The sequence below is a fragment of the Bidens hawaiensis genome, unplaced genomic scaffold (genome assembly GCF_021521415.1).
Source record: "Bidens hawaiensis isolate Kalapana, Puna unplaced genomic scaffold, B.hawaiensis_p1.1 tig00010168_1, whole genome shotgun sequence".
Lineage (NCBI taxonomy): Eukaryota > Viridiplantae > Streptophyta > Magnoliopsida > Asterales > Asteraceae > Bidens > Bidens hawaiensis.
Genome location: NW_027491771.1, coordinates 388281 through 459839, shown reverse-complemented (window position 1 = coordinate 459839; position 71559 = coordinate 388281). Strand labels below are relative to the sequence as shown.

Here is a 71559-nt window from a genome sequence, read left to right as displayed (position 1 = left end):
CCATTTAAAAAGCAGGCAATCTGGTGGTTTCCATAATAGGGGGAGCGACCATAGCACGACACATAGGATTTTAGGGTTTTCGTTTATATATATTATAGATACTAGTTTTAGAGCCCGTGTCACACACGGGATAATTCAAATTATGAAATTATAAGTAAAAAAAATAATTACATAGCGTATATGAAAAAAAAATGTATTACATCTATGTTTGTATCTATACAATGTGTACATAAATTGATTTTATTTATATCACAAAATGATTTTTTTAAATGAACTTAATAGAAAAAATACCCGTGCAAAACGTACCAGAGAATGCTTCTTTTTATTGAAAAATTCATTCTCGTGCCATATATATATAATTGAAAGACTTTTTGTTATGAACAAATTTGGGAAATAAAGCTTCTCATACGATAGTAGTTCTAACCACTCAGCCTAAATACAAAATGAGCGTTACCTTTATTGATATATTTATCAATTTACCACCCATCAAAGGAAAGTAGAACATTTGAAAAGGTTAGAAGCATTGATAGGCATGGGGGTGGCACGTCGAAAGTGTTCGCATTCTTTTCTTATATTTTAATAGTTGAGGGAAAAATAGTCAGTTTGCCAAATCCTGAACCTTTTGATTATTTCAAAAAATGCCCTGAAAAATAAATTTGAAACCCGAATCATGTTTAAACTTCTAACTTTCATACTTTTGACATTTTAAAGTCAACACTTTGAATCCATAACAAATTTGACGATAAATCTATTTTGCATTCTCAAACTTTTAAAAATACTCAAAATTTTCATTTTTGACCCGTTACAAATTTTAACCTAAATGCAGTTAATTTGTACTAAAGAATCTATTTACCAACTTTTGACCCATAAGATCAAATTTAAGTTCCACAAAAAACCCAAAACAATTTTCACTTGAGAAACATGATTTGTTGTTGATTTTTGAAATTTACCAAGTATTTTGAAGTATATAGTAAAATAATATGCTAATATTTATATTTATAAAAATATATATATATTATATAAATATAGTATAAAAGGAAAGTGAATCATTATTGCTTTATTACATATATTAGGGTATATTAGTTTTGGAGGGAAAAAAATTGTAAGAATTAACCAAAACATGACAAGTGTCCACATTTATTTTACTTTATTAGAACATGTAGATAAAGACAGTCATTACCGGTATAGTGGCACGTTCATTATTACTATCATGATTTAACAACATTTAAGATATTGGCATGATATGACACCATTATCAACATAGTAAGTCTATTATTTGAGGACCAGGTTGGTACAACTTTTGCATTTGGTGCATTATTTACTACTGATACTTTACTTGGATGTATGACTCTTGCTATGACCAAATGTTCCTCATAAATCATAATACACCTAAGATTAAGGGTAGGCGCCTCACTAACTCAAGATTAAAGTTGTATGCCTCATGATGCACTCAAGGATAAGGCTGGAAACCTCGCACTTCACACAATTTACTGATCTACTCTGAAAGAGTTGAGTGTTTTGGCTTTCGCATCAATCATTTTAAGTGAATATGATGGACCCATGCTTGTAATGTAAATAAAGGCATTCTACTTGCTATACCATATCCTATTTTATTACGCAACACTAGAAATTTTAGCAAATAAGGACCGAATGACGTAACAAATTTAGACCTGATGCTTTAGAGTTTAGATGACACCATCAAATGTTTTGATGTATAACCAAATTCCCATTATCATGCCGGTGTTTTAATAACCTTGCTTAAAATAAACACATTTTACAAGATTTTATGTTACACTAATCAAACAATCTCATATACATTATACCAATTTTATAAAAAGAGAAATTTCCAAAAACAAAAAGAAGAAGAAATTGGTAGGTGGTGGGTGCAAATGAGCTAAGCTCGACTAGGCTCGAGCTTAACTCGTTTTGATTTGGTTCGTTTGTTGGTTTTAAGCTCAGGCTCGGCTCGACTATGCTCTTTGTTATTAATTATTAATTTATTTATATACATTTTTAATTATTTTTCTATATTTTGAAGAAACCTTTATCAATTCTATGCTCGGCTTGAGCTCGACTGCGTAATATAAAATTAAAACATAAAAGTCGAAAAAAATAAAAAATAAAAATCCACAAAGCTAGACTAGCCTAAACGAGCTTCTCATACAAAGCTCGAGCCCGAAGTCTAAAAAGTCCGACTCATTTCATCAAGCTTTTTAACGATCCTAACTCGAAACCTGGTGCAATCAGATTGCTGATCGAAGTTGTGACACTGTCAACAAAAGTAAGCAGCAAGTAACCAACAGGCAACAGCTCAACATCTTGTGTTCCCCAATTGTACACTCTAGGGTTTATCTTTCACTTTCACACACTCAGATCAGTCAATCGAAGATATGGCGAATCAAGGTGCGAAGAGAACACTCGCCACATGAACAATCTGTTTCGCCTCATCATCGCTTCCAATGTAATACTCTTACACAAATTGATTCGTGTGTGCTATTTATATCCACTTCGATATCATCGATGTGTTCAAAACGTTCTTCATTTGCTTCAAAAGTCATAAGTAATCTCACAAACAGAATCAGTTACGAGTAGATAGAAATGCTTGCTAGATTAGATCTCCAAATTGTTAACCGAGCGTTAGGTTTGTGAACTGTTTGGCTGGAAGTTTTGTAAATGGAAGAACATGAACAAGGAATTCAGTTTGATTAACTAAATGAATGAACACGAACAGAGGCAGCGTTGGATGATGTGTTTGTTTATGTTTGTTAATTAGAGGTGTGTGATACTTTTTAACTATGCAGTCAATCTCGGTGGTAGGTTATCGATCCTCATGTGAAATATTGCTCAAAATATCGGTCAGAATATTGGTACTGATAATATCAGCGATATTGACCGATATTTCACCAATATTCCCGATATCAGTGTTTTAAGTTTTAATTGTCAGCTTTTAGTGTTTAATGTTAGTGTTTTGAGTCTTAATAAGTCCCTACTTGCTACAATTGTTAGTGTTTTGCAAGTTGCAAATGATAGTTTGTTAACAGTAGGAGAGTATACTAAATTGTTAGTGTTAAAGTGCTATATATATAAATTCCGCATGATATTAAAATTACCAATAACCGATATCTCAAATCTCGGCCTTGACCGATATCCGATATTTTTCGCATTAACTGCTTAGCTTTTTAATGACCTTTCTAATCTTATCATATAGATCTAAGCAGAATTATTATATATATATCGGTGTTATGCGATTAATTTATATGTAAATCTAACATATGAATATGAATGCTAAAAGAAAACACCTACACAAACTTGGTAGCCGGATTGAATCTTTGACACTGGCCACTCTCAGTTAGTCAAATCAAATAAAACATTGTTTGTTTTCATTTTTTATCTGTTCGTTTGTGTTTGTGAACCATTCACGAACAGGTTCATTTCCTTAACGAACAAACACGGACAAGATATTTTGTTTGGCTAACTGTTCATAAACCATTTACTTGTCCGATAAAAGCTAACGGACGAACATGAACAGGATCTTGTTTAGCTAGGTTTGTTTACAGCCCTACCTTATATGTATGCTGCAAAGCTTCAATTAGTGTGTCTTCATAGTTCATCTATTGATAAAATGATGATCATTTATGATGTTTATACATGTTTCCTTGTTTGTGTATGTATATACTTGTACTGCATATAAATGTCTTATATATGATATTTTGTAGGTCATTTTTCTTGTGTTAAGGGCAGGGGTATTCTATTCAACTTTTACATGGCTGCATTGGATTGGACTAATATTAACTTCACTCGCGTATTATCTATGCTATAATCAACTAGCATCAATGGCAAAACCAACATATACTGATGATGGTGATCTTTTAGATGGCGGTTTTGATATGAGTACTGGTGGAGCTTGTGGGTATGTATTTTTAACTTGGTGTTTTTGGTAATTATTTGTCATTGGTGTATTAGTCTTTATATCTTTTCTATGTTTTGTTTGCAGATACCTACATGATGTTATCTACATTACTTGCTTTGTGCAACTCACATCTATCATATCTGGAAAGTTTTGGTGGATATACGCGGTGGTATGATGCTTGTGTTATTAACCTATTATGTTTTTCATAATCTTATCTTTCTAGAAGCTTCTTTAAGTAATTCTTTTATTGTTTTTTACAGATACCAGCATTTGCAGTTTATAAAGGATGGGATTTGGTTAAGGGGTTTCTTCCTCAAGGTTCCGAGGTACTTTTTGTTCTTAAGTTAGATGACTGCTGAAATGGTACATCAATTTTGATGATGCATGTTAATTATAAAACAATTTATACATTTTGAAAAATATTGTCGCTCGACTGGGACCAGTTGGCTTGTAAACAAACCGCATGAACACCAAAGGGTTGCGTTCGTTTAACTTCAACCGGTATAGACGAATGGTTCACGAACGTAAACAAATGAAGATAATTAAACATAGGTGACGTATATAACCGAGCGAATGCCAGTTTAAAGTAAACACGAATATTAACATGTTATGCCTAAAAATTTGACAAAACCAGACTATATATTGTAAGTTCATATAACTAAACTAATTTGTAACGGGCCTAACTATTTTAAAGGAATATATAAATAAAGAACTTACCAAAACGTAATGTAAACAAACAAATGAGAATGTTCGTTCCTTTAACTAAATGAACAAAAAAAGTTTGTTCATGTGCGTTCGTTTATTGAATAAACGGACATAAACAAACAGTTCACTGAACGTTTGGTTCGTTTACAGGCCTACGACCATGTGCCACCTCGACTAAACTGCCTATTAATTAAGCATATATAAATTGTGAACAAAAATGTTTAGAATCAACCTGCCTGACCCTTACAGACTACAGAATACCCATTTGGCCCGTTGCCCAACCCACATGACTTGTTTATGACTCTGGATTTGGTATGCGTGATTTTTACTAGTTTATACTTTATATTAATTAACAGGGAGTTGAAGAGGATGAAAAGACTCGGAAGAAAAGAGAGAAGATGGAGAAGAAAGCTTCCAGGGGCAAATTTGTCAAAGCAAAAGGTCAGTAGTTTCAGATTTGGTAACATTTCCGGGTGGTTTGGTTTCGTTGTTACAATATACTCGTTAGTTAAAAGCTATTTGGTGGTTTTAGACTTTGGGGATTGATTGGTGTAGTTAACTTATTGGAATGAATGCTAAAAACCTGTTTAGTTTTCAGTTCACATGGTTTTATGAGGTTGGTTGCTGTAAAACTTTCTACTCAAATGCTTTGGTTTTGTTAAAGCAATCACATACTTTGTTTGCTCACAGTTGGGATGTTTTCATGATGGAGATTGGAAACAACTTATTTATTTCTTTGAATAATATATCCTATTGTCAGTGGCGGTTTTCATGAGTCGGTTTTAGGCTCAAATGGAAGCAGAGTCGGAACTTCAGCTTCAAAAACCAATCGTTTTCGGCGTTTGGTTTTACGCATGGGTTGGGGTTTATATGATTTATGTGTTGGTTTTCAGTTTACTGATGAATTTGGGCTTTAAACTTTTGGTTCTAAGTTAACTACTTATTAACTAATTTGCCCTGAAACTTTTGACCAAAAACAATAATTTGGGCTATAAATATGATAGAAAACATTCTAACAAGTTAGTGCAGTTCGGTTACGGTCGGCTTGGTTTGGTGCAGTTTGGTTTTCTAATGAGGTATAAACAAAACCGAACAATAATTTTGGGTTTTCATAGAAATACACTGAACCTTAAAACTTTGGTTCGGTTTTATGGGTAATTCGGTTTGGATTTGGCTAATCGTAGAATGATAACCGGTAGTTAAATCGGTTTTACATGCTAATTCGGTTCAGTTATAAGTCGCTTAATTAAATTGGTCATGAAGTGTTTGGGCCTGACTAAAATAACCCAATGTTAGTGGGTCTGAAAGTTCGGGCTTAATATAGTGTTATTAGACATTCGGAGAATGTTGATCTTAAGTTCTTAAACTAGTAACCTACTGTTCTAAAATCATGTGTTTTTATAAAAGCAATAATCACACATGTACAGGTTAAAACAGGTTGGATATACTAATCAAGACCTTTTTTTTATTACTTTGTATTATACTTATTACTAGGGTGCAAACGAGTCGAGCCCGAGCTCGACTAGGCTCGAGCTCGGCTCGTGAGTATATTCTCAAGCTCGGGCTCGGCTTGTTTACTATTTATTATCAATTATTTTTTATATGATTATAATTATTTTTATATATTTTTTTCTATTATAATTTTATGTATAAAAAATATATATATTATTTAGTTATTTTATTTATTTTTTCATAACATTATATATATATATATATATATGGAGGGGATGGATCATGCGAGAAGTGCGAGAAATGAATCTAGACCATTGATTGTGTTTAATCAATGGTCAACAATAGAAATTGCGTTATCGTAAATAAAGATACATATTTATGACATATTTTTAATTAAAAAGGTCATACATGTCTTTTGTGGTGTTGGCCTAATTAAATCAGACATTAATGTATTCGACGGTTATTTTTTCTAGCATAATCAATGCTCGTAAGATAATTAATACTAGTTTAATACATATACATGATACATAAAAAGATACACCAACTTGTCTTAAGGACTACACGACATTAGTTTTACCTACACAACACATTAGATATTTCTACACTACATTAGTTATGATAACACATCATTTGAAAGTGTCCCTACACTACATTAAATATGTGTCCAAAATACATTAGTTATCACTACATAACATTTGGAAGTCTACACGTACACTACATTAGTTTTGCCTACACAACACTAGATATATCGACACTACATTAGTTATGACTATACGACACTTGAAAGTGTGCCTACACTACATTAGTTTTGCCTACACTAAATTTGAAAGCGAGCCTACATTACATCAGTTTTGCCTACACTACATTTGAAAGTGAGCCTGCATTACATCAATTGTGCCTACACTACATATGATATGTCTACACCACATTAGTTATGGCTATATAAGAGCATTTTCATCCATCCCCTCATTTTATGTGAGGGGTGAGAGAGATTTTGGGTGTTGTGAGTGAAGAGTTTTTATATTTTAGAAAAAACAGTGATTTTTCTGTATATTTGAAAAGTTACTGTTCACCCTCTATAATTTTTTAATATTTTTTGAAAGTGGTTGTGAGTGAGAGAAAGAGAAAAGTTAATGATAAAGGTATAAAAATATTATTTAATTGAAACGGAAAGAGAAAATATAGTGAGTCTTGGTGTAATTTTTGGTTTAGGGATAGGGGGTTTGATGAGAATGCTAACACTTGAAAGTGTGTCTATCCTATATTAGTTTTGCCTACACTATATTTGATATATCTACACAACATTAGTTATGACTACATAACATTTGAAAGAAAGCTTGTATTACATTAGTGTTTTCAATACTATATATGATATGTCTACACTACATTAGTTATGACTACAAAAAATTTGAAAGCGTGCATACACTAGATTACGTAACTTTATCTAGATTACATAAGATAAGCCTACACTACATTAATTGATTAAAAAAAAAAACTTCACATTAGAGATCAAATAAAAAAATTAATTAGCCATATGTTAGAATAAAATGATTTTAGATCAAATGGATTTTAATTGTTCAAATTTTAGATGAAATAAATAAATAATAATAATAATAACAACAACAACAACTTATAATGAGTATGAGTTACAAAACAAAACATTTTATATTTACTAATATACCCTTTTATTTAAATAATAAGAAATTAAAAAAGAAATCATGTGATTGGTTATAATCTCTTCTCGCACTTCTCGTACTAAGAAACACTTTTGAAATGAACCAAATTATATATATATATATATATATATATATATATATATATATATTAATTATTATTAAATATATATTTTAAAAAATTAGATAAATGGCAGACTTGTTTAAGCTCGTGAGCTAGCTCGAGCTCAATAAGTGAAGCTCGGGCTCAGCTCAATCGAGCTTTTTAACGAGCCGATCTCAAGTAGCTTGCGAGCAGCTCGGCTCGTTTGCACCCATACTTAGTACTTAGTTAACTTAATAACCATGATTATTAGATATATCATCAGAACAAAATAATTAGCCTTTTAAAAGTAAAATAGTTTGTAAGATTATAATCATTTCAATATGTCTTCTAGGTAACTTTCATCTTTTAAAAGCACCTATGTTGTATAAACTTTAAACATCAAAACTCAAAAGTATATTTACAACTTTATTCTTTTGTAACCTTTAATTTAATTTGAATTTACAAATTCTAGTTTATGTCACACCACTCCGTATAGCTTTCACCAACAAAGCCAAACAAAGTTAAAAGGGAGTTGGAAGGATCATACAATTGGCAAATATTCCCATTCTACCCCCATACTAAAAGTCATGAAAGTTTAAAAGCAAAAATTTATCTCCAAAACATCTCTTTTAACTTTGTTTGGCTTTGTTGGTGAAAGTGATACTGACTGGTGTGACATAAGTTAAAATTCGTAATTCAAATTAAATCTACGACTTGAAAAGATAAAGTTGTAAATATACTTTTGAGTATTGATGGTTTAAGGCACAACTAAAAGTTACTATGAAAATGAGATGTGTATTAGTAACCCTAAATCTCGTACCCAACACAATATACGTAGTGTACATACTACATCGAATAATTACCCATTGGGTATTAGGTATATCCACATGCATTTGATATACCAGTTATTTTATTAATGATGTTTGTTTTATGCCTGTATAATTTAAAATACCCAAGAAAATTAAGAACATAAAAATTAAAAGTTAGTGAATTAGTAGATTATTCTATAATCAAATGAAAAATAAAAAATAAAATGTTTAGATGTATAGTTCAGGTGAATGGGCAGCTATAGCCTAATACCATACCTGTCTACCAATGAAGTTTTTTAAAAATCAAGCTTATAATTTATAGCCTAATATCCATCTTAAATGTTTTGAGTTTCAGGGGTTCGTATTCGTTTACCTAAGAACATACAAGTGGCACAACTGGCTTCAAATAATATTTATAGGTCTCAATAGTTAGTTCCAATTGACTTAAGAGAACCTAATATCACAATAATCATCAAACTACTTCCAATTATTTTTAAATATTTTTGAAAAAAATAAATAAATACAAAATAAAAAGTAGTGAGAACAAAAGGGCATGCCTAGGAAAAGGGAACCCTGTCTCGGTCAACTTTCGCTTTCAATTTCTATTCTTTAGCTTTTGGACAAAAGCACATCATTATTATTATTTGTATCGTCTCTCCACTAAATCACATAAATAAAATATATATATTTGTTTATTTAAAAAGAATACCATATACATTTCTAATAAAATAAACATTATGAAAATATAGTCAACTAAGCATGTATATTTTCGGTTAAGAATATGGTAACTGGGTTAGATTGAGAGGCGTGGTATACTTTTCCTTGTTAAGCACATTCTTCGTAATCGGGTTTGTATTAATGTATTATCTTTTCTAAACTAGCAACTTGCTAGTCTAGTTTTTGCTTTAATAAAGTTGGTTGTAAAAAGGTATTCGGTGTTTATCTCTTCTTAATTTTCTTTTTGAATTTTGTTTTCACTTGCTATAATCATTTTTTAAACATATTATATAGTTTTTCTTTGAAGTTGTTTATTTAAAATAAAAAAAAAATTAACTTAAGGTACGATAATAGGGCTAGCAATTTATACACGAGACACAAATACATAACACGTATCTACATGGCTTTAACATGTAACAGGTAAGGCCTTAACATGTTTCGTGTACTAAACAGTTAGACACGAATTTACCTGTTAGTTTTCGTGTCTAAACAGATAAAATACCTATTTACCTGTTAAACACATATTAAGTACCTGGCTAGATTTCTATAATTAAATATACATATAATTATAAGTTATACTAAACCCTTAAATTCCTGAAACATTCTCACTCTCTATTTCTCATCCATCACCACTCACGACATTCCCTCTCCAGCCATCAGCCCCTCTCCGGCCATCAACTCCTCCTCGGAACTTCAGCCATCAGTGTCACCTTTGAACCCGGCCCTGTAGCCGCCGGTGCTTCCTTCGGTTGCCATAGCTTCGTTAACCCTACTTAGTAGTTAGTAATCTCTCTAATTTCGACGACTTTTGTTTCACTAAACAAGTTGTCAAATATGTGTATCTTATCAGCTCTTATCGTATTTTATCGTGTATACCAAATAGTAACAGGTTCGTGTTTGTGTTTAGGATACAGGTACACGATAATTATTTTATGTTCGTGTCTTATCATGTACGGGTATACATATGTTAGCCCTAATATGATAAACGTTTACAATAACAAAAAAACAAGAAAGAAAAGTGATAACATGTAGTTAATATCCATTCCACTAATATATATTCTACAAGTAAACTTATAAAATCAAACTAGATCAAGACCCCAATTTCAAAACATAATAAAATAAAAATATAAATCTATATATACCAAAATATATATATTCACTTCCCACCAAATGTTTACACTTTTTTTTTGGTCAACATTCCTATTTGTGTATGTAACATTTGATGATCATCTTGGACCTGAAAGCACCATGGCATGGGCATCATGGTCATCATCCATCAACATCACCCCAAGCATGCTTGATGTATAGTCATCATCATTGTCCTCAAGTTTTGGAACCATCCCAGTCTTTCTAAGGCTGTTATGGCTCATATTATTATGTGTAGCTGCCCATTTTTCGGCTAAACCGTCTCCTTCTAGCATCCTAACCACCTCTGACATCCGAGGTCGGTGGGCAGGGGTGTACTGAGTACAAAGTAACGCCACTTGTAACATTTCCAACACGTCGATTTGATCATAGTTGGTACCGAGCTCCTTGTCTGCTAAAAGTTCCACCTTCTTCTCTTGGTGCACCTTTTTCACCTGGAGTTAAAAAAATGTTTCGCACTTAGTAGTCTTGTACCATGTGCATCAAGACTTGTATGGCCCACACAAGTCATTTTGTCATTTATGTATGGAGTAACTTTTCTATTGTTAACCTTTTCTATTAGTTCTTTAAAAATGACCATTTTGCCCTTACAGCTAAAATAAAAAATATGTAATTTTCACAATTATTTTATTTTCTTTTTACTTATAACATTTTACAAGGCTACCAGTACCCATGGTAGAACTAGGTAATGCATGTAGAAGACAGTACGCTATACGGTACACCAGCATAGTCTTACTAACTTAGTGTACCGTATGACCTATTATAATTCAATATGAAAACAAACTTACCCATTCAAGCATTACGCCTTTCTGATTAACCGTTTTCCCAAACTCAAAAGCTCTCATTCCCGTTATCAGTTCCAACAACAAACTCCCAAAACCAAAAACATCAGTTTTCTCAGACGACTGTCCCGTCGAGAGATATTCCGGAGCAATGTGGCCCACGGTACCACGAACCTCAGTGGTCACATGTGAGTCAGCATGGTCAAGTAACTTAGCCAGCCCAAAGTCACCCACCACTGCCTCATTAAACTCATCTAACAAAACATTAGCAGCCTTTACGTCTCGGTGAATAATTTTCGGGTCACATTGCTCATGTAGATATAATAACCCGCGTGCAGCCCCAATCGCGATTCTCTTCCGAGCATTCCAATCCAATGGTGGTTTACCTGAAATAATGTTTGACTTTATAGTTGACTTTTTGATAATGCAATAAACAGTCAAGATAATATATTAATATTATAAAAAAATACAAACCTCTAAGCCTTGAAGCTACACTGCCATTAGACATAAAAGGGTAAACCAAAAGCCTCTCAACTGGAGTTACACAATAACCGATCAGCCGAAGCAGATTTCGGTGAACCGCTAGGCTAATGAGCTCCAATTCTGTTCGGAATTGTGACTCTCCTGCGGTCCCATTAACGTCTTTCAAACGTTTGACTGCCACCATTGTCCCGTCACATAGTTTTCCCTTGTAAACGTTACCGAATCCTCCAGCACCGAGAATGTTTTTTGAGCTGAAGTTATCGGTTGCGTAGTGAAGCTCTTTGAATGTGAAGCTTTTTAAGTTGCCTAAAGTCATTAGACCCTCTTCTGGTATATCTGTTACCAAATATGTTGACTTTTGGTCAAACTTAGAATTTGCATATCTTCATATTAAATATTTAAACGCTCCAAAATAAGTTAAATAACATAAATCATATTAGATATGTTGACTTTAACAGTCAATCATGACACATGAACACACATGTGAATAATGGATGTCAATTTTTGTTTCTTTCTTTTATTTCCAGGTCAAACTTTAAAAGTCAAACTACAATTTTTTAGTTAAAAACTGAGATACTTATTGCACATTTATCATTAACATCTAATTATCTAAGCATGGTTTACATAATTCATGTCCAATATAAATAATATCAAACACGTAACCGAAATCGGGCTCGTTTGACTTTGAAACCTTGACTACAAAAAATTCACACATACCATTAATATCAAGAATGCTTTGCTTTAACTTTCTGCTTCTCTTCCATAACAAAACTCCAAGACACGCGACAAGAAACACGAGACTGCCGAGTGTGATTCCGAGAGCAACCACGACCCTTTTCGACTTACCTTTGCCTAAAAATTTCAAATTTTTAGAGAAACAAACTTGTTTAAAAAAAAAAAACTATTTTTTTTATTAAACCATACCTGATGTTGAATTAAGCCCAAAAGAAAGAGGCTCAGGCAAAGTTGACCCATAACAACCTTGATTAGCATGACTCCCACAAATCATAGGATTACCCAAAACACTGTTCAAGAAACAGACAAAAATGCAATCTTTTTTAATATTAAAAAAATAAAATCTTTTTTTTTTTCAATATTAAAAATTGTTTCTACAAGATTCACACAAACATACTTGAATGTTCTTGCTGCAAACTTGGGAACAGGACCACTGAGATTGTTGTTTGACAAATCTCTGCAATGAACAAAAATTGTCAAAGATTTAATGATTTCAAACATGTTACAGGTAAACAAACAGTAGACAAAGACTATACAAAATAAAATATTAATAAAGAAATGAACTCACAGGAGTGCAAGTTGAGGAACAGAAGCTAAGGACAAAGGAATAGTTCCAGATAAGCTGTTGTTGTTTAACCTTCTACTCATTACATGACAAAGTTTAAAGAAACATCATTGGTCAAATAATGTCAAATTAAGAAAGGATATCCAAACAATTGAATAGTCAATTTAAAGAAAAAATGAAAACTAAAATTGACCCATCAAAGATCATGTTTCAAATATGGAGTTTTAGTCTTAGAGAAAGTTGGTTTGTTTTAGGGGCCACGTACGCATCGTACGTACGGACTGTATGATAGGGTGAAATATGGTTATACAGGCCGTATTATGAAGCCAAAGACATGAGCACATGACTGATGTGACCATTAAATACGGACTGTATAATTTGGCCCTCATAAAGTGAAAAGCGGCCATATGGGTCATATGAGGGCCAAATCATACGGTCTGGATTGATGTTTGGACGGGCAAAGATGTGAAAACTGAATACGAACCGTAAATATTGGTCCTCATAAAGTGAAAAATGGCCATATGGGTCGTATGAGGGCCAAATCATACGGTCCGTACTGATGTTTTGACTGACAAAGATGTAACCTTTAATTCATATGGGTCGTATGAGGGCCAAATCATATGGACGGTATTAATGTTTTGACTGACAAAGATATGACTTATTTGCCCCTTATAATCGGATCCTATGACTTTTTCGGCCCTATTATACTGTATAACCTTTTTCGTTCTATCATACGAGCCATAAAATCATACGGGCCTGCATAAAAACTTACGGCTCCTATGACTTATTGGCCCTATCATAGCGACTGCATAACCTTTTTCATTCTATCACATGGACCCTGTTTTAGTGATTACTCACAAGTATTGCAGGCTGTTTAAAAGACTAAGCGACTCCGGCACATGACCGGTTAATACGTTATTCGACAAGTCCAACGTTTGCAGCTTCGGAAGGTGCCCTAATCCAACCGGAATCTCACCAGAGATATTATTATTCTGCAACAACCTGTTAAGATAATTAACAAATCAGCCTTTCTATAACAATTTCAAAAAAAAAAAAAAAAAAAAACTTACACTTGACGAATATTTGTAAGATTAGCAATAACCCCTGATAACATCCCTGATAAACCCTGGCTAGGAGCACCACTGTACCAAAACCCATAAAGGGTTTTAGATAAAACAATGAATATTTTGCGTATAAATACAATATATTATATAGAGAAAGTTAACTTACAGATTAAATTAACGTGCTAACTGTATGAATTAAGTAGTGTAATTGTAAATTATATTGTAATTACACTATTTGATTCCCGCAGTTACCACATTAATTTAATTTGCATTTGATTAATATATGTAACAAAATAATGAAACAACTTACAGGCCAGTGACAAGATTATCAGGAGAGCAAGTAATCATAGCCCAGCCACAAGGGTCAACAGAATCTTCATCCCAGTTGCCAAGAACACCATGTGGATCATTCAAACCACTTCTTATCATAATCAAAGCCTCAACTGCACACACAAATAACCGTGTCATGTCATGATATTGTCTGCTTTGTTTTTACAGAGTTGCGAGTACTCGGCATAGACGGAAGTACTCTAGGTAAATTATAAAAAATAAAAAAATTTGAAAAACTATATATGTGTCAAATAGTATAACTTTACTAACATTTATATAATAACAACTTATGTTAATATCAATATAAATTTACAAAATACTGTATTTTAAAAATTGATATTTATTCTTTAATATTATGATTATTATTTTGAATGATAATAATCAGAACTCTTGACATCCATTTGATACACTTTAAAGATTTTGAAAGCAGCATAGGCAAGAAAAATACGTATTGCCTCCGGTCGTGCTACCGGAGCATACACTTCTGTGTAATTAATGCCTTCTTGTTGGTTGTAGCCTAGAACGACAACACTGATAATATTTAAAAAAATGAAACAAAAAAAGGTGAAAACCTTCGGGATTACGAGCTTCATAAGACATCGAAAGAACAGGAAACAGAATAAGAAAACATAGGACTGAAAATACTAGAGTTTGATATTGAAGCATGTTGATGATCATTGAATGTTGCAAGTGAAGAAGAATAAGAAGTTGTTGTTGGAAAATAATAATAACATGAAATAAATGTGTTAGTATATATGAGTCAGGTAGGTTTCTATTATTATTATTTGGGTGAGTGTCACAAAATGTGCAAATGCAAAGAGTTATTTGTAGTGTATACAGAGAGAGAAAGAGAATCAGGTGTCAGTGATAGTGAGTGAGGGGGTGTAAGTGTAAATTAATATTTTTTTAAATATATTCTCTAAATTGGTATTATATTGGAATGCTCTCGTCTTCTGATTTGGAGAATACTCTCACCTAAGGCCAACGTCCGTGAACGCTCGTCTGAAGAAACGACAGGTTCCTAAACTTAATTAGATTTAAAAAACAACCAAACGATATACGATGAAGTGGCAGGTAAGCGGGCAACAAGCTGCGCCGCAACCCCCTTTTGGATAGCAACTCAACGACAGGTCGACAATGCGGTAAGGTAAAATTCTTTTAGTTCAAAAATCTGAACGCCATCTACTCGTCTGGTCTCGTATCATCACCTGGTGTTGTCGAAACTTAATAACCGAATAAGTCGTTTTCTTTCTTTCTAATAAATTATGAAGCTTACTTTCTTTGAGTTGCTTTAATGGCTAACGTGTGCGGGTGTGGCTAACATGCGCCTATTATTCCTTTTTTTTCTTTTTTAACTTTTATATGAATAAGTGGCTTTCTTTTTTTACTGTTGGTCTAATAGCTTTAGGTTTGTATTTCTCTTTTTGGAAATATTAATCTTTAGTATTTAAAGGAGGGCCGTCATAACATGTCAGACACGATACGATAAGACACGACACGATAAGACACGATGACTTGTTGTGCTAAACACGAACACAACACGATAACTAATCGTGTCATTTTTTCCAAACACGAACCTGTTTAGTAACAGGTTAACCTGTTAAGACCTGTTAAGGGACCTGTTTAAAGACATAATGAAAAATTAATGTGTAACAAAACCAAAATATTCAAGACGAGGATAAAAGTCTTAATTAATAGATAAACCATAACATATTTGAAACAAAAAACCACAAATCCATAACATACTTGAAACAAAATACGGCAAATCCATAGCATACTTGAAACCAAAAACTATATAAGCAAAGCATAGCATCCATAAAAAACATAATATCGGGTTTTGACAGGCATTAATGAAATGTCGTTTGTAAGTATGACTTTATGTTTAAGACTTTAGGAGTGTATATATATTTATTTTTTTAAAATAAAAATCTACACAGGTTACTAACAGGTTAACAGGTCTCTAACCTGTTAGGACACGAATTTAAGCATGTCTTAAACAAGTCGACCTGTTTAAGACACGAAACCTGTTAAGCTCAAACACAAACCTGTTAAAACCCGTGTCGTGTCATGTTAACAGGTCTGTGTTATAAATTGACAGCCCTAATTTAAAGTATGTTGTTCTATAATGTTTGAAATTTGAATAATACAACATTACAACGGTGGTGAAACCGAAATACATACCCGAGAGCTGAACCCGATTTGTTAGGGGTGCTTTGGAGATTGGGGTTCATTCTGCTTGATGAATGCCCCTCTCACCATTAAAATCAACTTACGCATTTTATTTTATGGATAATACGTAACACGTTGAAAAACTTTAGAAGAATAAATACGGTTGTTCCTTATTAATATATTTTATTTAAACGTAGATGTAATGGTTGCTATAAATGGGATATTACTGGATACGTCCGTTTGTTTGTTTGGATGCTAACTAATGGTTGTTAGGATGCTATTTAAAGTTATAAACCCCTTTTTTTCGATAACCGTTTAACCAAATTGTTTGTAAGATTATAAAAATCTCAACTCAAGCATCAATTATAATCATCTATAATATAAGTTACTGATTTGAACATTAAAAATCTATCAAAACCTATAAAACATGTATAGTTTGTAACTCCTTAACATTATGGCATTATGTTATGTCACATTACTAAAATATAAATCATTTAAATATGAGATATAATTGTAACAAATCTACAAATAATGGATTTACAAGAATGTGACTGAAGATGGGAAATAGATTTGAAGAGCATTATCATGTGGATGAAACAAGACCTCACTAGTCACTACACCCTTGAAGAGGTAGGTCACTAGTCACTACACCCTTGAAGAGGTAGGTCTCAGCAGAGCCCAGTTGGACCCGCAAGACTCACCTTGAAGAGGGACGTCTGCGCGAAGACCAACTGGTTCCGCAGGACCCACCATGCTCAGAGATGAAGACCTTACGCGCATACGCCAGCTGTTCCCGCAGGAAAAGCCTCCCAATGGTGAAGTACCCCGCCTATTCCCGCAGCTGCGGATACAAGCCATCAGCGGAGGCTACCCGCACTAATAGCAAGGCTACACGCACAAGGCACTAACTCTCAATAATTCAGTAATGTCACCTGAAGAAGGAATGAGCAAGCCGGGAATACTCCCGCCCAAATGAGCCAGTCCGTACGCTTCTGGGGGATCTTTTGTACTATACCTGCCAATGTATGGACAAAATAGACAAGATCTGACCAAAGCAGCGACAGCTCACTGACAACAGTACGACGAGGAGCACGCTCTAGTACTTAATGTCACTATCAGCCGCTGCCTACTCACCAACCCTTGTCGTGGCACGTACATAGCCTGCAGTTGGTGGAAAATGAATAGTACACGGCCGGCCATGTCACTATCAGCCGCTGCCTACCCATCAACCACCAGCATGGCACGTGCGTAGCCCACAGTTGGTAGAAAAGGAATATTATACAGCTGGCTGTACCTGCTTGGAAACCTACATTCGGCTATAAATACTCCAACACCTTGAAACGGTATGATCATCTTATATCTTATATCATATCTTATACCATCATATATCTGCTCTAGCTATTTCTCTTAATATACACATATTCAGAGCAATCTAGTCTGATTCTCACGCCGGAGGGTGGTCACAAGGAGGTACCCACCCTTCTCAGTGACGAGCTCACGGTGTCTGTTTTGCAGGTCATCAGAAGAATAACTATCTTTGCCGGACCTAACCCTCGTGGGAAACATCTACTTAACCCCCAGATTATCCGTAATCTGCCGGAGTCACTTAGTGCTTCAACCCTCATCTCCCCTGCCTACTACTACTACCTCCATATCATTATTTCCCTGCAACTCTACTCTATACTCTACTCTGCTTTTCCATTTCTTGTACTCTACCAATCAACAATAAACACCCAAAACTTGAAAACATCTCAAAAGAATAATATCACATTATATTTGTGAGGTAAATGCTTTACAATATGCGGTTGATATTGACGATATATTATTAAAATATCAGTGATCTATCAATTATCGATCCCTTGGTAAAATATTGGTTATAATATTGGTCAGATTATCGGTACGATAATGTCGGCGATATTGACCGATATATCACCGATATTCCCGATATCAGTGTTTTAAGTCTTAATCATCAATTTTTAGTATTCAAGATTAATGTTTTAAGTCTTAATCGGCTTCTACTTGTTGTGATAGTTAGTGTTCTACAAGTTGCAAAAGGTTAATTTGTTAATGATAGGAAAGTTTATTGAATTATTAGTGTTAAATAGCTATATACATGAACTTTACATGATGCTAAAACTACCGATATCCCACTGATATCTCACCGCGATAACCGATATCTCATACATCGGTACTTGACTGATTACCGATATTTTTCCGCATTAAGTGTTTAGTATTTTCTACCTTTAAAAAGGATTTAACAACATATATTTATTATAATTTGAGTTATTACATTGAAACAAGACAAGGAACACAACATTTGTATGAAAAGAAATTCGTTTGACATTGATAAATGCATGAATCATTCAAAACACGTACGAGTAAAAAAGACTAAAATACCCTCATATGTATTGTGTACAGATTTAACTAACAAATTTGAAGTCTTTTTAATAAAAATGACAAACCATATAAGGATTTTTGAACGTCAAGTACAAGTATTGACATTTTTAAAGGTGAAAGATAACCATCGAAAACGGTACAAACATAAAGGACGAAAAATGTATTTTACTCGGATTAAAAAAATGTCTTACAAATTACGTTACTTAATTGCTCTTTTGATATATATTTATTAAGAGGTACTTTTATAAAATGATCCCGTTTAATAATTAGTTATGTCTTAACTTGAGGATTAAAGTTTTTAATCATCATATACCTCTCAACTTGTGAATTAAAGTTTTTAGAACGGATGGATAAGGTAATTATAAGAAAGGGTAATTGTTGGTTAATGGTAAAACAGACCCCTTTAATTATATCATACATGAGAAAGGAGACTTTCATCATCGAATTCGTCATTAATGTCGACTTATTTGTATATAACACGCACTAGCAACTTAATAACATCATAAAAAGTGAAATAACTGTGTCATGGAGTATTCATGACCAAGATGGTTTGTATAAAATGCGATATTTATGTCACAAGAACTACAACTTCAATAAGCATGACCCTAGAAATTAGGTGACACCTCGTTCTGATTAACGGATGCATTTTTTTGCTCTTTTTTTTGGGAGGGTAATTCATATTGTCTTATGATTTAACAAAATAATCGAATTACAATAGAGATACAGGTAACGGACAACAAGTTGCACCACAACCCTTTATTCTTTAATTAGCAAGAACATGCTTCTGTTTACAACATGACAACTTCTGCCTACAAGCATATCAATTTTCTAAATTGTTTCTAAGCTAGCCATTAAAAGAATAAGATGGTCTTATAGATACGTGTAAGATTAAAATACTATCCAAGTGACAAACAAGTAAAAAGAAGTCAAAATGTCATGTCAAATTTCACTAAACCCAAATTCAAGGTTTAGTGATTTGATTTAAGTGACTTTAAAGGACCCTATTGACCTTAATTGATGCCTTTTGATATGTAGATTTAAATGATATCTAAAAGAGAAGGGGAGTGAGATTTGAGAATGCGCGTCACGGTACCATCCGAAGTTTTTTGTAAGTTTGTATGAGGATGGAGAACGTTTGTATGAGGATGGAGAACAGAGTAAGAAAGAATAAACGAAGAATAGATAAAGAGAAAATGGGAAAAGAGCGTGCCTAGATGAATGTACCACTACGAATGCTCCCAAAAAGCCACTTGAAACATTGAGAGTTGACTAAGGTCACCATTCAAAATGGTTGTATGCAACTAAAAATCCTAAATTGTAATATACGCTCGTAACATCATGTAAAATGGTATCGTTAGATATAATCATTCTAGATCTAAACACAATAGCATGCAAACTTATTAGCTATATACCAGCCTCGTTTAAAATGAGATAATCCCATTGTGTAAAATGGTATAAAAGCACTATTATTCGAGCAGGATGTCACGCTTTTAAGAAAACTCATTTGTATTCTAAAATAAACTATATCAATATTATACATATATTAAATAAAAAACTGTTATCTGTGTAGTTCCATATTATACTATGTGCATTCTTGCTTGTACATGATATTAATGTGTATATATAATAGGCGTACGCATATGTATATTTTCTTTTTACAATTGCAAATTGACCCTTCAACTTTCAATAACTCGTAGCTCATGAATTTCCAATAAAAATCCCAAAAATTGACTATTAAGTGTTTAAGGTTAACCACCTTTACAATTAAAAAGATATAGTTATGCTTTTTAGACTTAACTCAGTGGCTTTTTACTCTAATAATCTTTTTTAATCTAATCAATATTTTATAACCAGACAAAATAGAAAAGGTTGGATATCAATTCAATCATCGATGAAGATTTATGCTAGATAACATGATTAAAGTTAATGGTAACGCACATTTGTGATATAAACATTTGATGAGGCAACCTTTTCGTGTGTGTGCGAAAACAGCCAGCTACTACTTTATTTATTTGCGTATAAACTTATAAATAAATCGAGGAACATTTTACATGAAAACAATTTCAATTTAAGTAACTAAAAATGAACAGATGACAACATAAACACACATACATATTGTTTTAACTACGATACATAAGACAGTTATATACCGTATATTTTATTTTATTTTTTCTTTTTTAAATGGCAAACACTACAAGTGTATATGATTTTATAACATAGACAAACTTTATGATGCATCGAACACAATCAGAAACCAAGTAATAAAAATCACATCTCGTAGATTAAGATCCTCACATGCTTCTCTTTTGCAACATGATCGTTTCAACTTTTGAAAAACCTCGTTTCTAAACCATAAAAAATCATAATCGGAACAAAATCGTCTTCGTAGCATCTCTAATAGACACCAAGCATTTTAGTTTCACTAAATTTTAACTAGTGTTATGTCATATGATTAAGATAACATTGGGTTAATGATCAACAAGTGAGGTGATGTATATTATGGATATGGAAGCATCAAAATCATTGTTGGTGTGTGTGTTATTCTTCCATGCCTATACTTGAAGATTGTCAAAAAGGGCAAAGTGGGCATAAAGTTTAAATGGGTGTTACAAACGATACCCTTTCAATTTTTATAATCAAAAGCCAGTAAGCCACCACCCATGCCTGCTGCATACATTCTCTCTTCCACCATACATATCTTTTTTTTTTTTTTTTTTTTGATTTTTGCAAATCTTTTTTGAGGTCAAATTTTGTTACATCTTTAGGCATATTCGTCACATATAATATAATATAATATGATATGTGCTTTCTTTTTTCTTCCTTTTACTTACCCTTATGGATGAAATTCGAATCACGCCAGTTAGGTTGAAAACCGATTAATTGCTTCTTGGCTTGATCTTCCGTTGACAATATCTACAGTTCCAGTTAAGGTGATGACATGGTGGCAAACATTGAATCTTCGTCAACAAAAGAAAGATTTGATGGGGTTGGTTATGCCATTTGGTGGGTTCTTTGGAGCTTTAGGAATGGCTTGGTTGTCGAGAAGAACATTTCAACAAACAAACGTTTTTAAATGATATTTTGCATTTTTTTTTGTGGTACAACGTTTGGAATCGGAAATGCAATAGTTCTAGGATCAAGTGACTTAAGAATCAATTATTGTATATGTGATGTTTTTTTTGATGTTCTAGCGTCTTGCTAGAACACTTCTTAATAAAATTAATACAATGCCACATTTTTAAAAATATACTAAAAACCTTCTATCACAGGTTCAATCAGTACTTAAGACTTAAGAGCAGCTACAAGTCTGCAACAGGCCATTCTTGAGCCCGATAAACTATATTCAAAACCGGGGTGACCGGTTGAACCAGTTTTTCATAATGAAATAAACAAATCAATGTAAGGAATGTGTACTAGTAGTTGACATTCAATTAAGAAGTAAAAGGTTCTTTTAGTAGTGGTTTGATTATGCATATTTCTTTAAATATTCCAAAATTTTCAAAGTAATATTACATGAAAGTGAGGAGAATGTCAAAACTGAAAATGACCTCTATCGTGACAACGAATATAACAACTTTATACTACGGATTCGGTTTTTACTAAATCTTTTCAAAAAGATTTAGTTCTACAAGTCGTTTTCAATCAAATTCCGCATTCTCTCCATTAGATCGGTCTCTGACAGCAAAACGTTTGTTAGAACGTATCTAGTCATAAACGTGTTTAAACATGTAGGTTTTTTTCACTCATACATATTACTATGAAGTGACTTCACGATTAATTAAAGGGAGAATTCTCAAAATAGCCTATTTTAGAGAGAGAAGCCCCATTTTAGCCTTTTTTTCCTCAAAATCTTTTATAATTTTGACTTGTAAGACGCTGTGGGAAAATATAAAAATAAAAAGGGAGCAGGCCAAATTTTGAAAGAAAGTCAGGTAAAAGACGAGATTTGGGGAAATCAGTGCAAGTCCAAATTATTTTGTAATCTTGGAGTAAAAGTCCATATTTTTCCAAATCTTTTTTATTCAAAAAACCGTCTTGAGAGACTGTTTTTTTTATGTTTCCTACATTTCCCGTCCATATTTTCAAATTCTTAGAAAAATATATTTTTTACAATTATACCCCTTAACCACCACCACCACCTTGAACCACCACCACCACGTCGGCCCCACCCCATCACCACCATCGAACCACCACCACCACCACCCCATTATCTCCTCTCCACCGTTTCACCAAGCTGATGTCCAACACACCCTACCACTGTGATGGCTGCAAGATCTCCGGAACAGGCTCACGGTTCACTTGCACCATTTGCAACTTTAACATGCACAACTGTTGCTCCAAGTCTCCCACCAAGTGGGTCATCACAACCACCCACCACCCACACCAGTTGAATCTTTTTGTCCACAGACCCAATCATAACCAGACCCATCCGTGTCAAATATGTCATAACCCGGTTGAGGGTCTAGCCTATCATTGCAAAGGCTGCAACTTGTTGGTTCATCCCCTTTGTGTTTCAGAGGGTTCCGGTATGAGCCAGGATGGGTGGGGGTGGTGGTGATGGGGTGGGGCCGACGTGATGGTGGTGGTTCAAGGTGGTGGTGGTGGTTCGGTGGTGGTGATGGAGTGGGGTCGACGTGATGTTGGTGGTTCAAGGTGGTCGTGGTGGTTAAGGGGTATAATTGTAAAAAATATATTTTTTTCTAAGAATTTGAAAATATGGACGGAAAAGGTAGGAAACATAAAAAAACAGTCTCTCAAGACGGTTTTTTGAATAAAAAAGATTTGAAAAAATATTGACTTTTGCTCCAAGATTACAAAATAATTTGGACTTGCACAACATTATTTCCCCAATCTCGTCTTTTACCTGACTTTCGTTCGAAATTTGGCCTGCTCCCTTTTTATTTTTATATTTTCCCAAAGGGTCTTGCAAGTCCAAATTATAAAAGATTTTGAGGAAAAAAGAGCTAAAATGAGACTTCTCTCTCTAAAATGGGTTATTTTGGGAATTTTCCCTTAATTAAATGTGTATGCCGAAAAATGCTTGTACTCCTTGACAACCCCACCAGTCGTGAGTTGGAGTCACTCAATAAGTACAATGTAGGACGAAACCAGCAACTTACAATCAAATCAGGATGAACTCAGCAAGACCGCATTGTACCTAACGATAGGGGCCCAAAATTTTTAAAATTTGTTTATATATTATTGTATTGTATATAAAAAATTGAAACAATTAAACCCACAAACCTTTTTTAAACCAACTAATTTTTTTCCCCAACAAACAATTAGTATCTTATATTTAGCCCATTAACCAACAAAAACCCAATTAACATAGCCCATTAACCAACTTGTAACCCAATAAACACAGCCCATTAACCAACTTAAAACACAGTACACTTTTAACCCTATTACCCTAAACCAACTAAATTAGCAATAATTAACAAAACCGAAACTAGAAGGGCCGAGCTCGAATGATCGTGGACGAACGATTAGTGATTCTCTTGATCAACAGGCGAAATCAGTCAACCAAGTATGGGTCAATTGATTTTGCTACAATAACTTTATTTTGTTTATTGTTGTCATAATTATTGCCGATGTAAGTTTATAACTGGAGATGAACCATAATGTCCATTGTATATCATGCCCCCAATACCAAAATACAAAAAAGATAACTAAAAATAACTCACAATGCAATTCTAGACAATCATGCATTAGATTCATCATCTTCCACCTTCACCTTGGGCCTGCAACAACCCTTTTTCACACCTTCATCATCCTCGACCTTCGTTTTCGGTTTGCAACAAACCCGAGCCTTCCCAATATCCACCCTCCTCTCAAGAAACTCCGTATTTTCCTTCCACACTTCACCATTTGAGTAAACCTCTTTCTTCCATATCGGAACCGATGCTTTGATCTCATCAATTACAAACTTACACGCGTCTAACGCGTTAACTCGATGCACAGATGAAACCGCAACAAAAACACTCGTTTCACCTACAGAAACGGGCCCCAGTCGGTGGGCTACAGCAATGGTGTTAACGTCCCACAAGGATCTTGCTTGTGAACATATGGATTTTAGGCAACGAATAGCCATTGGCACGTACGCTTCGTATCGTAACTCGACTACGGTTTTTCCATCAAACGTGTCGCGTGTGTTCCCGTAGAATGTTGCAATGGCGCCACATTTTGGGGAGTGGACATAATTTGTGTATTTGTTTATGTCGATCGGGTTGTTTTCTTCCAAGATCTCCAATAAGTTTTTTTCGGGTTCATCAGCCATAATTGCTTGTTTATGGAGTCAAAGTCAACTCTGCAACAGAAGTCAACAAATTCAAACATGATGACATAACATAACATTTATCAGTCACAAAATAGTTTCGGTTGGAGCATGCGTTAGAAAAAGGTTCAACTCGGTTTGGGTCAAAATGGGTTCGCTTGATCGTTATAGAAAAAAGTATCAAATGAGTAGATATAGTAATTTATATATTATACAGCCCGAAACAACCCGAAACCCAGGGGCGAAGTTTCCTTAGCCCCCCCCCCCCTTTTTTCCGTGTTAGGGTAAATTGACCCTTTTTTCTCCAGAAAATTTGTAAACATAGTGTATATTTAACTGTTTTTGACCAAAAATTTGAGCCCGGACCCTCGCTTATGATTTTTTGAATACATTTGAGCCCCCCCCCCCCCTGACGAACTCGTCCAAGCTTCGCCACTGCTGAAACCTCATATCAAAAGTCCATAAAAACCCAAAATAAACAACACTCCATCCTACTGGTAAAATTTTGAGATTCTTAAACTAATAATTGATATGAGTTACATAATTTCAATACATATGAAACTTGTGGCGCTAAACTATATAACCCGTCTGGCCTGTTCGACCCGTTTCTTATTTAGCTAGACAAAATAAAAATCAAATTAACTCTATCATAACTAAACGAGTCGAAATTGCCACCTCTATTTCCCTTAGATAATAAATACCACAAGAGCTCCTACTAATCCATATAAATATATAAGAATGACATCATTATGCTTATACATGAATAATGTATGTATCACAGTCTTTTTTATAAGAACCTATTATTTTCTCATAATCTCATAATAACATCATCTAGTTAAGAACAAAATAATTACTAATTAGTGTCCAAGTGTTAATAAGTGTCATGGTGCATAGATTAAATAACCCTAAAACGGTAACCAATTGACACAGAGGATGAAGAACAACGATTATTAATTGAAAATAATTAAGGGTTTTAAATCATACCTTTGGAACACTCAAGATATGATGATGATGACGACTCAGATGAACGAGTTGACTCAAACACAAGCCACTTACTTCTAAACGGGAGATGGGGTTTGAGTTTTGACCTAAGTAACTTAGTAGAGACTCACGCGTGCTCTTTATCTTTTCAACATAATATTTGTTAAAAAATATGTAAAATTTCTATAATAAGTGCGGAATCTGTTTACGACATGTTTAAATATTTATATAAGTTGATTACATCACATTTATAACCCGTCAACCTGTTTGATATATATTTGGGTAAATAAGTTACATGAATGGAGACTGAGTTAAGACGTAAAACCGATGTCTTTAATTACGAATAAATACGAGTCATGTGTGGGCTCATAAGTTTCATTCATGATAACCCTACTACTATCATAATAAATCAATATATACGTATATATGATGAAATCACCAATAGGGTGATTTCAAATAAGAATCATTTTGAGCTTTAAGAACTCGAAAGAACTCAACGTAACATTTTTTTTTTTGAATTTTTTTTACACATACGTAACATAGTTACATATACGTAAAAAAATTACAGAATTTTTTACGCACCGAATCGACTTACTACATATGTGTAACGGACGTAAAAGTTAGTGTAATCACTGTACATATTTATTATCTCTCCTACTTTAATTTTTTAATTAGATTTAATCTCAACCACATAATTAAATCTATTTAATTAAATGTATGACAAAAACTGAAGTTATTAAGTTCTTAAAACTTAACATGGTTCTCAAAATATCCATCTCCATCACCGATAATGTCAAGGCATACATGTAATCGGTATATACATGGAGAGTGTAAACAAATTTTTTTTGTTGAAAAAGATATTAAATAGACTATTTGCATTAGGGATGAGCAATTTCAGGATTGGTATTAATTGGTACCAGTACCGGTACAGAAATCGGTACTAATTTGGTACCGTCAGTACCGAATTGGTACCAAAATTTTGAGTTTCGGTTTTTTACCTTCAGTACCGGTATCGTCCCGGTACCGGTACCAAAAATTTGAGAATTTCGGGACCAAGATTTTCGGTACCGATCTCATCCATGTGGATAGTATATAGACTATTTTAATGACACGATACACTTATTATAATTATAATATCTGTTAAAACAAGAGTTCTGAATATCGTTCAGATGCAATTTGACTACCGTACCATACCACCGCCGTTCCATCCATCCACGCCACCTGTTTAGATCTTTCCCTTCACGACACGTACAAATCATCATTAGTCCTTACAAGGACACACATAGGAGACATGTTTATTGCTTTTTATAAGTTAACATAAAAAACCTGTCTCTTTTAATATGGATTTCTTTACACAATTTACTCTGTTTTTAAACACTTTAAATAAAATTTCATATCATTCCGTGTAATAAAAAACTATTTAAGTAAATATTTCTTTAAATTTAGATAGGATGTGAAATTTTCCCTTTGGAAAAAGAGAGTAGATATTTTAAAATAGCTCAAGACTCAAATATAACATATTATTTTTACGAAATTACCAAATATTTTTCATCCCACCCTTTCTTATGTAAAACGAGAAAGCACGCTGTTCTCAGAGAAAATCAAAATTAGCCGTTTTTTATGTGTATTATACATCTACTTTTGGTGATGTAATCTTGTTACATTATGCCACCATCAATCTATGGACATGAGTTTTACTATGACTGCAAACGAATTGAACGTTCAACAAAGAGTTCGTGAATCGTTCGGCGGGAAGTTTATTTACGTTTGTTTGTTTAATAAATGAACGAACCGTATGAACAACGGTCGCATTCGTTAATTTGTGTTCGTGAACGTTCGCTAAAGTGTTATATGTTCGTTTGTTTATGTTCATTAGTTAAAGGTTTGTTTTATATCTTTTAAAAAAAAATTTATCTGGTAATAGCCAACCTAACATTTAAAGTTTATAATTTTGTTGTTTATATTCAGCTCATTTTGTTAAAGGTTTGTTTTATAACGTTTTGCTTTAACTAACAGCAAATCTAACTTGTGCTTGAGTAACATTATCAGAACAAAATCGCCAATTAGGAAATGATTATGTTTATGTTTATTATCTCAAGCGATTAACTTTTATATTTTGACTTAATAATATTGCTTTTTTATAACTCATTTGTTAAATAATAAATGTTTGTTTGTGTTCGTGAACCATTCAATTCCTTAACAAATGAATAAGAACATGAATTTCAGTTCGGTTAGTGTTCCTGAACCGTTCGTAAACAAGCTTAATTCTAAACAAATTAACATGAACAAGGCTTCGTTTATAGGCTCAAATTTTACATTTTTATTTCTCAATAATAAACATTTATTTTTTTAGGGTTTGGATCAGATACAAATAAAATTAAAGTGTTAACTACGTGAATCAAATAGTGTAATTATAAAGTCAAGTAGTGTAATTATGTATACAACACGTTAATTTAATTTTTACGTTAACTTTCCCCTATTTTTTATGTAAATTGGAGGATATAGAAATGGTAGTGTGCTTTTTTTTTCTTGTAAATTTAGGAAAATTTTGTTTGCCTCATTTTATTTTTTAATATTTGTTAAATGTTTGGCTCAATTTATTTTTTAATATATGTTAAGAGTGGTTAATAATGGATCAGAATGAAAATATATATAAACGATAAATATACAAAAAAAATTTATTTAACTATATAGAAAAGAGAAATACACAAGTTACATTTTATATAACTTTTAGCATTAAGTTGAATATGGGCCAAGCTATTAAAGGGGTACAAAAATGAGTAGAATGAAGAGGTTTTCCAACTACACAAAAAAACCATTGAAGAATAGTGAAAAATTAATAACAAAATCAAAACTCAAATTTTAATAAAAAAAGAGAAAAATGTAAAAACGCAAAAATGTTTCCACTGTTTTCCTTGTTCTAAAAAAATATCGAAAAAGACACAATATTGAGAAAAAAACATCATAATTTATCATTGTGTTTTGTGTTTTTCGTTATTGATTGTGTATTTTTTCTTGACATTGTGTATTTTTTTCTTAATATTGTGTTACATTACTCAACATTGTGTTATATTTTGTTCGGCATTGTGTAAAATTTTACGACCTATTGTGTCTTTTTTCATTTATCATGGTGTTGTTTATTCATTTTTGGCATCGTGTCTTTTCATCGTTTTTTTAAACGGGAATAACGGGGGAAACATTTTAGGCTTTTAATTGTTTTTGCTTTTTATTTATATTTTAAGTTATGATTTTGTTAGTAATTTTTTAAAAGGCGTTTTGTGGTCAAATATCCTTTTCAAACTTCTCATTTTTAATCTCCCATTATTTTAAGTTAAGTATATCAATATTAGCCCAGTTATATAAAACAAACCTTTTCAACTAAATTAGGGCTTGTGGGTATCATCATCATCCATGCATCCATCCAGTTTGCTTGGATGGATTTGGTGATAATGTCAGACAACTCCTTGTACGTACCAATCGAAATACAAAAGAAAATCATGCAAAGACTCCCTGCCAAATCCATAATTCACTTCCGATCTGTCTAAAAGGCATGCATGGAAGTCTCTCATTTCGTTGCTTCCTATACCCGCCATAACCAACAACAACAACAACATATATTCGTTAAATATGCTAATAATAAATGTCTCAATATACTTTCCCTCTACATATCTTGTCTCCGTCCCATTTTGTGGTTAATTCTAGCAAAACGATCGTCGGATGCTCTCACGGCCTTTTATGAAGTTGGAGCCGCGGCTTTTATTTGGAACCCGAGTATTAGAAGAGGGTTTCATGTTGATGTCCCTATTATCATAACCGAGGGGTATCTTTGTGACGTTGTTTTAGGTTTTGGGGTTTGTCGTGAGACTAATCACCTCAAGATTACATGCACTGATCCTTTAGGTTGTGATTCCGAAGATAACGCAACTCAAGTTGAGGTCTTGACATGTCATGGTACATTATTAACAACCACAAGGGCTTGGAGAAGCCTACGCACTAATCTCCCTCGTAAGTCGCTTTTCTTTACTCGTGAGGACCATATTAGTCGTTCAGTAACTATAGATGGAGTTGTTTATTGGCTTGCTACTGAATGGAGTACCATCGGGTATTTGATTGTTTCATTTGATATCACAACCGAAGAATTTGGAGAAGTATACCTTCCGTATAGCTTAGCTCGTACTGAGCATTTCCTTACCTTCTCTAAGCTACGGGAGTCTCTTGTTGTGATTGAAAATGTTGTGTCTGAAAGAATGGTGTACAATTTATGGATGATGGAGGGCGGTGTTCCAAAATCATTTACAAAGATATCCACTTTCGATGTTAACACACACTATGACGCGTTAGTAGTGGGATTTAGACAGAGGGGTGATCCCATAATTCGGCTTAGTGATGGACAACTTGTTGTTTATGAGCCGCACTCAAGGCAGATGGATAATCTTGGGTTTGATGGAGCGGGGCATGTAGTTTTTGGGCAGCCCTACACGGAAACACTATTTCTTCATGATCAGCCGTATCTTACAGATGATACCGAAGTGGTTCAAGAGAAGTTGGCTTCACTTCAGATCGGGTATGCCCTTTGACCAAACCCATGTTTCAGAAACCGAGTTTCTGAAAACTAAGTTAATCCTAAGTCTTTTGTGTTTAACTAGAATGTAGTTAGTGCCCGTGTGTGTCGAATATTAGCATGGAAATAAAAAAATGAGCATTAATTACATTCTAGTCTTTTTTCTATGATATTAGGTAGATAAGTGATTGAATAACTTTGTTTTTGTTTACTCTGTATCACAATTAAAGGTTTTTGGGAAAACATCATATATAAAGGCTCTTTTTTAGTGCTCGTCTTAGTCACCCGAAATCTCTGTGACACCCTATTTATTGGCAATTCATTTATCATCTGTTAAGAGTTTACTCAAAATAACTAAACAGTAAACACACAAGGCTTCTGGATATGAAGCTACTTGCCTGCAAATTGCAACCTTTGTAAAAGAATATGACACTATTTATTTTTAAATAAAATATACAGCCAAGTTGACTGCATAATGATAAAAGCCAGTCTAATCAACAAACTATAAATCCAGACATTAGCCACATCAGTTCTTCCAACAAAAGCATTAAAAAAATAAACAATTGTCCGAAAAAATAACGTTACAGTACTCATCGGTTTTTCACAAAACAAATACTCTCCTAAACCACATTCCCGAATTTCATAACTGTTTGCAGGCAGTTTAGTAAAGGGGCAAGATCGGCTTTTCACATCCCCTACGCATTAGTTTTCTTTAACCAAGACCTCTGAGCCCATTCCACACAGGAAAATTGTTTTACAAAATTACCATTTTAACTTGCAACCTCGATAGCCTCGGGTTCACCATCACTGTAATCCCCCCAACGCTTGACCGGTTCCTCAGCCTCTGCATTTTCGTTTTCAGCAACGGCTTCTGGTGATTCAGTAACGGTTTCTGCAAGCTTTTCTTCTGTTTCAGATTCGGTTTGACCAACGACTTGACCAATGGTTTGACCAACAGTTTCCACATTTGACTCATTTTCTTCTGTTTCAGCAGCAGCTTCTTGAGTGATTACTGATGGAGATTCAACTGAGCTAACTGGAGATGTAACTGAGTCAACTGGGGACACAGGGTACCCGGTTTGACCAGGTGGGAACCTGTTCATGGCAAGAGGGTAACCATTTGGAGAGAGAGGATAGCCTTCAGGTGATACCAGGTAACCGTTATGAACCCAAGGCTGACCAGGAACGAACTCAGCTGCACGTGGGTTCATGATTCTTGATGGTCCTGTTCCATCCGCGGGCTTATTACGTGGGACCCGGTTCGCGGATCGGTTATACCCACCAGCTAACCTTGGACCATACGGAACCCTGGCGGTTGCTGACTGATGTGGCGATCTACGGGTCGGGCTAACCGTGACCATTGTCGGTATGTTTATAGGTGCGGGTAATATCCCTCCATGCTCGTTTAACAGTATTGGAAGTGACCCGAAAACTGGAATGTTAGACGGATTAAACGGTGGTGCAGCTGCAGAAAGCTTCTTTGTTATCTCTTTTTCTGCAGCCACTTCTTTCGGGCCATCTTGACCCGATTCAGAAATATCAACTTCTTTCAGGCTATCTTGACCCGCTCCAGAAATATCAACTTCTTTCGGGCCATCTTGACCTGATTCAGAAATATCAACTTCTTTTGGGCCGTCTTTTTCAATGGCCTGTGTTTCAGACACAATGTCGGGTTTTGGGCTTTCAAGATTGGGCTTTTCAGGCCCGGGTTCGTTGGCAACTTCTATTTCTACTTTCTTTTCCTCAACGGTATCTCTAGCGTTTTCTTTATCGGACTTTTCGATGTTTTCGTTCTTTTGTTCAGGTTCGGGTTCTGGTTCGAATTTGGGTTCGGGTTTCACTTCATCTTTGGTGACTGGAGAAGGGTCTTTTGGTAATTTTTCAGCCACTGCTTTCACAATGGTACCCGGTGCAGCTAAGGCAACTTCCTTGTACGAAAAAAGTTTTCCAGCTTCTTTAACACAAACCGAACTTAAAACAGGAGAGCGTTTCACAGCCTGATCACTTGAAGTTGGGTTTGACTTGGGGGTTGACCCTGAAGTTGGATTGGTCAACTTTGGGCTAAAGCTTTGACTTTTAACAAACTTTTTGGTAACATCTGGTGTGGAAGTGGTAGATTCGGTAGTGTTTGTTTTTGGGGATGTGAAATTAGCAGACTTTGATCTGTATTTTGATGACTGAGAACCGTTTGTGAAATTTGTATTTATTTTTGCAAGATTCGGTTTTCTAGAATTTGAAGATTTGCGTGCTGCTTTAGAAAATGCTTCTTGCCATCCTTCATCCGAGTAATCAACTTCTGCAATTTCAACAAATTGTTCCTTTTCGATCCGCTCAGGTTGAACTAAACCTGAGTTTTTATTCACTAAAACGTTTTCTTGTTCAGATTTGATCTGTGGTTCAGATTTGATGTCTGGGACAGGAGGTGTTGGAGATAATACTTCTCTTTGAAGCTGAATCTCATCGGTTACAGATTCCTCATTTTGTCCTGATTTTAATTTAAGCTGGATGATCGAAAGACAATAAAATGACAAATATTAATATATATGAAAAAATAATGTTGGTTGTGTAACAAGAAAATAAACTAAGGAAAAAAAGTTACCAGCTTTGCACGCGCTTGTTTCTTTTGGGCATCTCGTGCTTTCATATCTGCATCTGGGGCTATATAATCCAACAAATCCGATACACTAACACAAAAACATAAATAAATGAATACAAAATCCATACTTATCTTGTAAAAATAAGAAATAAGAACGTACCTTAAATGGCCTTTGCTAGAAATAGATGCATCGGGCTTCGGGGTACCATTTCGTGCAGCTTCTTGTTGCTCCAAAGCCTTAGACTCAAAGTATTCAAGCCATGCAGCTGCATCCTACATTATCTTACATCTTAAGTTAGTAAAAGTAAAATAAACAACTTGATATATAAATAAGTTTTATAAAGTTATTATGAAGTATTAACCTGGGTACGGAGATCTTCAGGTCCAAGTTTAGCTTGCAGTATCTGCAAAGTGGTCTGCTCATGTTGAACACTCAACGAGTATGCTTCCATTAATGAGAGAGCAATTGCTATTGCATGATAACTGGCAGCAGTCTGAGAAAATATTTGATTAAATGAAAATTCTAAATAAAATGAAGTATCCAGTCTGATAAAATTACCTGTATGTGATCGGCTCCAAGCAGCCTTTGATTGCACTTGAGGGCCTCGTGAAGGTACCTAAGGGCAATATGGACATTTCCTAAACCTTCTTCCATCATTGCTACATTTATGTAGGTAGCAGCGGTATTTGGATGAGATGGTCCACACGTTAAATGTAAAAGATACAGTGCACGATTCACATACCTGAAAGTAGATATAGAGTAAGGTTAGTTTTGTCATTTGCACAAATGAAATGATACTGAAATGAAATACATACTTTAAAGCTAGCTCTGTGTGCTGGAGACGATAGTAGAAAACCGCAAGGTCACCATAACTCTTCATTGTATCTGGATGATCAAGCCCGAGCTCCCTTTCATTAATGTCCAGAGCTTTTTGCTGATATATAGTCGCCTAATATTGGGTTCAAAAATAATTCTGGTCATAAAGTGGAGTACATGTGGCAATTTGACCCATTTACTTATGCTTAATCACTAACGGCCCAACCTCTAATCGGTCAACAGGTAAACAAAACAAGTTGAAAGTTGCTAAATTGTAGCTTAGCGCATAAAAGATTACATAATTATTGTTTTGAAATAATTAACAAATGTACTCATATACCTGATTAAAGTCTCCAGTGTGATAGAGCACCACAGCCAAAAGACTATACGCGCCAGCTGTCATCCGATGATATGGACCACAGACAGATACAAGTTTCGCGAGTGCCTGAACAACCAGGTTTAAAATGTGTTTCAAATAATAACATAAAGATAATATAAAAACCATAACTGTTAATTAAAAACAAAAGATTATGTTACCTTAGTTCCATAGTTAACAGCATCTTCCAGTTTGCCTTTATCCAATGATGTTTTAGACGACTCTAAAAGCGTGCGTCCATCAGCAGATGAACATGCAACATGCTGTATAAAAATAGCTCAAATGTTAATAATACACAATTATCAATAGGAAGCAATATATCATTGTGTTTGACCTTATATATAGGAACCATGCTAATGATATCCGTCTTTCTAAAAGGAGATGCTGAATCCATATCATAGTCTCGTGGAACAAGCTCAAGGCCAACCTGGCAGTTAAAACTTTATAAAATCAATATATCAAAAGAACAAAAACTAATATTGATTCACCTTTAACTCGTGTCAATAGTGTCATACCTTGTGGCAAAGCCCCCGAAGAATGGATAACTTACGAAGATCGGTACGACGTTCATTTTTCAACTGGTATGCAAATCGTTTGGATAAAAAGCATTCAACCCATTTCCATTTTAAGTCATCATCATTAGTAGCGGGTGTTCCTAATAATAGATTTAAGCAAGATGCTACTGATCCAGCTAAATCAGAAACATTATCAACAGCTGCTATAACTGCTTGCAAGATATGCTTGTAGGCCCGAACAACCATTTCCTGAATACATAGTGATTGAACATGAGGAAGTTTGTCTGCAAGTTCAACCTGACACAATAGAGAAGCAACACAAGTCAGTTCGGGTTATATTTATCTCTAACGAGTCAAAAGGGTCAATAAAAAGAAAAGAAAGAATTACCACTCGACCCAAGGAGCACATTCGCAAACCCCTTGTGTGCATGAAATCCGTTAGTGTTCTTCCATCAACAGGAGAAAGTTCGAGTGAGCCAAAATCAGCCACCTAACAGAAAATAGAACTTAAACTATTAATCACACTTTTGATGCTACATATTTTCATGATCTTAGTAATTTCAAACAAACTAACCAACTTTGGAAGAGCAGTATCATCATAATACTTGTGTGCCAATTCAATCAACTCATCAGGTGACTGCCAAAAAAACAAAGTTATAGGTGCTTCGTGAGCCATTAATTTCATAAAAGTTCAAAAACTTATACTAGAAACTAGAAAGTAAACCTTAAGGTGGAGACCAGTATCTGATTCTTTAAGACGCAAATAAGCTGCTTCCGGAAGCAAATCTCTCCACAGTTTTTCCATTTCTTCATCCAATTTTGCAGCCTCTTTGCTACCACTATCATCTGATTTATCATTTGTGACAACTTCTTGTTCGGTTTTGATGTTTTTATCATCAGATTTTTTCTTGATTTCCTTCGGTAGTCCCTTCCCGAGACCCTTTACAGGTGGTTCTACCTTATTAGCTTCTGAAGCAGTTTTAGAATCAGATTGGTTTTGTAAATGTTGCACCCAACATGCTCCAAGCTCCCATCTGATGGATTTTATGTTTTTAGAGTCTTCTTCCTCCATTTTCTGCAAACTTTCATTCAAGATTTTCTTAACCAAAACCTTTGCAGAATGCATATCTTCAGCAACCGATGGTGATGTCGTGGATGACTTGTGTAATAACATTCTCAGACTGATAAACAGTTAGAAAACAAGAAAAGCAATTAGTTACCATACAAATCATCAGGACAAAAGGTGTTTCAAATTAATAATTTAACTTTACAATTTGCATATTGTCAAATGTAGAAATACAATTAGAAAAGAGATTTTGTTAGAAATACCATTTATGTTCGTTTGTCTTCATCAACTGTTCGTTTAGAATATAAACGAACAAACATAAGCACGCTCATTTTCTTAAAGAACGAATATGAACAAGAAAATCTATTCGTTTAAGAGGTGGTGTCTGTTCGGTTAAAGTTAAACGAACGAACACAGGCAAGTCCTGTTCGTGCTTGTTTGGTTTGTTTAAAGGCCTGCCAATACATTTTTTAACAACTTTTAACCTGGTTCCTTTCTCGCTACCCTTTTTTTCCCTTTTGACCGGTTAGGATTTAACATAATTCACATTGACACATTCATAAAACTATACGATTTGTGAAAGTTTTGACTTTTGAACTGACCTGTTGACATTCAAAGCATTAGCACCGCCTTCAGGTTGGTCCTCAATGTCAATATCTTGAGGAATCGGTTTTCCATCCCAGTTTACCTCACCTTCAACTTTCACAACAGCTGTATAACCACAATGTCTAACAACCACAATGCCTAAAGTAGAAGTATCCTGCATGCCATCACCACCTTTTTTCAGAACAGGGTGTCAAAAAACCAGTAACAAATAATATAAAAATACTAACATGTATGGTTGCACTCTCATCTGCTGTAACACCTTTAAGCAAGTTTCTCTTAGCAAGTTCCTCATGCGATAATCCAAGAACACGACTCCCGTCATTTTTACCATCAATCTTTGTGCTTGCATCTGCCACATCTCTTGAAATCCTAATAACCAAATCTCCAACTTTCTCCTCGTGTAAAACTAAATTAGAATCGCTACTTTCTATAAGATTCCTAATAACAGCCACTGCTTTCAAAACTGAAACATCGACAAATAGGCAGTGTAGTATAAAAGCTTTTCTATCTCTAATTTGTCTTTCTTCTTGAGTTTTAGAAGGCATTGCTGCTAAAATTGCAAATTCTTGTGCCCATTTTCTATGATCATGTTTACCATCTCTTCCTTGTCCACCACCATTTCCTCCCCAAATTTCATCTTCTACTGGAAGTGGAGGAAAAACAGATGGTTTATCAGCAACAACTGGTGTCACCACCCAAGTGTTTGCACGAAAACCGTAGGGAAGATTTCCAAACTGTATAAAAAGTCAAGAAACAAACATTTTCACAAAGTTCACTCAACATTTTGGTGCTAAAGTGGTTACTGGTTAGTGATTTAACTTACTTTGTTGTGCTCAATGAAGGCTTTCATGAGAGCTTTGTATGCCTGCAGTTGAAGACATTTGAAGAACAATTAACAAAACTGATCTCCAACAATTGTGTATACAAATGCAGTAGGTTTTTACTTACACCATCAAATATCCTACTTATCTGCTGCAACAGACCAACTAAACAATGAGTTAATAGAATTCGCTTTCCGGCTGGATAGAATCCTTTTCTGGAAGCAACAATTGTCATCGGCTTCCCATTACAAACACGAACCTGTAAATCAAGTAATTAGACATCGATGAAACTTGTTTTAGTGGCTATGATGTATACATAACATCAGTTCATACTAGTGGTGTGCACATAGGCTGTTCAAAAAGTCCGTGGCTCGCTGCTTGCTTGAAGCTCTCTCGAAAGTAGCTCGAAAAAAGCTCGAATCTAAACAAGCTGGCTCGGCTTGATTTCTAAACCAGCCAAGCTCGAGCCAGCGTTGGCTCGGTCTTGGCTACTTTAGATTAAGCCCTAAATATTAATATATAATAATAATACATATATTATGCCACTAGAGCTTTAAAACATTATAAAAAAAAGAACAAAAATAAAAAATATAACGCTATAAATTCTCTAGTTATAATATTTATATAAATTGCTGTTAATTTTTTCTTTTTGTCGTTTATATATCAATATCTGTAAAAAAAATAAATTAATTAAAAAAAATAAATAATTAAAAAAATTAACGAGAGCTCAGCTCGAGCTTTAAACGAGCCAAGCTCGAGCTTGATTTTCAGCTCGATAAAGTTAACGGGCCGAGCACGAGCCAGCTTGTTTAAGTTCAAGCTCAGGCTCAAGCTCGCCCTGGTTCGGCTCTATTACAGCCCAGTGCACAGTTCAACTCGGTTATTAGCCTCAACCGAAACCAAAGTGATCGGTTAAACTAGTTTATTAACCAATCGGTGTGCAGTTCCATCGGTTTTCGGTTAACGGTTCGGTTATCACTTATCATACAATTTGCTAGCAAATAAATTATTCTCACATCAATCTGAAAGAAATCATCATCCGTTTTATCCTCCACAAAAGGCCGAGCAGATCTCTTAATATCTGCGACAACACAATCACATAATCATGACGTATTATTAATTATTAATATTTATAAACATAAACTGAACCGGACATACACTGGACCGGAGGCGTAAGGTGAGCGAACGAGAAGAAGTCGTAGAACTGTCCGAGCTTCGGCGGTGGATAAATCTCCGCCGTCGGATCAACCTTCTCAGATGAACCGGATTCTCCATTGCTTGAATCCGGTCCGTTAGGTGCCGGTCGAGTAGGATTATTGCCAAATGCGGTGGTGCAGGCGACGATATCCAGCAGTCGCCGGACGTGTGCGACGGCGAGATCTTCGGTGTAATCCTCTGCGTAAAATTTTTAGAGATAGTTTCATATTAGTCCCTTAAGTTTTACCTTTTGTCAGTTTGGCTACAAAAGAATATGAGTTGTTAGAGCTTAGAAGCAAAGGTGCACAAATCTTTTTTAACACTCGATTTTGGGTGCGGAACCAGGTATTGCAAAATCGGGTATTGGTCATCCCGTGTCAGGTTTGGGTTCAGGTATTATCTCTAAAAATCATATCCTATACACCGGGTTCGGGTCGGGTATAGAACCGAGTATTTTAAAACCATGTATTTGAATACCCTATTTCCGAGTATTGAAAAAACCTTATTTTTGGGATTTGTTCCGAGTATTTTTCGGGTATAAATTGAGGTGTTTAAGTGGCTGCACTTTTTTGGGGTACTTTTCAGGTATTTTTTCGGGTAATTTTGGGTATAGATCGGGTATTTAAAAAACTAGGTTCAGGTATTGGAAAAAACCGGTTCTGGGTATGGAACCGGTTCCGGTTTTCGGGTATTACCGAGTACAAATCGGGTTCGATTGCAGTACAGGTTTTGGTACTTAAATGTATATCTATCCCTACCGTACGGGTCAGGTAGTTTAAACCTGCAAGAATCCGGTTTCAGGCTTTTTTTCCAAATGAACCGGAGTCACCATTGCCGAATCTGGTCCGTTAGGTTTTTTTTTTCCTCTCAGTTAGAAGTTTACCTTTGAAGACCGTTAAGTGGCATGGTTTGAGAGAGGCGATTTCGACGGAGTCTTTAAGCCTTGGTCCACGCACCTTTCAATTTGTCAAATAAATGCATTAAAAATCAAATTTAATTTCAATAAATGAATATAATAATTCATAACTTAAATTCGTAACTTATTATGTCCTTAATTCGTTAACTCTAACGGATGTAACTTATTAATATGGTGAGCTAGTAAACTCTTTTGTTAATTATTGACTAGGGGAGGACAAGCCTATATGCTAAATTGGGATCAATCTATGATAATTTTATTTCCAATTTTAGCAAACACTTGAACCAACACCTTTTTAAGTTCAAACAAATGAACATGATGATGACCAACTGTAATATACCGAAAATTCGAAACAATAAAATAATAAATGTCGATTGTTAGAATATTGATAAACCGATAAAACGTTAATAAACCATGATTTAAATATATAATAATAATATTAATAATAATAATAAAAGTAAAAGTAATGATAAATGAAGGGCTATTCTTGCCAATTAATGAAAGAAAATTTGAAAACAATGCAATCTTCTTCTTCCTGACTTTTTTGACGATGTGATCGACTCAACAACAAACAATACGACTATATCAGGATTTGATTTTGTTTCAAACTCGTTTAATATATATATACGATAACATTCCAACGATTTTCATTGATCCAAAAACCTAAAATCTTAACCTTTTCTCTCTACCACATAAACCACCGCCGCCTCCCTGCAACTAGCCGGAGAAACCGCTAACGGTTGTAGCTTGAGGCAACCACCGTTGCTGCATACGGATCTATGTTAGCAAGAAATCACCAACATCCTCGTTTCCTGCTCTTTCGAGTTACGCCACCCACAACGGAATCACGAGTGCCGGAACACGGCGCCACCACCACCTGTCGTTCGAACACCACCAGCATCGTCACGCTGCTTGCTGCCACCACCGCTTCCAGTTATCACCGGAGAAAAACATCGCCACCGCCGCTACCGGTTCGGATTTGTTGTAACTTGTATGTGTAAACAGTTAGAGGTAAAAACTTTGATTCTCTTCTAATCTTTTAATACAAACTTAAGGTTTGTTGCTTGTTGAGTATCAACGTTTGATTCCGGCGACAAAACTCTTTGACAACCATAAGTTATTTTTGAAAGGTTTTAGAACACACACTTAGTTTTCTTACAACTCTAGTTGTTGCTTTGTTTTTCTTTTTATGATATTGTTCTTGAAAACGTTTACTTCATGGTCCACCTACTTCCAAAATATATATAAGAGGAAGAACATGAACTGGTACAGTAGGTATTTTTGAAGCCTTAATAGTGTTATTCTTGTTCACTAATTCATCTATTTTTCTTTTATACACGGTTTAATAGAGTTAAATCCATGAGATCATTCTCATATTTATTGTAAAACAACTTGTCTAATTAGCTAAAAAAAAAATGTTATGGTGAAAGGTTTTAAAAGTTAACTATTAATTGTTTCTGTACAAGGCAATTTTGAACCCTAAACGATGATGGAAAGATATAAGTTAAAACGTAAAGGTCATTGTCACCGGAACATTTATAAACCAAGGAATGAGACAACTTAACGTAAGCTAAGTAAATCTTATATATTTGAGATGATTATAATGTAGGTGCTAGTACGACTTAGCGTGACATGAATTTATTTGCTTATGCTTTATGGCTAAGGTACGGTTTCTGGTTTTCTTCACTCATAGTATTAATTATATTCCGTTACTTCGTAGTACGGATTCTGGTTTCCGTCACTCATAGTATAAATTATATTCTGTTACTTCGTAGTACGGTTTCCTGTTTTTGCTATTTTTAGTATTAATTATAGTCCGTTAGTTTGTTGTACGGATTCTGTTTTTCTTCACTCATAGTATTGGTTCTAGTCCATTTTATATTCGATGTCCGTCACTTCGTAGTGCGGATTTTTGTTATCTAGTTCGGTTTATTCGTATGATATGGTTATATTAATTTTATAGCATGCAATAGGTTATATATATTTTGAATTCATTATTGCATGTTCCTGTTTAAATATCTTTTAGTTATACGACTTTAGTTCAGTACTCTGTTACCCGAGCATTTCTGACTTGTCGTTGGGGCGTCAACGACATGGCACTTATCGTGACAGTGCGTAATCAAAGTTCACGGCGTCTCTGAAAGTACTCATGTAGTACCTTGGCCACTTAGAGGCGTATAGATCGATCTTAGCTCCGACTCCTGACTCCTGACTCCTGACTTCTGTTTGAGATGGAACAATGTGTGCACGCCACCCACACCGTCTCCTTGGTGCATGGACTAGCTAGCTGTGTACCCCTCTGTTTAGGCTCTGGGTGCTTCCGTATTACACGACCTATTTATTTTAACATCATCGTCGTGTATTTTAGTAATTATATTTTGTTTCGCTATATTTCTGGTCCGTTTTGATATGTGTATACGCATTTGGTTAAATTTGAGTATATTCAGATTACGTCCCGATCGTGTATCGGATTATGTTTCGCATCTAATTCTAGTTCGGTCTAAAACGTGGTTTTATATCCGCAATAGTTTCAGTTTTATTTCAGCATGTGTTTTGTCTTATGTATGCCTTTACCTGTACTATTGTTCTCTCCGTTACTGGGCAATTTTTGGCTCAGCCGTATTTTCTTGTTTGTGTCTGTCTTATTTGCTAACAGGTAATTCGGGAAATCGGGGAGATCAGTGATGAGAGTAAAATGAAGCTCAAGAATAAGGACTTGATTTAATTTTCTTTAAGCATTTAATAAATTTGACTTAGAATTTCTTTCAGTGTTTTTAACTCTTTTGGTTGTCATGGGATTCTTTTCATTTCATTTAAATGGTTTTTGTTTGGTCTATGATATATGTAATAGTGACACGTCAGCCTGCTCCGGGTTGGGGTGTTACAGTTATGGTATCAGAGCTTAGGCTCTTTCCTGTCGAAACTTAAAAATATTTTTATTTTAAAACCTAAATAAATATGACATGTGAGGATTGGGTTGACGTTGGGCTAGGATTTCCTCTCTTGTTTCTATTCATCCGATTCGTTTCATGAACTATTCATTCTGATATGAAGACGTTCTAATACTCTATGTATATTTTTCTTTTATTCCTAACAATCGTGACCAGCATGTGCTCATTGATTCTAGTTTCGTTTAGTTGTTCGTGTCTCAGTAGTTATCGATACACTAGGTGGTACTCTTTCTAGCCTGGTTTGTTTTCTTTAACTAATGTGCCTTATACGTGCTAACTGATGTGCCTTATATGTGCTAGTTGATGTCGGGGTAACCCACTCCGTGTTCTCGCAATTTCTGTCAAACTTCTTAAAATATGTGCCTCCTTAACTCTTTGACTTTTAGTTGTTGTTACCTCTCTGTCAAATGTAACTGTCTATCTACTGTATAATATGGTTCCTTATTTTAGTAATCTTAAATTTCGAGGCCGATGTTTTTTTTTAGGAGGTAAAGGGTTGAAATACCCGATAGTAATGTAACGTATAGAGTTAATTTCGAGGACGAAATTCTTTTAAGGGAGGTAGAATTGTAATATACCGAAAATTCGAAACAATAAAATAATAAATGTCGATTGTTAGAATATTGATAAACCGATAAAACGTTAATAAACCATGATTTAAATATATAATAATAATATTAATAATAATAATAAAAGTAAAAGTAATGATAAATGAAGGGTTATTCTTGCCAATTAATGAAAGAAAATTTGAAAACCATGCAATCTTCTTCTTCCTGACTTTTTTGACGATGTGATCGACTCAACAACAAACAATACGACTATATCAGGATTTGATTTTGTTTCAAACTCGTTTAATATATATATACGATAACATTCCAACGATTTTCATTGATCCAAAAACCTAAAATCTTAACCTTTTCTCTCTACCACATAAACCACCGCCGCCTCCCTGCAACTAGCCGGAGAAACCGCTAACGGTTGTAGCTTGAGGCAACCACCGTTGCTGCATACGGATCTATGTTAGCAAGAAATCACCAACATCCTCGTTTCCTGCTCTTTCGAGTTACGCCACCCACAACGGAATCACGAGTGCCGGAACACGGCGCCACCACCACCACCTGTCGTTCGAACACCACCAGCATCGTCACGCTGCTTGCTGCCACCACCGCTTCCAGTTATCACCGGAGAAAAACATCGCCACCGCCGCTACCGGTTCGGATTTGTTGTAACTTGTATGTGTAAACAGTTAGAGGTAAAAACTTTGATTCTCTTCTAATCTTTTAATACAAACTTAAGGTTTGTTGCTTGTTGAGTATCAACGTTTGATTCCGGCGACAAAACTCTTTGACAACCATAAGTTATTTTTGAAAGGTTTTAGAACACACACTTAGTTTTCTTACAACTCTAGTTGTTGCTTTGTTTTTCTTTTTATGATATTGTTCTTGAAAACGTTTACTTCATGGTCCACCTACTTCCAAAATATATATAAGAGGAAGAACATGAACTGGTACAGTAGGTATTTTTGAAGCCTTAATAGTGTTATTCTTGTTCACTAATTCATCTATTTTTCTTTTATACACGGTTTAATAGAGTTAAATCCATGAGATCATTCTCATATTTATTGTAAAACAACTTGTCTAATTAGCTAAAAAAAAAATGTTATGGTGAAAGGTTTTAAAAGTTAACTATTAATTGTTTCTGTACAAGGCAATTTTGAACCCTAAACGATGATGGAAAGATATAAGTTAAAACGTAAAGGTCATTGTCACCGGAACATTTATAAACCAAGGAATGAGACAACTTAACGTAAGCTAAGTAAATCTTATATATTTGAGATGATTATAATGTAGGTGCTAGTACGACTTAGCGTGACATGAATTTATTTGCTTATGCTTTATGGCTAAGGTACGGTTTCTGGTTTTCTTCACTCATAGTATTAATTATATTCCGTTACTTCGTAGTACGGATTCTGGTTTCCGTCACTCATAGTATAAATTATATTCTGTTACTTCGTAGTACGGTTTCCTGTTTTTGCTATTTTTAGTATTAATTATAGTCCGTTAGTTTGTTGTACGGATTCTGTTTTTCTTCACTCATAGTATTGGTTCTAGTCCATTTTATATTCGATGTCCGTCACTTCGTAGTGCGGATTTTTGTTATCTAGTTCGGTTTATTCGTATGATATGGTTATATTAATTTTATAGCATGCAATAGGTTATATATATTTTGAATTCATTATTGCATGTTCCTGTTTAAATATCTTTTAGTTATACGACTTTAGTTCAGTACTCTGTTACCCGAGCATTTCTGACTTGTCGTTGGGGCGTCAACGACATGGCACTTATCGTGACAGTGCGTAATCAAAGTTCACGGCGTCTCTGAAAGTACTCATGTAGTACCTTGGCCACTTAGAGGCGTATAGATCGATCTTAGCTCCGACTCCTGACTCCTGACTCCTGACTTCTGTTTGAGATGGAACAATGTGTGCACGCCACCCACACCGTCTCCTTGGTGCATGGACTAGCTAGCTGTGTACCCCTCTGTTTAGGCTCTGGGTGCTTCCGTATTACACGACCTATTTATTTTAACATCATCGTCGTGTATTTTAGTAATTATATTTTGTTTCGCTATATTTCTGGTCCGTTTTGATATGTGTATACGCATTTGGTTAAATTTGAGTATATTCAGATTACGTCCCGATCGTGTATCGGATTATGTTTCGCATCTAATTCTAGTTCGGTCTAAAACGTGGTTTTATATCCGCAATAGTTTCAGTTTTATTTCAGCATGTGTTTTGTCTTATGTATGCCTTTACCTGTACTATTGTTCTCTCCGTTACTGGGCAATTTTTGGCTCAGCCGTATTTTCTTGTTTGTGTCTGTCTTATTTGCTAACAGGTAATTCGGGAAATCGGGGAGATCAGTGATGAGAGTAAAATGAAGCTCAAGAATAAGGACTTGATTTAATTTTCTTTAAGCATTTAATAAATTTGACTTAGAATTTTTTTCAGTGTTTTTAACTCTTTTGGTTGTCATGGGATTCTTTTCATTTCATTTAAATGGTTTTTGTTTGGTCTATGATATATGTAATAGTGACACGTCAGCCTGCTCCGGGTTGGGGTGTTACAGTTATGGTATCAGAGCTTAGGCTCTTTCCTGTCGAAACTTAAAAATATTTTTATTTTAAAACCTAAATAAATATGACATGTGAGGATTGGGTTGACGTTGGGCTAGGATTTCCTCTCTTGTTTCTATTCATCCGATTCGTTTCATGAACTATTCATTCTGATATGAAGACGTTCTAATACTCTATGTATATTTTTCTTTTATTCCTAACAATCGTGACCAGCATGTGCTCATTGATTCTAGTTTCGTTTAGTTGTTCGTGTCTCAGTAGTTATCGATACACTAGGTGGTACTCTTTCTAGCCTGGTTTGTTTTCTTTAACTAATGTGCCTTATACGTGCTAACTGATGTGCCTTATATGTGCTAGTTGATGTCGGGGTAACCCACTCCGTGTTCTCGCAATTTCTGTCAAACTTCTTAAAATATGTGCCTCCTTAACTCTTTGACTTTTAGTTGTTGTTACCTCTCTGTCAAATGTAACTGTCTATCTACTGTATAATATGGTTCCTTATTTTAGTAATCTTAAATTTCGAGGCCGATGTTTTTTTTTAGGAGGTAAAGGGTTGAAATACCCGATAGTAATGTAACGTATAGAGTTAATTTCGAGGACGAAATTCTTTTAAGGGAGGTAGAATTGTAATATACCGAAAATTCGAAACAATAAAATAATAAATGTCGATTGTTAGAATATTGATAAACCGATAAAACGTTAATAAACCATGATTTAAATATATAATAATAATATTAATAATAATAATAAAAGTAAAAGTAATGATAAATGAAGGGTTATTCTTGCCAATTAATGAAAGAAAATTTGAAAACCATGCAATCTTCTTCTTCCTGACTTTTTTGACGATGTGATCGACTCAACAACAAACAATACGACTATATCAGGATTTGATTTTGTTTCAAACTCGTTTAATATATATATACGATAACATTCCAACGATTTTCATTGATCCAAAAACCTAAAATCTTAACCTTTTCTCTCTACCACATAAACCACCGCCGCCTCCCTGCAACTAGCCGGAGAAACCGCTAACGGTTGTAGCTTGAGGCAACCACCGTTGCTGCATACGGATCTATGTTAGCAAGAAATCACCAACATCCTCGTTTCCTGCTCTTTCGAGTTACGCCACCCACAACGGAATCACGAGTGCCGGAACACGGCGCCACCACCACCACCTGTCGTTCGAACACCACCAGCATCGTCACGCTGCTTGCTGCCACCACCGCTTCCAGTTATCACCGGAGAAAAACATCGCCACCGCCGCTACCGGTTCGGATTTGTTGTAACTTGTATGTGTAAACAGTTAGAGGTAAAAACTTTGATTCTCTTCTAATCTTTTAATACAAACTTAAGGTTTGTTGCTTGTTGAGTATCAACGTTTGATTCCGGCGACAAAACTCTTTGACAACCATAAGTTATTTTTGAAAGGTTTTAGAACACACACTTAGTTTTCTTACAACTCTAGTTGTTGCTTTGTTTTTCTTTTTATGATATTGTTCTTGAAAACGTTTACTTCATGGTCCACCTACTTCCAAAATATATATAAGAGGAAGAACATGAACTGGTACAGTAGGTATTTTTGAAGCCTTAATAGTGTTATTCTTGTTCACTAATTCATCTATTTTTCTTTTATACACGGTTTAATAGAGTTAAATCCATGAGATCATTCTCATATTTATTGTAAAACAACTTGTCTAATTAGCTAAAAAAAAAATGTTATGGTGAAAGGTTTTAAAAGTTAACTATTAATTGTTTCTGTACAAGGCAATTTTGAACCCTAAACGATGATGGAAAGATATAAGTTAAAACGTAAAGGTCATTGTCACCGGAACATTTATAAACCAAGGAATGAGACAACTTAACGTAAGCTAAGTAAATCTTATATATTTGAGATGATTATAATGTAGGTGCTAGTACGACTTAGCGTGACATGAATTTATTTGCTTATGCTTTATGGCTAAGGTACGGTTTCTGGTTTTCTTCACTCATAGTATTAATTATATTCCGTTACTTCGTAGTACGGATTCTGGTTTCCGTCACTCATAGTATAAATTATATTCTGTTACTTCGTAGTACGGTTTCCTGTTTTTGCTATTTTTAGTATTAATTATAGTCCGTTAGTTTGTTGTACGGATTCTGTTTTTCTTCACTCATAGTATTGGTTCTAGTCCATTTTATATTCGATGTCCGTCACTTCGTAGTGCGGATTTTTGTTATCTAGTTCGGTTTATTCGTATGATATGGTTATATTAATTTTATAGCATGCAATAGGTTATATATATTTTGAATTCATTATTGCATGTTCCTGTTTAAATATCTTTTAGTTATACGACTTTAGTTCAGTACTCTGTTACCCGAGCATTTCTGACTTGTCGTTGGGGCGTCAACGACATGGCACTTATCGTGACAGTGCGTAATCAAAGTTCACGGCGTCTCTGAAAGTACTCATGTAGTACCTTGGCCACTTAGAGGCGTATAGATCGATCTTAGCTCCGACTCCTGACTCCTGACTTCTGTGTTGAGATGGAACAATGTGTGCACGCCACCCACACCGTCTCCTTGGTGCATGGACTAGCTAGTTGTGTACCCCTCTGTTTAGGCTCTGGGTGCTTCCGTATTACACGACCTATTTATTTTAACATTATCGTCGTGTATTTTAGTAATTATATTTTGTTTCGCTATATTTCTGGTCCGTTTTGATATGTGTATACGCATTTGGTTAAATTTGAGTATATTCAGATTACGTCCCGATCGTGTATCGGATTATGTTTCGCATCTAATTCTAGTTCGGTCTAAAACGTGGTTTTATATCCGCAATATTTTCAGTTTTATTTCAGCATGTGTTTTGTCTTATGTATGCCTTTACCTGTACTATTGTTCTCTCCGTTACTGGGCAATTTTTGGCTCAGCCGTATTTTCTTGTTTGTGTCTGTCTTATTTGCTAACAGGTAATTCGGGAAATCGGGGAGATCAGTGATGAGAGTAAAATGAAGCTCAAGAATAAGGACTTGATTTAATTTTCTTTAAGCATTTAATAAATTTGACTTAGAATTTCTTTCAGTGTTTTTAACTCTTTTGGTTGTCATGGGATTCTTTTCATTTCATTTAAATGGTTTTTGTTTGGTCTATGATATATGTAATAGTGACACGTCAGCCTGCTCCGGGTTGGGGTGTTACACCAACACCTTGTTAAGTTCATATGTTCTTTTTGATGAATGCATTATAATATTATATATGGCATGTGATATCTAATCTTTTTTTTGTCTTATTAAATTTATGAAATTCAAGTTTAACACTATCATACAATCGGGGCCAAGATTACAAAAAGCATATGCTTTCACAAGCTTTGCCAATAGAAATAACCTAATTACTAGTTAGATAAGACTCAAAATACATAGCATTTGGGTTAAGAACGTACCCAACCCGTCAATGTTTGTTATATGTTGTGTTTTGTTAATTATCAAGTTATCGGATATGAGTTGACGTTATGTTAAATACCGATTTAAAATTTTATAAAGAAAACAAAAGACAAGTGTAAACAAACTGAGCTACTCTTGAGACCATGTAGTAATGAAAAGCTAAAAGCAAGTCAGTCTTAAATGTACTAGAGCTCGAGCCTAAATTTGTTATGCTTTAATAAAAGAGTGTATTAGTTACATAACTATAAATGTAAAAACTTTTATTTAATTTACTACATATATAAGTAAATGATATTATTATTATTATACATATGATTACATTAAATTAAATAAATAATATACATTAGAGATGTAATTAACATATAAATGTATACTAATAATAATACTTGTATAAATAAAATAAATTAATAAATAACAAAAACTTAAGTTGAAATTTAGAGCTTTATATACCCATAATCAAGAAACATTTAAAAAAGAGTTAATGTCCATTTTCGTCCCTGTAGTTTACTACTTTCGCCACTTCAGTCCAAAGTTTGAATTTTTTTCAATTTAGTCCTTATAGTTTTAAACGTTAGCCAATTACGTCCTCTCGTCTAACGGCATTCAACTATGCCGTTAGTTTAAGGGGTATTTTTTTCTTTCTCCTGTTTATTTTTAGTTAATGCTCAGTTTCATCCTTGTGGTTTGATACTTTTGCTACTTTAGTCTAAAGTTTGAAATTTTTTCAGTTTTATGTTTAATTTATTCAGATTTTTTTTTTGTCTATAGCCCTTAAGAGCATAATCCAAGCCCAAAACCATTAAGCATCGACCAAAACAGGTTTACGTTTACTCTGTCGATAACAATAATCATACCCCATCGTATTTAGTTTCTAGGCATTTTCTAAACTCTCCCCCATAGTTGAATTCATTGGTAAAGTGGTCAAGATAATTCCCTAAAACCGTACTATACCGACAAAACTAAAATCGTTTATTTGGTTAATGCATAATAGTTAGGGTTTAGATATTAACATATAGTAGCAAACATCTTGGTCGAAATCAACATCAGGAGGTCGAATATCCCGCATTTCCATGTTTGCTCAAGAAATCGATACACTAGATCGTATGTGTGTTCTTCAAATCGTGGTGTTGTTCTTGAATTCTTCATATCGACTACAATTCTAGGGTTGAATTCGACGAATTCAAGAACAATACCACGATTTGAAGAACACACATGCGATTTAGTGCATCGATTTCTTGAGCAAACATGGAAATGCGGGATATTCGACCTCCTGATGTTGATTTCGACCCAGATGTTTGCTACGATATGTTAATCTCTAAACCCTAACTATTATGCATTAATCAGAGAAACGATTTTAGTTTTTTCAATATAGTTCGGTTTTAGGGAATTACCCTGACCACTTTACCAATGAATTCCATCACGGACTGAAGTAGCAAAAGTAGCAAAAAAAAAAGCTGAATAAATTAAACATAAAATTGACAAATTTCAAACTTTGGACTGAAGTAGCAAAAATATCAAACCACAGGGACGAAACTGACCATTAACTAAAAATAAACAGGAGAAAGACAAAAATACCCCTAAAACTAACGGCATAGTTGGACGCCGTTAGACGGGGGGACGTAATTGGCTAATGTTTAAAACTATAAGGACTAAATTGACAAAATTTCAAACTTTTGACTGAAGGGACGAAAGTAGCAAACCACGGGACGAAAATGGCTATTAACTCTTTAAAAAAATATTAATACGTGTGGTTGTGGGCCCCTCTTTAACTTGATAAAGATCAAATATATTTGTGGATTGAAATGCTCTCATATCCAACACAACATCACAAAGTTTGAGACATTTTTCTAGAGTGGGTCTTTTTAAGGTCCCACTAATTGTCTTCTCTAAAAAGAAAATCTAATATTTCTGTCTTATAATGATATAATCTCAAACCTATAATTGAATAAAATTTACTTTTATAACATTGAACAAAATAACATAACAAGTAACACATTAATAATATATTAAAAATACCTCATGGGACAAAGAGAAGTTGGTCAAGGGGCATGATTCCACATGAACTGCTAAAAGCTTTCTAACATCTAAGATCCTGTCCGTTGATATTCCCTATAGTCAAATTACATAGAAAAAGTCAACCCAATCTAATATTCATAGTGACCACACATGTAAACATGTCTACACCCATCCACACCAAATAACTTCACTTTTCATTACCTTTAGCGTTAGCTGGGCTTCTTCAGGAGTCTCTACCACAATTTCTATAACCGTTGGTAATACTATATCAAAATTAAACAAACAAATATTAGGAAAAAACAATTGTTTGTTATCAAGAAAACGGTAAAAATATACAAAAAATGCTTGTTATTTAACATATCTTAACTCATCGAAAACTGCTTATGAAAACGCAGAAAAACGTAGCAAAACTAGAGATATTGAAACTAATATGCAATCATGCATAACTTACTTTTAACTTGATAATCTTTACACGTGAATAATATTCGCAACACGCAAAGAAAATGTGGGCATTATTTATTGTTGTTGTAGGTAATGTCTCACCTAACCAACTTAGATATAGCATATGTATCAATATATATACACAACGCCTTTAATACATAACCGATTTCAAATAAATAACTACAAAAACATTTAATAAACTTGTACGTAGCATCCACCCATAATTCACGAGAATTAGAAAGACAGTGAGGTAAGCAGTTACATAGTTATAACCATCTTCAGGCTTATCTCACTTAACTTGAATTTCAATAAACGAACACCAATAACAATAAAAGAAAAATCAAACGAACGAACAAACAAACAAACAATCGTACCTTTCTCTTCCTTCTTCTTCTTGTCGCCCTTACCTTTATTCAGTTTCCCCTTGCTAGCTTTCGGAGCCATGTTAACGACCGATACAACTACACGTTACTAGACAAACAATCACAATGCTAACTAATCAATTCAAAGGTGGAATCATTAACCAATCATTAAACTGAGTGTAATTCAGTATCCTGCAATCGGGTAATGAAAACTAATCGAACCCGAATGAAGAAATGGAAAGGGATAGAGATGAGAGTATTGGAATTGAGAGGATGATGGGATCTGAAATAATAAGGAAATGGTGAGGGAGGATAGGATAAGGTGCAGAGGCATGTACTTACTGGCTGGCTGTTGCTTGTTTTCTGAAGGAATTTGTAAGTACTAGAAAACGGCTCATTTACAACTCTTGGCTATTTTAGGCCGCTAGTCTGGATCCTCATTACATAATCTTTTATGTATTCTTGTGTATGTATATATATATATAATAGTTTTAGAGCCCGTGTCACACACGTGATAATTCAAATTATAAAATTATAAGCAAAACAAATAATTACATAGTGTCACACCCCGACCAAAGGCGGCGGAACATGCCGAGGTGTAACGATTGTCCATAAGCACATGACACTAATTAAAATGACAGTATTTAATAAACTCATTTTATTTCACAACATCGAAAATGTCACATAACAATTATCCATAAAATAACCATAAACAAGATATCACAAAATATGACAAATTTGATATTGTTCATTTTTACTAATATCCTAAGGTCTTTGATGTCGTTTTCTTCACAATCATAAATCAACCAAGATGCAAACCTGCAACATTTCATAAAATAAAGTTTGTCAACACAAAGGTTGGTGAGCAATTCATAAGTTTAATCATATTAGTATATAATAAAGATAGCCACAAAACATGCATACGAAACGATAAATAAAAGTGGTAATTTGGATAAATAGATATCGCTAAACACATTAGCGACACCTAGCTATAAGGGGATGCCAAATAGTCTAGGATTTTATAGTTATCGTTAATTGCATTACGTTAACGACACCTTGCTATAAGGGGATGCCAAATAGTCTAGGATTTTATAGTTTCACCAACCAAAAGCGATAAACACATAGGCATATAAGCATAGAACACCAAATCGAGCAATTATTTAGGTAAAGTATACAACTACGTTTGTGGTTTAAGATTCTAATATAAAGCATTTTGTTAAATAAGTATGAAATGTTACCCCCAAAATAAAATATGGAAAATGGGGTATGAAGTACTCACCTTCAAGTAGTAAACTTGAAAGATGATAATTTGGAGATTTGTCGGAACAACGAGTTTAACGCACAATGCCTAAAAAGAAAAGAAGTATTGAATTTAGAAAGGTTGTCTTGAAGGTCTTTAAACAAAATAAATGTTAAGAAATGTAAATAATTAAAGTTCAAGGTTTAAAATGTAACTATTTAAGAATTTATAATAATAACCCTTTAAAAATGTAAGTTTGCTTGAAACCGGGTTAAAGTATCTAACCTTAATATTTACTCAACCTATGTTAAGTAATAAAGTGGGTAAAATGCAAGAATGCAAATCCCTTTGGAATAAAGATACTAAAACGGTTTTTTTTATCGAGTGTTCTGGTTGTCGGTTCGGGTCTTGATAATTGGTCAAACCCAAAGTCAACTTTCCAAAATATTGAATGTTATGAGATAACTCAATAAAATTTAATAAGACTTAACCAAGTATGTAGTTCCATTGTTTTAGAACTAACAACGCACGTTAAGCGAGTGTTCGGTTTTGTCGGTCCAACTTTGTTATGAGATCAAGTTGGATCCAACATTTCCAAGTACTTAAGAAAATATTTAAAAATCAATTTGTAACTATTTTTAAAGAAATATACAAGTCTTGATGGCTAAAAAAAACAAACTTGTGTGTCTTAAACGAGTAAGAATCGGTTTGGTTCGGTTTCCATCTCACAATAAGTTCATAGATGGTTTCCACATGTCCAAACACTAAAGAACTTGTATAATAATGTACAAATAAAAATACTTTAAGTTTAACAACCAAAAGTTAACAATAAAGTCTTTAAACAAAGTTCGGTTTTCGGTTCGGATCGTGTTTCGGGTTAAGACCGAGGTAAGATTCTACAAACCCATAACCATAGAATTTGTAAAAATGATTTTAGAAACTTAGATCTAACAGTAAGTATGTTTAAACAATTATTTAACAAAACTAGTAACAAAGTTCGGTTTACGGTTTAGAGCTATTTACGGTTAAATTGAAGCATAGACTCTTAAAAACCCATAACCATGGAACTTGTAAACATGACCAACAAACTAAAATAAGCAAGATTAATATGTATGAACAAGTTATATATATATATATCAAGGACACGAAGTCCTCCATGAAGCCTTGCCTTATGAGGTTCGAAATCTCACCGACCGGAATCAGAGAAGTAACTACCAAAGGTAAACAAGGGGTGTATATTATATATATGTTGCACAACCATAAACAAATATTATTAAGGCTACATAAACTAATTAAGATGAAAGACTAAAAACCTTCAAGAACACTTAAGAATATAACCTTGAATCTTTGATGTTTGAGAGAGTTTTTTTTTTTTTTTTTGGAGTTGTAGCAAGGGAAAATGAAGAGGAAAGGTGGTGTATATATAGGGTAATGTTGGTGGTCAAATATGGGTGTGAGACACAAGAGTTTTCATGCAAAATGGATCAAGACAAAAACACAAAACAACAAAAATAAATAAATAAATAAATAATAAATAAATAAAAATAAAAATAAAAATAGGATGTTTTCAAGACCCAACAAGTGTGAAACAATATTGTAACATAAATCCATCATTTTGATTATAACATAAGTTTCGGTTTACAAATCGGGTCGGTTTACATAATAAACAAATACATAAACGAATACAAATAAGACCCGAAATTGACGAATGTCACACATAGCGTATATGAAAAAAATGTATTACATGTATGCTTGTATCTATAAATGCATACATAAATTGATTTCTTTATATCACAAAATGAATTTTTTAAATAAACTTAATAAAAAAACTGCTTGTGCAAAATCGTATCCGATAATGCTTCTTTCGGTTGAAAAATTAATTCTTGGTGTCATATATGTATAATTGAAAGAATTTTGGTTATGAACAAATTTTGAAAATAAGACTTCTCAAACGATAGTAGTTCTAACAACTCAGCTTAAATATAAAAGAGACGTTACCTTTGTTGATATATTTATCAATTTACCATCCATCAAAGGAAAGTAGGATATTAAATTGTAGCAATGGATGTTATTCAAGAACTATGTTTTTCTGAGCTGCACCATAAAAAAGATTTTGATAAGTTTCAGATGGCTTCTCGACTTTGTCATAAGACAACATAAAAATAACATGTTAACCCATTCAATTTTGTGAATATTTTGTTTCATTTGAGCATAGTTTAGCATGACATGCTTCCCATACAACGTTCTGATCACCATTGAAGGAAAAATTAACGTTGACATAAATATTTCAAATTTGATAAAAGTTAGAAATATTGATAGGCATGAGGGTGGTATGTCGAAAGTGTTCGCATCTTTTCTTAAATTTTAATAGTTGAGGGAAAAATAGTCAATTTGTCAAATCCTGAACCTTTTAATTATTTCAAAAAATGCCCTTAAAAGTAAACTTGAAACCCAAATCATGTTTAAAATTCTAACTTTCATACTTTTGACATTTTAAAGTCAACACTTTGAACTTATAACAAATTTGACGATAAATCTATTTTGCATTCTCAAACTTTTAAAAATACTCAAAATTTTTATTTTTGACCCGTAACAAATTTTGACCTAAATGTAGTTAACTAATACCAAACAATCAATTTACCAACTTTTGATCCATAAAATTAAATTTAACTTCCACAAAAAACCAGAAACAATTTTCATTTGAGAAACATGATTTGTTGTTGATTTTTGAAATTCACCAAGTATTTTGAAATATATAATAAAATAATGTTAAAATTTATATTTATAAAAATATATAGATATTATATGAATATAGTGTAAAAGGAAAGTGAATATTTATTGATTTATTACATATATTAGGATATATTAGTTTTGGAGGGGAAAAAATTGTGAGAATTAACCAAAACATGACAAGTGTCCCTATTTATTTTATTTTATTAAAATAGGTAGATTTTTTAATAATTTACTCGAGTAATAATTTAACTATTTGTTACACGCGGTCAGGTAATTTTTTGTCACAATAGAATTTTATTTTTCATAGGATAATTGTACGGTAATAAAATAATTAAATGTTATGGTTAAAAGATAGGGTAAAGTTAAAATGCAAAAAGAGTAAAAAATGAGAAGTGTGAGGAGGATTAGGGATGAGCTCGGTACCGAAAATACCGATCCCGAAAATCACAAAATCTTGGTAACGGTACCGGTACAGAAATATTCGGTCCGGTATCGGTACGGTACCGGTATTGAAGGTAAAAATTCGGGAAATACCGATACCGGTACCGTACCGATCCCGAAACTCAAAACTTTGGTACCGATTTCGGCACTGGTACTGGTACCGAATTTTCTCATCCCTAAGGAAGATTTGTGGGCATACAAAAAACTCCTAAAATATGTTCAAAAATAATAATAAAAAAATCATAACTCAATATATAAATAAAAAAACGAACAAAATTTAAAAAACCAAAATGTTTCCCTCGTCATTCCCGTTCTCAAACAAAAAAAATGACGAAAAGACGCAATGCCGAAAATGAACAAACAACACAATGATAAACAATAAAGACACAATAGATCACAAAATATGTACATTGCCGAACAAAATATGACGCAATGTCAAGAAAAAAAAACAATCAATGACGAAAATAAACACAAAACACAATGATAAACAAAAGACATAATGATTTTTTTCACTCAACGTTGTGTCTTTTTTTTAGAACGAGGAAGACAGTGGAAACAATTTTGCGTTTTTACATTTTTTGTTTTGTATTAAAATTTGAGTTATGATTTTTTATTAATTTTTCATTGTTTTTTTGAGAGGTTTTTTTTTGTGGTTACAAATCCTTCTTATTTTTGTCCCCCTTTGTAGAGTAATTTAACCTCAAAAGGTAAACAGTCTTTTTAACTATTTTTTTTATATTGATAATGAATGATTTGAGCTAGGTTTTGCGAGGTTGTCAGTTTGAATCCCGAGCACATCTGGATTTTAGTCTCAACGTGTGTTACGCCAGAGAGTTCTACTCTTGTTGTGGCACAATGACTGTCAAGTGGCAGCCGACGGTATGGTTTTCCGGGGTAACGCCCAAGCCAAACTCTGAAGTCAGCGTGAGCCCAGTTAAAATAACATAGTCTGGCCAGATTGAGACAACGGGACTCTCCAAATTAAAAAGTGTGATAGACTAAACATAAGAAAAAGAAAGTCATCATTTAAAAAATAATTTTTAACTTACGGTCACAATATAATTTTATTTCTCACAGTACAATTGTACGGTAATAAAATAATTTAATTTTGTTGTCAAAAAGTAAACAGTCCCTGTAAGTTTTAACTAATTTTATTTTTTTAGAATGATCGAGTAATGAAAAACTAAAGTAATTTTACATCTAGCGAATTTTTGAAAAAGAGAGTTGCTTTATTTGACCTTTTAAGTAACTCTTGGAGTATTCTTTGATAAATTTCATGGGCATAAACAAAAGATTTATGTGGTACATATCGTCATACCTGTTTATTTGTATAGAATACATTAAACTCTAGTATGTTAATACACTTGAATATGATACATAAGGCTACCAAAAGCAACCTATGTGGCGAGTTCTCGTTTTGTAGTAAGATGGAAACGTCTTCACTTTAGTCAAAACTTTAGTACTTTAGTACCCAATGTTGTTATCTAATTTTGTACCCCATGCTGTCAATATAAGGTCATTTATTGTGGTGAATGTGAAAAAAAGTGTGTCATGTACCCGGTGATGAGTTTCACATTTCACACCACCCAAGAACATGTGTTATGATAATGCGAGATGTGGGTGCCTGAGTGGTGGGGTGAATGTAACTCATCTTGATTGGTTTGCATATTAGTTAATAATAATAATAATAATTACACAAAATGCAACCCTGCGTCTGCAAGAAGTCTCACACTTGCGCCCTTCAACATGTTTAACTTAATATTGTATGGTGATATTCTTAACATAAAATGTCGTCGGTGGGTGTAATAAGTATGCTCGCTTATGATTGGGAAGATAATGTTATGCCATTGAAGGTTGTTTTGCCTGTAATAAAGAATATCCTTAACAATGAATACAAAGTTTGCTTAATAGTGTTGATTAACACACTTCCCGTTTAATCATATGTGATAGTGAAATATGATCAGAGTAGAAGATGACGAACACTTAAGGGCATTTGGTCTATTGACATAAAGATTGATAAAACTTTGTCTTTTTTAAGTAAGGGTTCAGTCTCGTTATCATAAAAAAAATATGTAATAATTTAGAAGTTAGAGTTCGATTTTACGCTACGAAGAAAAGAAAAAGAAAGATGAACGTTATTTTCATAATTTCATTTAACTTGGTATGGACTCGTTATATTGACTTTTGACCACTTTATTTCATTTTATTTGATTTAACTTTGTTTATTAAATTGAATACCACAATATAAATAAACAAATTCATAAGTAATTTATAGTACACAATTTTTCTCCTATTTGTTGACTCTCTGTTATGTAAAATTTTCATTTCAAATAAGCATGCAAACATAATACACGTACACTCTATACTACCTTATATCATGTTTAAACATCTATATATCATTCAATCATTTAGGTACCTTTAAACGTTCTGTTAAGAACTCTATACCTAACCCGTTTCAACCCAACCATCGTTTGATTTACTTGAAATGTCCGTTTTCATACATCTCCGACCTAACAAGCGTTCCAATGCGCATTATCATAATCTCATAACAACAAATTTGATTGTTTGTTTTCCACTTTAATCATATTACTTTCTCATAGTCATTAAGTTTATATGCGTTTTTAACTTGTTTCGGACTTTGGTTTTTCACCATAAGCTTCTTAATTTCAATCATAACATTCTTCTATACAACTTAAAACTTTTATATTGAAATCCTAAATGCTTGCTAAGTTGATCTTGAACACAAGATGATGAATCTTTTTTCCTCTGGTTAATGACTTATTGGCCACACACCTCACAATTTCTTGGTGATTTCTTAAGTGGAAACAGAAGAATATGTGATCGGTCAAGTCAATGCCCGTTTGACCTCACGTGTAACGGTCATTTGACTTCATAAACTATTTTTTGACTGCTAATTTCATTTAGAATAAAATACCAAATAATCTGAGATTGTGTCCAGGATCTGGTAATCTAAAGCCTTGCTTCTTCTGGTCGGCTCGTATTAGCCTGTGCTTTATTACAGGTAGTCATTCCCCCGTTCCTTTAGTCTTTTCAACGGTACTTGAATCTTAAGTCGCGGTCATGTCTCGCCCCCCGGTATAGTGACCGGTTCCTTGTTTTACCCGAATTTCATCAGTTCCAGGCTCAAGTGCCTGTTCATCCATCTTCATTCCAAAGGCGAGCATATCCATTGAGTGACTGTAACTGCTATCGTTTACAGTCAATAGTTCTTAACCAACCCTTTTTAGAGCTTTATAAAGCTTTTAAGAGAGAATAGGGAGTAAGGGGGGCCTTCGCTTCATTAGAAATTGGACCCGGACCTTCTTGAAAAGCAGTGGTTACACCAAAACATAAATTAAACTAATTGGCCCTTTGATCTTTTAGATGTTACATTATTACCTTACCAATGTTCATGACAATATCCTATTCCATTATCAACCAATGTAAGCAACAAGAATTATACAAACACCACAAAACCTATATACTAACATACAACATAACACTTGCTCAGAAAAACAAACCTCTTTTCTTCTTCTTCCCTAGCTTTCTATCAACCGCTCGTTTGATAAACAATCTCATCGTTACAGCGATTGCATCTCTGGAGAATCTAATGCTGGTTTCATTACTATCTGCACGTAAATACTGCTCTACACCCTTGGGTCCAACTATACAAAACTGTAACAGATCTTTAGCTGCTAGATTAATAGTAGTGGTTGGTGCATACTTATCATTAACCACCACAACACCATTGTTGGATCCACGAACCTTAATACTATAACCACTCTTCTTAACATCCAAGATTCCCGGTTCCCAAGTGTTGCGAGTCCCGTTCAAAACAAACATTTTAAAACTCGCACGACCAAAACTTACGGATTTCTCAATTTCACGAAGCATATCGGGATGACACATGATCTTTTTATAATCATTTGCAAAGCATTTTACAAGTGTGCCCTTTCGTTGGCTGTCATCAAATGGCTGAACTTCTACTGCAAGGTAATTGTCTAAATCATCTGCTGTGACAGTATACCCCGGATAGCGTGCACCTTCTATGTATTTCGCCGATCCGTCTTTAAAATGACGAACCCACTCAAACTGACAATGAGTCGTCCCGTTTCTTGAATACCCGCTCGCTTGAATCATTTTTCCAGGAAAAGGGTCACCAGTAATCTGCAAATCCTCAATTGTGGGAAGTGGTTTCTTAATATCCACATCATCAAAATCATCACTTTCATCGTCATCTTGTTCTGAATCATCAGGGTCTTGTTTTTCTTCAAGCATGGATGGTAAATGATGAGAATTCGCTACATTTTCTCCATTATCTTGTTCTAGTGATGGAGAAAAGCTTGCATGGGCCAACTCCAGACACGAAAAATCGTCCAAATCATCATCATAGTCATCACTTTCATTGTTTTGTATAGCACCTTCCTTTTTATAGAACAAGCAACAAACACAAGAAGCAAATCAGCAGTAGAACTTGACAGCACCTTTATAAAATTTAAAACTTTCTAACTATATATTAATAGCAAAGCAACAATACAAGCAGAAATTAATTTTTATAAAAATATAAATCAAAACTTAATATAAATGACTATGCTAATGTAAAACAATTTTACCATTCCCATCTCATGAAGCTCCTGACACTTAAGGGCAATCTCAAGCTTTTTCACAAGAAGAGACATTGTTGGTCGTTGTTCACGAGAGTCATGCAAACACCGGAACGCAATGTCAGAAAATGTTCTCAAAGAAGTCGGGTCCACTGTCGACATTAGATCTTTAAAGATAATTTCGTCTAGTTTCTTATGTTTGTAGCTTTGTTTCCACTTAGGCACTAAAATCTCTAAGTGATTGTTGGTCCATTTAAAGCACAATCTCCCACAGAGAACTTCAAATAAGACGACTCCAAAAGAGTATATATCTGACTCTTTGGTTAGGGCGGAGGTCACCATATATTGGGGATCGCAGTATCCAGGGGTGCCTACAACGTTGGTGAAAAGAACCGTGTGCTGTTGATTAGCAGGTCCTATTTTTGAAAGTCCCATATCCGCAAGTTTAGCATTCCAGTTTTCATCTAGCAGGATGTTGGCACTTTTTATATCTCTGTGGAGAACTCTTTGTTGAGTGCCCTTGTGATCATGAAGGTGGGCTAGCCCCCTTGCAACATCAAGGCATATCTTGAGGCGTTTTGTCCATGTGAGTACAGTGGAGCTTAAATGGCGATCAAGACTCCCATTAGATGCGTGCTCGTACACAAGGATCTTCTCACCATCCTCGTCACAAAATCCGAGAGTGATGAGATTCTTATGTGTGTAACGCGAAAGCATAACGATCTCCTTCAAGAACTCAGGGTCTCCTTGCCCAAATTCACGATTCAAACGCTTTATAGCAGCAATGATTCGCCCCCTTGAATGAGAGACTTCTCCTTCGTATACCTTCCCAAATCCACCGATTCCGATAACTTTGCTACTAAAACTATTGGTGGCTTTCTTTAACTCTTCTAGATGGATTTTAAGATGTTCAAACTCTTTCATTACGGATGCCATTATTTGTAGATAGAGAGAAACAACTTTTAAAGTTCAAAATTTGATAGGAGATGCTATGTTGTTCAGGTTGGCTCAACCTTTTTGGAGGCCTAAGTAAACTTTAACATTGAGGCCCTTTCAGGGTCACCTAAGCCTGGCAAAACGGGTAGGTTGGGTCAGTTACTACCGTAGCGTGTTCGGTTCAAGACTTGAGTCATTAACAAATGTCATATCTTAGTTAATCAACATCATTAAAACGAAAATTTCGAACTCAAACATTATCATAAAATTTGCAGACTTGAGTCATTAACAAAGATCATATCCTTAATTAGTCAACCGACATCAAAAAGAGAAACTCGCACTTAACATCATTATTTAAAATAGTTTAAATTAATACTATTGGTGCAAACGAACCAAGCCGCTCGCGAGCTACTCCAGCTCAGATTGATAAAAAAAAGCTCGAAAAGAGCCGAGATTTTTCGAGTTCGAGCTGAGCCCAAGCCTCAAATAAAGCTCGTCTAGTTATCAAGCTTTAGGCTTGTCGAGCCTTGTGTATTGTAATTTTACCTCTTTTGGACTTCTATATATCAAGTTTACGCTTCATAGCCGAGCTCAAGCTAAGCTTAGACTCGTTCAAGGTTTTTCTCAAAATATATAAAAAAAATTAAAAAAATGTATATAAAGGAGGTGTTTGGGATTCCTTATCTAAACCTCCTTATAACTTTTATTGCTTGCAAAATTTTAACTTATAACTTACCCTCTCACATCTTTTAACTTTTTCAAAGAACTTATATCACTTATTATTAATTTTTTTGGAAAAGTTATAAGCAGGTAAAATAAGCAATTCCAAACACCCCCAAAGTAGCTAATAAGTAATAAATGAGGGCTTGGAAAAAAAACAGCCCACGAGTCAAGCTCAAGTCAAAACAAGCCAAGCTCGAGCCTATATGAGCTCAGGCTCGATTAAACCCCACAAACAAGTTTTGAAACAAACGGAATGGGGAAAACAAGGTTATTGTTTGCTTAAAACCATACCGGTTTTGAATACCTGACATGCCGGTAAAATTGGTTGAACCAACAAACCAGTGACGGACTTAAATCTTTAACCGTGGCTTGCGTCGGCAGTTGATCGGAGTAGTGAATGAAAGATTTATTAATAAAGGGAAAATCACAGTTATGATGCAAACACAAAATCGATTTATTTAATGTTTAAATTGATTTCTATTCCAAAAAAAAAATGATTACCGTACGCCCGGCCCCACATAACACGCCTCGGATACGCGTACCTTTAATATATATATATATATATATACGTGATTGACTGATTGTCAGTTCGTCAATTCAAAAATGATATAAGTGAAAATTACTAAATAACCCAAGCCTCCTAATTCCTATCACCTCTTTTAGTTTATACAATTAATAAATCATCTTTAACTCTAAATGAACAGATCAACCCTTTCCCCATTCTTATTGATCCTTCTAACCCTAACCATAGTTCATCTTCAAGTTCAATGAATTCTGATATATTGTTTTGTCCAAGTGATTCGCCAACCGTCAATCATCTACAAGTTCAATTGATGTTATACTAAGAGGTGCAAAATTGTGTGATTGTTATTTGGCTTGATCCTCCGATGTGTTAAAGATCTATTGTTATCATACTATAATTTTTGAAGAAAAAAAAATCAATGCACATAAAGAAAATGCAAGAAAAATGGCTAAGATGAACTCGGACCAGCTACTAGAAGTAAATTGACAATCAAGAACAAAAGGCTAAAAAATATGTTATACATTTCATGGTTGTTTTTCATCTTCTATCATGTATTTAGTTACCTTTTAATTGTAATATGTAATAAGTAATTCTCTTTTGATTTGTCTTTCTATCCAAAACCAATCAAAGTATCCAGTTGCAATAAATTCAAAAAAAGGTACTAAGGTTGCATAATTGAAAAAATCACAGGTATGAAAATGACACTTAGCTCAAAAGAGAAAATAAATAAAATAATCGAAATTACTAATTTACCCCTGACTTAACGGAAAAAATAGACGTGGTTAGAAAAATGTACTAAAATTGCAAATTTTAGAAAAATAAGGTACCCATTTGCAATAAATTCAAAATCGGTATTAAAGTTGCGTAATTGGACAAACCACAGGTACTAAAATGGCACTTAACTCCATGGTGAAAATATTGTTCAAAAAAATATAATTAAACCTGCTTTTATGCAAAAAAAAAAAGAAGTTACACAACCCAAACCAAAAAATATATAATTAAACCTGCTTTTATACAAAAACAATTGTGCACAATCCAAACCATAACCAAATAAGCGTATTTAAAAAATTTAATTGTTTAAATCTAGCTAAAACCCTTTTAGTTAAGGCCTAAATTTTTTTTTTGCCTTGGGCCTAATAAGTTTTAACATATCTTGGAGAGATGTAGAGAGAGTATAATATCATTGATAGTGCAGTGACAAAACTTGAATGAGGACGTAGGGAACGGAGAGACGGGGTAGTCTAAATACACTCAATCACAAACTTTTCCTTAATAGGTATTCTAATGACAAACTTTACCATAATTCATTTCCCATGTTGAGATTACAACCTCATTGTGATTCAATCTCCACATAAGATCACAACTCCATTGTTATTCACTCTCCTCTATAGGATCACAACATCATTGTGGTTAGATACTTAAATCTAATTCATTTAGAATACAACTCCACTAATAATCAAATTATATAAATTACAATTAGTATCCTATGTGATGAAATCTGGCTTTCTTTTATATTGCCTCGCACATATGGTTTTTGGAGCTAGAGGTATCTCTAGAAGCAACCTCTCTATTTTCTGGGATAGATGTACAACGCTCCTACATCGCACCCTCTCCAGACCCTGCTTATAGTTTTGCTATTGGTAGGAATTTCAGTGAGTATGATTGATTAGCAATTAGTATCATATGTACCAAATTTACATAAAATCAAATATAATCACATCACATGATGAAACTACATAAAACCTAGCACACCCTCCTTATATCATCTTTATACATCAATATATCATCCAGGTAACTTTAAACGGCCTATGGCCTAACGAGTTAGGCTAAAAAATGCCCGTTTAAATCCAACGGTTGTTTGAGTTATTTGAAATGTCTATTCTCAATTTCTCATGCATCTCAAACCAGCGTTCCTGCGCCCGTTATCATAATTCCATGACAACAATTTTGATCATTTTGTTTGCTTTCCGCTTTAATCATATTACTTTCTCATAATCAGTAAGTTTATATGTGTTTTTAACTTGTTTCAGACTTTGGTTTTCACTTCTTACTAGAGATGATGAATCTTGTTTCCTCTGGTTAATGACTTATTCCGCACACCTCACAATTTCTTGGTGATTTCTTAAGTGGAAACAGAAGAATAGGTGATCGGTCAAGTCAACGCCCGTTTGACCTCATGTGTAACGGTCATTTGACTTCATAAACTAATTGGCGTTTTGATTTTTCAGATGTTACATAATTACCTTACCAATGTTCATGACAGTATACTATTTCATTACCAACCAATGTAAGCAACAAGAATTATACAAACACTACAAAACCTATACACCAACATACAACATAACACTTACTTAGAAAAACAAACCTCTTTTCTTCTTCTTCCCTAGCTTTTTATCAACCGCTCGTTTGATAAACAATCTCATCGTTAGAACGATTGCATCTCTTGAGCACCTAACGCCTGTTTCATTACTATCCGCACATAAATACTGCGCTACACCCTCGGGTCCAACTATACAAAACTGTAACAAATCTTCAGCTGCTAGATCAACAATAGTGGTTGTTGCATACTTATCATTAACCACCACAACACCATTGTTGTACCCACTAACCTTAATACTATAACCACTCTTCTTAACATCCAAAATCCCCGGTTCCCAAGTGTCGCGAGCCCCGTTCAAAACAAACACCTTAAAACTCGCACGACCTAAACCTACGAATCTCTCAATTTCACAAAGCATGTCCGGATGACATGTGATCTTCTTATTACCATTTGCAAAGCATTTTACGACTCCCCCCTTTCGTTGCATGTCGTCAAGTGGCTGCACGATAACAGCAAGATAGTTATCTAGATCATCCGCTGTGACGGTATACGCGGGATGTTTGGCGCCTTCTATATACTTCATCGACCCGTCTTGCAAATAACGAACCCACTCAAACCCACAACGAGTCGTCCCGTTTCTTGAGTTTCCGTTCGCTTGAATCGTGTTTCCGGGAAAAGGGTCACCAGTAATCTGCAAATCCTCAACTGTGGGCAGTGGCATATTAATATTAAACTCATCACTTTCATTGTCATCTTGTTCCGAGTCATCGGGTTCGTGTTCTTCTTCAAGAATTGATGGTAAATGAGTAACCAAAGGCTGATATTGAGAATCATTTACTTGTTCTTCAGCAATATTAATTCTTTCTTGATAATGTTTAAACATGATTCTTAAACTACTAACAACAGAATATGCATCAATATCTGCAGGATGAAAAGACTGATCAGCAAGAAGAGGTACCAAAGATGATACAAATACTGTATCTTCATCTCGAGCCAGCTGCAGCGCGTACCGAATGCGGACATTCTCTTCCATTATGTCTTGTTTGTAAGCCAAGGCTTTTGAGGTGGCTTCAGCAAGGTCTTGTTGTTGTTTATCAAAGCCTTTGTGCATTGCAGCCACTCGGGTTTCAAGAACGCGCATTTCGGCTTGGATTCGGGCTTCCTTGACCGCGTATTCGGCTAGGTGGGTTCTCAGTTGTGTGATTTCTTGTTCTTGATGTTCCATTAGTTTGTGGTTTAGAGTTAATGCTGATGAGGTGTTTGATGAATTGCCTCTGAGAAGAAAGTTATCTCGAATTCTTATGTATTGTTTGAAACCTTGAATTCAATGTATATATAGGCAACTTCATGGTTGGGTATTCGGGTCGGTTCGGGTCGGGTTGTGAGCGCGTCATTGAATAGGTCAACCCCAAAAAAACAAGTCACCGGAATTATTTTATTATTACAAATCATTTTTTAAAAATTAATTAATTAAATTTGTTTATTCATCTAGAACCATCCTAAAATGTTAAGAAAATAACTTACTTAAAAATTATATAAAAAGAAATCATCACTATAGTCTATAGTTATGAAAGTTTTTAGTTAAAGAGTTGTAAATAATTTAGATACCTTTATATTGAAAGTTAATTTTAAAACGAGTTTAAAAGAAACCTGAAGGGTTAAAGATAAAAGTTTATTTTATTAGTATATAATTAATAGTTTGAATGTTTTTGTCTTGCTAAAAAGAAGTAAAGTTTGAATGTTTAGATTTCTCTATTGGTAGGTTTATTTAGTTTTATGCTTATCTTTTTTGTTTGAAAGTATAGAAAGTAGGAGTTTAAGTCATAGTATGTTTAATTGTTTAGTAAGATAATTAGTACAAACAGATGTTTAGGGGCATGTAATTTGTGTAATAAGACCATCCACAACCGATTTGTTTTATGTAAGCATCTGACCATCCAGTTGGCGTTTGCCCCTATCACAACAAAATCGGCTGCCAAACACCCTCTCTGTTGTCTTCACTCGCAATGCCTATTTTAGTCGTTTTCTCACCAAAACGTTCACTATACACCCATTTACGTTCAACAAAATAAAACTTGTTAAAAAAAGTGGAAATTTAAAATGATTTAAAAATAAATATATTGAGTGGAGTGTTGATTGGGTTGTTAGATGTTCTCTTTATCCAATTTCATTGAAATTTCGTTATTTATGAATAATAATAATAATAATAATAATAATAATAATAATAATAATAATAATAATAATAATAATTTAGGACACAGTTAAGACTTAAGAGAGTGGAAATTTCTTGGAAAATATTTGGTTTTCATGGTGTGAAAGTTGCTTTTAGATATTGAAATATTGGTTTGAAAATGGGTCGTCAGCTTCGTCAACTTTTCATTATTATTTTTCTATATATACATGTTGCTTTTGGCCGGTTTTGATTATTGTCGCCCTCGTGTTTTCCACTGCATGTTGATTTCAATTAATAAAAACAAGTTCAGATTTATGAGTTATAATAACCATAATTTATAAATTTAAATGAGCATTAAACGGCCACGTCCTAATAACATGAATTACTTTTTACCACATCTAAAGAACACCAAATATATCTATTTTTCGCATTCATTTTCGCATTCAGTTCTGTAGGAGCATCTATAGCTCCATAGTAGAAGGGTTAAAATCAAGGCCGTCTTCGAAATGTGTTAAAACCAGTTTCATGTTACACTGACCACATACTTTTCGTGGTTCGACACCCTACTTACCCTAACTTGTTTAGGTGATTAGGAACACTGATTTTATTGTTTTTGACTAAATAGTGACAGTCTAATATCATATACGACTTCTGTAACTAAGCGACCTTCCTCCAAGTACAATCGGTGTCAAAACTCTGAGATTCACATTAGGATTTGTCATTCTTAGAATGTATCACATGTTTGTTAGTTTCAACTTATTGTATTATACCATCTATTTTTATTATAATATATAAAAAGTAGTGATAACATTGAAACAAAAGACAAGACAAATGGACAACATGTTGCACCGCTACTCCTTTTTGAATTGCAAAACTTAATCTTTTAATAACTACATTGATAGATCTTGGAGTTATAACATTACTATGCATGACCACTGAACTCGATTAGGTAACTCCACAGCTTTAAACGCGAGGAAATCAAATGATCTTGGAGTCATATCTATTAATTTGTATTTTGCCGTAGTGTTAGGAGTATTGTTTGGTATGCTAGAGATCTCGGCTTCGATCCATTGTTAATATGCACTTATTTCGTATAAACTTAATGTTTTTAGAGTATATGGTTGAAAACAAGACCTTTTTAGAGAAAGCATATGGTAAGACTTTCATATTAGATAACAAGTATTTACATTGAAGCAGAAAGCAAACGGACAACAAATCTTTGAATTTGTTTTTGGTTTTGAATTGCAAAACTAAATCTTTTAAGAAATATATAAAGTTGCTTCAATACTTCTTATTTATATTTTGCTGTGAATTATCATTATGGTTAAAGTCTTAGAGATTCTCACATAAATTTATTTTCTTATTGACTATTTTAAACCCCCGAATCACCAAACTAATAGTTTTAAGTATTATCATTTGAACAGAGAAGAGAAAAAAATATACATTTTGGGCCAAAAGTGAAATAGTGGACCAATGGATTATGTGGTAGTTGAATAGTTGAACTCATGGGTTGTATGTGGTAGCAGAGGTGCACAAAAAACCCTAATCCGGAACCGGACCCGAAAAAAATACCAGGAACCGGTTTCTTTAATACCCGGATTTTTAATACCTGAACCCGTACCCGACCCTACCTGTAGGGTACGGATAGAGTATGCATTTTAGTACCAATACCCGTACCCGGAACCGGACCCGATTTATACCCGAAAACCAGAACCGGTTCCATACCCGGAACCGGGTTTTTCCAATACCCGAAACCGGGTTTTTCAAATACCCGATCTATACTCGAAATTACCCGAAAAATACCTGAAAATACCCCTAAAAATTATAACCCCTTAAAAAAATCCAATCTATATCCGAAAAAACCCGGCAAAAACCCAAAAATAAGGTTTTTTTAATACCCGGAAATAGGGTATTCAAATACCCGGTTTTAGAATACCCGGTTTTATACCTGACCCGAACCCGATGCATAGGGTATGGTTTTTAGAGACAATACTCGGACCCAAACCCGACCCGGGGTATTATCAATACCCGATCATACCCAAACCCGGTTTCATACCCGAACTCGGGTATTTAAAAACCCCGATTTGTGCACCTCTATGTGGTAGTGTGGTACTTTGATAATAAATATAACTATTCGATAATTATATCAACTAGTATTTTAGTCGTCCGGTGGACAGGAATATTAATACGGGAATGTGGCTACTATATTAATTCAATAACATGAATGAACATATAAGAGGTCTGGATGAGATACTGAGGTTGTAGTGAACAGATAGTGTAAATATTATAAAATATGTAATGATATTTCGATGTGTTTAACTAAAATCACTATAAACTTAAGTCTAAAAATGTTTGTTTGAAATCAACATATAACTTGTTGAACGCACCTAAATTGATACGTATTTGTTGTCAAGAAATACAATAAATGCAATATATTGACAAGATAAAATTATAAAAAATTATAAAAAAGCTAACTTATCCACAAACAAATTAATAAGTGCATGCCAATAGTAAAAAACTACATGCATTTGAATGACCCCAACAAATGAAAATTAAAATGCAAACTATGGCACATCTATGATACATTTTTTAGCGTTTCTATTATCAATGAACAAATACCAACACATATCTAAATCTTTAGTAATCTTGTATCCGACTCACTTCAAACTTTTGCAACCTTCATTACAAGCCCACAATTTATGCGGTCCTTAATATACCTCGCAAATGCTAATCATATATGTGTTATAGCACTGATTAGGCATGCAAAAAAAGTTGGCCGCATTAGCTATTTTGGTTAATATATGAAGTCAGAATTGATTAATATACACAAACTTCTAATAAGCACTTTGCATTTAGACTATGTGTTGTGATTAAAAGCCCTCAATGGATTCGTCCTATAATATTGCATCACATGCCGTTTGCGTCCCTCACTTGAGCCCGTTGTGGTCCGCCAGCCATTAGCGCCCCTATCCCTTCCTTTTACTTCCATTAGTGGGCGCGCGTGGGCTTGCGCTCGTCCAATAACGTCCCAGCTCGCTGTGGCTTGTTATGGCTCGTGTAACCTATGTGGCAGCGCCAGCCTGGCTAGCACCACGGGTAGCACCCGACAACGGATAGCCTTATTATGCCACAAGAACTTGTGGACCCATACCAATGGCTCTAGAAAAATTCTCAATATGGCATCTTTGATTATGTTAGTCAAATTGATTTAAGGGCACCCAAACATACGCCTTGCATTCTGAATTACCTCATTTCCCAGCATCATTTTTTTGCAATCTAGTTTTCATGTGCTCATTGACACCGCAGAATTTTTTATACAAATTGGTTTAATACAATAATAATATAATAATACAATAACTATTCATTATTATTCGTTATCATTGTATGTTAAGTAAAAAAAGACCACACCTTCAATTGCTCTAGACTCCCAACTCTTTAACGGGAGACCACTGAGAGCCAATCTTTTTAAATTTGAGACCACCGGTGACGATAAATTAAGTTGGGATTGTTATTGGCCAATAGCATTTAGATGGGGTTATTAAAATCCAATACCCCATATATATTATCCAATAAAAAAATACGATTTATTCACTATACCATGCTACTAAACTACTAAAGTAGAAACCCAACTTTGGTGAAATAGAATGACTAAGCTCGTTTGAACTTTGGCTTCAAATTGAGATATCACGACCTTTTCCAACTTGAATATATGCATGATGTGTCACATATCCTCCACGCGTAGTTGAATTATAACCTATGAAAAACTTGCTAAAATAAGTAAGCAAAAAAACAAA

General features: G+C 34.2%; 4 protein-coding genes across 4 annotated transcripts; 1 reads left to right on the top strand and 3 right to left on the bottom strand.

Annotated features, from left to right (window-relative positions):
- Positions 1-2411: 2411 nt before the first annotated feature.
- Positions 2412-5242, top strand: LOC143534468 (uncharacterized). Its single transcript, XM_077028946.1, has 5 exons — positions 2412-2461; positions 3717-3910; positions 3995-4079; positions 4171-4236; positions 4972-5242. Exons 1-5 carry the CDS (start codon positions 2426-2428, stop codon positions 5062-5064), a joined length of 474 nt encoding a protein of 157 aa, XP_076885061.1. The 5' UTR covers positions 2412-2425; the 3' UTR covers positions 5065-5242.
- A 5254-nt stretch (positions 5243-10496) lies between these two features.
- LOC143534485 (putative LRR receptor-like serine/threonine-protein kinase At4g30520) lies at positions 10497-15149 on the bottom strand. Its single transcript, XM_077028960.1, has 11 exons — positions 15029-15149; positions 14437-14569; positions 14133-14204; positions 13921-14064; positions 13066-13137; positions 12895-12954; positions 12687-12787; positions 12480-12614; positions 11754-12098; positions 11286-11665; positions 10497-10931 (listed from the first exon to the last, which is right to left on the bottom strand). The coding sequence occupies exons 1-11, from the start codon at positions 15132-15134 to the stop codon at positions 10578-10580; spliced, it is 1902 nt and encodes a 633-aa protein (XP_076885075.1). The 5' UTR covers positions 15135-15149; the 3' UTR covers positions 10497-10577.
- A 9574-nt stretch (positions 15150-24723) lies between these two features.
- On the bottom strand, positions 24724-25345 carry LOC143534467 (molybdopterin synthase catalytic subunit-like). Its single transcript, XM_077028945.1, has one exon. It carries the CDS (start codon positions 25297-25299, stop codon positions 24724-24726), a length of 576 nt encoding a protein of 191 aa, XP_076885060.1. The 5' UTR covers positions 25300-25345.
- A 6033-nt stretch (positions 25346-31378) lies between these two features.
- On the bottom strand, positions 31379-52154 carry LOC143534486 (protein REDUCED CHLOROPLAST COVERAGE 2-like). Its single transcript, XM_077028961.1, has 23 exons — positions 52085-52154; positions 51471-51532; positions 51270-51362; positions 39716-39788; positions 38794-39030; positions 38652-38716; positions 37763-37894; positions 37638-37679; positions 37042-37548; positions 36811-36968; positions 35867-36323; positions 35717-35779; positions 35531-35632; positions 35143-35439; positions 34962-35054; positions 34789-34890; positions 34592-34696; positions 34251-34384; positions 33994-34177; positions 33797-33928; positions 33595-33707; positions 33438-33522; positions 31379-33339 (listed from the first exon to the last, which is right to left on the bottom strand). The coding sequence occupies exons 1-23, from the start codon at positions 52152-52154 to the stop codon at positions 31609-31611; spliced, it is 5037 nt and encodes a 1678-aa protein (XP_076885076.1). The 3' UTR covers positions 31379-31608.
- Between the last annotated feature and the right edge of the window lie 19405 nt (positions 52155-71559).

What these genes read in the sequence shown, in the direction of transcription:
- LOC143534468 (XM_077028946.1), top strand. Translation starts at nt 2,426, where the DNA reads ATGAACAATCTGTTTCGCCTCATCATCGCTTCCAAT. An exon ending in GCCTCATCATCGCTTCCAAT is followed by an intron (nt 2,462 to 3,716) that starts GTAATACTCTTA and finishes GATATTTTGTAG; the next exon opens with GTCATTTTTCTTGTGTTAAG. An exon ending in TTCTTCCTCAAGGTTCCGAG is followed by an intron (nt 4,237 to 4,971) that starts GTACTTTTTGTT and finishes ATTAATTAACAG; the next exon opens with GGAGTTGAAGAGGATGAAAA.
- LOC143534485 (XM_077028960.1), bottom strand. Translation starts at nt 15,134, where the DNA reads ATGATCATCAACATGCTTCAATATCAAACTCTAGTATTTTCAGTCCTA. An exon ending in TTAAACAGCCTGCAATACTT is followed by an intron (nt 13,138 to 13,920) that starts GTGAGTAATCAC and finishes TGTAATGAGTAG; the next exon opens with AAGGTTAAACAACAACAGCT. An exon ending in TGGGCTTAATTCAACATCAG is followed by an intron (nt 12,615 to 12,686) that starts GTATGGTTTAAT and finishes TGAAATTTTTAG; the next exon opens with GCAAAGGTAAGTCGAAAAGG.
- LOC143534467 (XM_077028945.1), bottom strand. Translation starts at nt 25,299, where the DNA reads ATGGCTGATGAACCCGAAAAAAACTTATTGGAGATCTTGGAAGAAAAC.
- LOC143534486 (XM_077028961.1), bottom strand. Translation starts at nt 52,154, where the DNA reads ATGGCTCCGAAAGCTAGCAAGGGGAAACTGAATAAAGGTAAGGGCGAC. An exon ending in GAAGAAGAAGGAAGAGAAAG is followed by an intron (nt 51,533 to 52,084) that starts GTACGATTGTTT and finishes ATTTTGATATAG; the next exon opens with TATTACCAACGGTTATAGAA. An exon ending in TTCGGGGGCTTTGCCACAAG is followed by an intron (nt 35,055 to 35,142) that starts GTATGACACTAT and finishes TTTAACTGCCAG; the next exon opens with GTTGGCCTTGAGCTTGTTCC.